Source organism: Eupeodes corollae, chromosome 1 (assembly GCF_945859685.1).
Source record: "Eupeodes corollae chromosome 1, idEupCoro1.1, whole genome shotgun sequence".
Classification (NCBI taxonomy): Eukaryota; Metazoa; Arthropoda; class Insecta; order Diptera; family Syrphidae; genus Eupeodes; species Eupeodes corollae.
The window spans coordinates 7,441,105-7,513,193 of NC_079147.1; the positions used below are offsets into that span (position 1 = coordinate 7,441,105).

General features: G+C 33.1%; 1 protein-coding gene across 1 annotated transcript; it reads left to right on the plus strand.

Moving 5' to 3' along the window:
* The first annotated feature begins 28,153 nt into the window (after positions 1-28,153).
* On the plus strand, positions 28,154-50,794 carry LOC129940759 (alkaline phosphatase). Its single transcript, XM_056049211.1, has 6 exons — positions 28,154-28,506; positions 28,571-28,893; positions 29,189-29,381; positions 49,406-49,740; positions 49,804-50,292; positions 50,361-50,794. The coding sequence occupies exons 1-6, from the start codon at positions 28,401-28,403 to the stop codon at positions 50,544-50,546; spliced, it is 1,632 nt and encodes a 543-aa protein (XP_055905186.1). The 5' UTR covers positions 28,154-28,400; the 3' UTR covers positions 50,547-50,794.
* The last annotated feature ends 21,295 nt before the right edge of the window (positions 50,795-72,089 follow it).

The following is a 72,089-nucleotide window of genomic DNA, read 5'->3' on the forward strand; positions in this document are numbered from 1 at the left end:
GTTTGGTTTGCGGTGAATCCCACGATTCTGCTGAATGCATTAAAGCATCTAAAGAGCGTAGAGAAAAAAATGAGGAATTACCTCCAGCTAAGTGTGTTAATTGCGGTGAGGTTGGACATGCAGCTAGTTATCAGGGATGCCCTGCATACCTAAAATATAGGGAAAAAAAACTAACATCCATCCATAATGCTAGACAAAAGGCGAATTCAAACAGAGCTATTGTGGAAGATTCAATTTCTAAATTCACAAACACCAATATTTCTTTCGCCGAAAAGGCAAAAAGCTCTATGCGAAATACGAATTCTCAGAAGCAAGTACTTAATAATAGGCAGGAAAAAGGTGATCTGAACTAATTTTTCAACATCTCATTTAAGGATCTTTTGGTCAAAATAAGACAGTTTTGGCCAACATACCAACAATTACAAAGTAAGGAGGAAAAAATGTTTTCTTACCTTAACTTTGTAGCTTCTATTGTAACATAATGATGGAAAATTTCAATTTAAAAATAATGTCGATAAATTTGAATTCTATAATTTCAAATGCAAAAAGAGTAGCTCTGTTAGATATCTTAAAAAATAAAAAACCGCAAATGTGTTTCTTATCGGAAACTTGTTTATCTTCAAAACACAAACCGACTTTTGACGGTTTTAATATAATACGTAATGATTCGGGTAGAGGAACGGCAATACTTTTAAACAAAAATTACAAGTTCTGTTCAGTTCCTTTCCAAAGTAATAAGTTTTCAATATGTCTGGCATCTATTTCGTCTCAGAATTCTAATGGTTCAATACAACGCTTAATTGTTGGTAGTATATATATACCATCAAATGCTGGTAATAGTTTATCCCGCGAGCTTGATAGGCTTTATTGTTTAATTGGTAGTTTTGATGCAGCTTTAATTGGAGGTGACTTTAATGCCCGTCACACTGCCTGGGGTGACAGAGTTTGTAATAATAATGGAAATCTGTTCCACAATTGGTTTTATAACGGTCCCTGCTTGAATCTGGATATAATTCCTTCTGATGGTCCAACATATCCAAGAACGTCCTCGTATCTAGACTTTTTCATTAAAACATCAACAATATGCGTTTCTAACAATGTCTTAGGTTCCTCAAGCACCCCAACATGTAAAACTTTTCCAGTTGTTTCAGATCACTACGGAATAGTCATTGAAATAATGCTTAAAAACTTCCTTCCGGTTTTAACACCTCCAAACACCTACAGGAGTTTTAAAAACACAAACTGGGATGCCTTCAGACTAAGTCTCCATTGTAATATATTGTCTTTGAACATACCTGCTGAAAGAAATATATCTAACATCGAAATAGATTCGTATATAAACCAATTAAATATGATAATAACATCAAATGTTGAATTACACTCAGTTGTAGTGTGTCCTCAAGACCAAAAATTTCATTCTATATCCGATAGAACAAAACAACTTATTGATATGCGAAGTGTCTGGCTTAAAGAACTTAAAAAATATATAATCGGCATTTAAACAGAGTAAATCCCAAATATCTTCAACTTCATTCTAAGATTCAGTGCTTAAGTAAAATTATTAGGGATAATTTCAATATTGATGTAAGCAATGCATTTCAGTCAAGGCTCGAGAAAATTAAACCTTCTCCTTTCGCCTTTAAAGAAATTGATAAGATAACAGGCCGAAAATATTTTGGTACTGACATATCAAAGGATATACTAACATACCATGGACAAAATCTGAGTGACATTAGATCCAAATTAGATGCATTTAAAGATTTTTACTCTTCAGTTTTCACTGGCGGCGAACACCTAATGAATCAAAATTTTGAAAATGAAGTATCTGTTGCAATAAATGAATTCAAAACAGCTCAATTAGGTCGAAATTTAACAAATTTTTCTCTTTCAAACAGAGCAACATGTCCTAATTTGTATGTATTTACAACACCTGAAAAAGTAAGAGCATTTAGAATAGCTTTGAACAATAAAAAATCAGCTGGTAATGATCAGATATCTAATTTCATTTTAAGAAAATGCCCTCTTTCTTTAGATACGGTTTTATCCATAATATTTAATCATTGTATTAACAATGGTTACTTTCCTCGTGCTTGGAAGGAAGCATTAATAGTACCGATAGCAAAAACCAAAGCTGCCAGAGATATTTCAAAATTTCGGCCTATTTCCTTACTTTCAAATATTGGAAAGCTGTTTGAAAAAATTTTGGCAGATCATGTGAATAACTTCACCGAAGAAGCAAATATTATTCCAAATAACCAATTTGGTTTTAGAAAAGGATGCTCTACTGAGCATGCACTACTAATAATTCAAAATAAGGTAATTGAAAACTTAAGGAACAAAAAATGTACAGTTAGCTTAGATATTGATCTTGAAAAGGCTTTCGACTCAATATGGCATGATGGCCTAATATTTAAGCTTTTAAATTTAAGATTTCCAGACTGGCTAATAAAAATTATTTACAGTTTTCTTACATCTCGAACTACGTCGATTGCAATCGAAGCTGAAAAATCAGTACCTTTCCTTATACTATCGGGGGTTCCACAAGGATCTATCCTTGGCCCTTCCTTATTTAATATTTATCTTCACGATTTCCCTCTATCAGATCCTATTACAGAGGAACCAGGTTCAATCCACTATGCTGATGATACTACTATATTGGCAAGCGACTCACGGCCCAGTATTGCGTTGGAGAAAATAAAACAGAAACTTCCACATGTAGAAAACTATTTCAAAAAATGGAAACTTAAAATCAATACAGATAAATGCGGGGTAACGTGCTTTAGGAACTCCAATGGAAAAGGACATTATCTTGCTGTCAAAGAAAGTAAAGCACTCTCTTTGAAAATAAACGAAAAACCAATAGCTCTACGAGCTGAAACAAAGTATTTAGGTTTACATTTTCATAATAGGTTTTTATTCAATAAACATGCAAGAACAGTTTTAAATAGAGCCAAAATGGTCTCAGTTATGTTAAAACCACTACTTAACTCCAAGCAAGTGTTGAGTACCACAAAAACACTTATATATAAAACATTAATAAGACCAATACTGTTGTACGGTTTTCCTATTTGGTTCACTATTTCACCTTCTGTAGCCAAAGAAATGGAAACTTTCGAGAGAAAACTCTTGCGATTTTGTTGTGGAAAATTTAGAAAACCTAACAAGAAATACTATTCTAATAAAGTCATATATGAAACAACAAAAATAACACCCCTGATGGTCTATCAAATAGATACACTCCTGAAAAAAATAGAACGACTAAGCTCTCATCACAATCCACTAGTTAGGTCTTTAACTGATCCTCAAACACATACAAGTTTAAATGATAATTATTACTTATCACCATTTAATCTCCTAAACGAACAAACTATAAATCAATTTAGACCAGATACGAGTAGAACCCTCTCCGTACCCTTTTATGACAAAGCATCTCCACTTAATTTTAGGGGATGATACTGATTAAAAATATACAATCACATAAACCTTTGTTTCCAACGTACAAGTTTTGATTACTCTTTGGATAGTATAAAAGCTTATATTTTCTTTAAGAGTATTTGAAGCTTGTGTGAACTAAGTATATGAATTATATATTTCATTTGTAAATAGATAAGAATATTCCTTTTAGTTTTTATTTAGGTTTAAGTTTTAGTTTTAAGTCTTAGATATAAGTTAAAAAGCTGAAAAGGCAAAGCTGAGATTGTGCGCCGGGAGCAAGTGAACACTTGAATAATAATGTAGTTTAATTTAATCAATGAATTTAATTATCTAAATGTTGAAAACATTTACTATAACAAAGTCCATTAAGTCTGACATATCTTTAAGTCGACCGAATTGTTAAATCTAGTTTATAAGAAAAAAAATGTACTGATTTATTAATGACTCAATAAAGTTACTTACTTACTTACTTACCATCCAAATGGGCCCTCGGTCGAATTGAAGTATCTACTTCATCCCGGAGAGGACGACCTAGTTCGAGTTGTGTCGGTTCATACATCATTATCATTTTTATTATATTTAAAAGCAACAGAATCAGTGAGCTGAAAGTAAGTAAATTCATTTTTATTGTGAAGAATCACAATGACAGCTTTCAAGCTTTTTGTTGAGGACGTCATTCGGAATTTATGCAAGCTCTTAATATATATTTGAAAAATATCCGAACATCATATCAAATGCTAAATCCGTTTCCTTAAGTGTAAAAGCAAAATTATCTAAAGCAGAAATGATGACAAACTTGGATGAAATATCTTCTTGGCAATAATATCGAACATGGTCAGTTGATTCCCTGTATATTCTTAATACACCTTTCCTCTCCGATATTAGCCTAAAAATGCATTTAATTATTGTCATTAACAATTACAAGAAAAAGTATTGGCCTGTGTAATAGATTCTTTTATTTTTACAATATAATACAAAAAAAGTACGTATACGCCTGGGTGTATCAATTATGTTTTGACTGTCCTATTTGTGTGAACAGTCTAATGTTGCTTTCGAAATACATAAAAACATGACCATAATCAATCGACTCAGAATATTTATGTGTTTCCCTGTCTCTATCTTATTTTACTTTGTATTTTTTCGAGCTCGTGCAATACAATTCCTGTGATTGAAAATAAAATTGCCATAAATTTATTTCTCTGCGTTAAAGTACCTACCTTTAGTCTTCAACAACAACAGCAGCAGCAGAGAGCGCAGACCAAAGTAAAGGCGGGGGGTTGTAGAGGAGCACAATGTGTGTATGTGCGATAAACGCACGACGACGACGACGACGACGACGACGACGACGACGACGATGACGACGACGACGACTCGACTTAAGTTGAAACAAATGGTTGACCTAGTTCAAAAGGGGAATGTCGGTGGAGTCTTTTTATCAAAGCACAAACAGGAAGTTTCCTCAAGGATTACTACAAAAACTAAAGCATCATCATTACGTAATGGATTTCTATTTCTTCTCGGTGGCTCTCATATCCTTGTTGTGTTGTTCTATAAGTTTCCATGTTGGTTACATCTATGTAAGGTTGTTGTAATATAAAAGTGAACATGCATATGAAGAGTCTGGAATGGACATTTATATTGGAAGGACATATTGCGCTGTTTTCTTTCCTTTCCTTTTACATTCCTTCCTCTTTTGTAGTATCTTCGTTTTAGTCGATTCGTATAGAAATAAATGCCATATTGTTTGTAATTTAGTTTTCCTATTCTGCGGATTACATTTCTTGTGTTTTTTGTTATACTCGAAATCGTATATGTTTAAGGAGAGGTACCAACATAAAGTTGGCTTGCGGGCAGGTTAATCCTTAGCATACAACGCCAACACAAGGGGAACCAAACCGAACCGAAGAAGCAAAGCCAAAACCTTAACCCGGCTCGACTTCATGCAGCACAATATCCAAATTGTTGTCTTTAACTTGTTTAACATGGGCTTTCATTCTTCTCTTTTTATGGAGACCCTATAAAGTTACTCTTGACATTGGTAATCTTTGTCATAATAAATCTTGAATGAAATTTCGATCACATTGTGACGCAGTTTATTGTTGTGGAATATAAGCTTGAGAATGTTTCAGCCTTTTTGATGTTGTGTGACGATATGGGTTTTGTGCTCTTATGGTATATTTGTACAGTTATTGTCCTAAATGTTTCTGTTTTTGTTTAAATGTTTTTCTAGAAAAAGAACAAAACAAAAACAAACATAAAAATATAAATAAAATAAAATCACAAGTATTGCAATGTGGGTGGTGGTTTGGAAATTGTGTGTACATAATAAACTGATAGAATTCATATCCACCCTAGGACCTAGATCCGATATAGCTCTCTTCCTAATTTGCTTACTCAAGCTTTTTTGTGTGTAGAGGTAGGGATATTGATTGAATTTAGATTTGTATATTTTTGCAAGGAGGTGAGGAGGTGGGTTTAATCCCGAACTTTTAATACTTTAAACAATACATTTCTAGCTTAAATGCCATTTTATAAATGGTTGTGATGTTTTGGATTTCTAATAGGTATATATTCTTTTGAGGAGAGCTTTTTTAATCTGTTAAACTTTGAGTTTGAAATTACTTTGTTGTTGATTTAATTGTAATGATTTTATCAATGATTAATTAACTTACTTCTGAAAGAAGAAGAAGCATAAAATTGACAATTTTTTCTAGAATTTTCATTTTTCCTGAAATCTGCTGTTTTTTAAGTGACTGTCTATTACTACTCCCAGATATATTTGTAGCTGCTTAATTAATTATTCGATGCATTATTTTTGCTTCTGAGAGCAGTCATCAATCTGTAAATAAATCCTTTGATTTGTCGGCTTGAGCTGCGGACTTCTGACATGCATCATTTTTGTTTTTGCCATGGCACTTTCTACTTGTCATGTTGATTTCATTTTGAATTATCTAAGTTGCAGTATCAAGAAAACTATGGTGAACGTCAGTCAGTCAGTCGTATCATCAGCAAAAGCGAAGGGAATACTTGATTAGAAAAGTCGTTGCAATTCGTTAGTGCATAAGATAAGCTCTGATCAAAAAAATAAAGACAGTGAAAATTAAAGCTTAGTATAAATAACTTTTATTTTAATTTTAACAACAGTGTATTTTGTAGTCGAAATTGACCTGACAATTAGTATTACAAAAACATTAAAAATATGCCTCTACTCGATCACCGAATATAAACGAACAAAACGCATCAAAAAGACCGTGTACCGAAATGTCTTCACCAAAATCGGATTCATCGAGTACTGCATTTAAAAATAAAACACCTGTTGGGAACTTAGCAGTTTGTGATCTGGAGAAAATATTACAGAATTCAATGGCTAAAAGACTTTGCAACCAAGTCTGATATTGAAGGAATCAGCACAGAGATGACTTCTCTTAAACAACAATATGGAGAGTCTAGATATGTTTTGGCAAATGAGAGGAAAATCATAGAGCATTTGCAACCTGCGACGGGTGATACCCAGGATGCTGTGGAGAAAGCTAAAGAAATTTGTCGAGATCTCTTGCAGACATCTTATACATCTAAAATAACTACTGCACTACTCTTGTCACAATTCATAAGGATTACCCGGCAGCAGCAAGAGAGCGAAGAAATCGTTTAAGTAAGCTAAGGTCACACATAAGTTCTCGAAATCGGAATATCAAAAGTCAAATGAGAGGAGAAATGCTTTTAATTTGCGAAAAAAATTCTAATCTGCTTGTTGTGGGTGGCATGAATGCAAGAACTGGAAGTCAAGCTGGAAATAAGAACAGTATACTGGGAATCAAAATGAAATCCAAGGATTTAGTCTGCAACGCAAGATGATAATAGCTTATTGACCTGTGTAACTCGTATTGGTTGAGAATACAAAGATCAATTAACTTTTGTCAGTGGTCAGGGAAGCTCTGTGATAGACACTAGTCTCGTAGGCAACGAATGGAATGGGCATATGATTGACATAAATATAGAGACTTTACCGTATTAAGACCGTATTCCAATGATCATAACATTCGGACCCATTTGCAGAGAAGCTCAAGAAGCCAGGGTTATACATTCCCTACCGAAACTAAAATGGAAACCGACAAACGAGATGAAATATTAAGTAAAGCTTGATATCTCACTACTGGGTCAAAGAAATTGTGATCTATCCAAGCTAGCTGGATAAAATAATCAAGGAGTCGTATCCAACTTTAGCTGCCAACATCAAAGCTCGGGTGAGCTTCATAGAGCCATGGTTTGATATAGACTGTAGAAAGGCACGGGAATCATTGTTTAGCTGGCTCAGAGCATACAGTTCTTCGAATGATGGCTACTTTAAAAATCAAAATTTGTTTGGGTAATAGACCTTTCAAGGCAGTATGTATGCTAAAGAAGGCAGCATTCTTCGAAGCTGAATCCAAGAGATTAGCGTCTCGTAAAAGCGGAAAGAAGTTTTGAAACCTGGCAAAGCAGCTGAACGAGAAAAAGTTTTCAATCCATTTTAGAATAGGTTCTGATCAGCTGGCAGATCACTTTCAGATTCTGTTGAATTCAACAGAAGGAAAACTTGTTTTCCAATACGCTACTCCGGGTTTCAAAAATGAAACTCTTGATGATGCTGCAATAAGACAATAAGAAGTGATTTCAGTTGTAATGGAACTGAAAGATGGCAATGCATACGGACCGAATGACAAACCAACAGAATTTTATTAGCGTGGCACAGCAGAGCTAATCAATCGACTGACAACTATATATAACATGATACCACTAGAATTTAAGGAGTCCATCATTTTCCCGATTCATAATAAAGGGAGCTTGGCCGATGTGTCTAATTATAGAGGAATATCCTTTTTAAATGCTTCATATAAAATATTCACGCTTGTTTTGCAAAAACGTCTTACTAGATGGATAGAAGACAACAAGCTCTTAAAGGAGTTTCAAGCACGCTTTAGGACAGGTTCTTCGACGGTTGACAACATTTTTACAATTAAAAGTATCGCAGAAACATTCCTGAATAAGGACAAGAAGCTATATACGTTTTTCGTTGACTTTAAATCTGCATTTGATATGATCGATAGACATGCGCTTATCTACAAGCTGTATAGTAACGGAATGGAATGTCATGTAAGTTCGGGAGAGTTATTCAGAATGCAGATACAATTGATAAGGTATGGAATGGAGAAGAGTTGTCGAGAGGGTTTAAAACACAATCGGGAGTCAGAGTCCATTCTGAGTCCAATTCTGTTCGGCTTCTTTATTGAAGATCTTACAGACCGCTTACCAGGTGGCATAGACTTCGCCACACAAATAATAAAAGCATAGCTGTTTGCAGACGACATTGTTCTTTTGGCAGCATCACCTGAAACATTGCAGTACAGCTTTGGAGTTTGATGGTGAAGCTTATAAGTCCAAAATTTTGGTTTTAAAACGAGGGGGAGGTCGCAATTCAGCGAAAAAAAACGGTTCTATAAGGGAGAGGTCATTGAAGTTGTCACGGAATTCGAATACCTTGGAGTTCAATTAACGAAAAATTTGAGCATGGAAATTCATCTAGGAGAGAAACAAGTTAAGACTAAAGGTGCAATTAGTTCAACTTGGAAAAAATGTTTTTCTAACAAAAGTAGCAGCAAGTTCAAGATATTTAAAGTGGTATCTCAGTCTGTTATGTTATACGCGGCACACACTAGGGAACGAAACAATAGGAAACAGTTGAGAAACTTCTCCGATCCTATATTAAGCGAATTTTTAGACTGCCATAGAATACAACCAACAATGTTATTATGCTGGAGACAGGATTATCACCTATGTTCATAGGAACCCTAAAAATGCAAGTCGATTACTTCTAGAGAGTTATAAAAATAAGCAATAATAGGCTGCCGAAGATAGTAGCGCTTCAAGTAATACGAACCGAAACAAGTTGGTGTGCTGATTGGATAAATTTGGCAAGAGAATGTGGAATAGAACTTAACCGTTTGTGTAATAACAAGGATGATTTAAAAGCTTCTTTATACCAGCTAATTGCCGCAGTGGACATAAAGCAACGAGAAATCACAACTTGAAAGAGAGGAATTATTTAAGGGAATAGCATTGCCGAAATTTCAATTATGCTTAAATTGGGAGGTTAAGTTATGCAGCTGAATTTTATACCTCATAGAGATGACTTACCAATTATATGCTCATTGTGCAACTTAAAGGAAAGTGAGGATGTTTTGCAATTTGTTGGAAGATGTCCAGTTCTTAAAGAAATAAGAAGGAATGCTTTTAGTAGCGAAATACTGACACAAAATCAAGTTATACTCTTGTTTATTAATATGGAAGTTATGGAAGTTAACAAATTATGTCAATTCTGCAGGCTAGCTCTTCTCTATAAAAGTAGAATTATAAATGAAAGTTTTTAAGTTTATTATTGAGCTATATTATCTTTTTATAATTTGTCAACTAGGCAGACGGCAGTAAAGATTTTAAAACAAAATGTTCTGTTAAGAAGATATTCTATCAGAAAATCAGGCATAGAGCCACAAACTCCAATTCTTCTTAGAGCTTCATTAAGATTTGAATGATTTAATGTGTCGAATCTATGAAGATAACTAATACGTGATGTTTCTTATCTAAACATTCGCTGACCTGATTCGTCTACTGTAATTGTAATTGTAATTGTAATTGTAATTGTAATTGTAATTGTAATTGTAATTGTAATTGTAATTGTAATTGTAATTGTAATTGTAATTGTAATTGTAATTGTAATTGTAATTGTAATTGTAATTGTAATTGTAATTGTAATTGTAATTGTAATTGTAATTGTAATTGTAATTGTAATTGTAATTGTAATTGTAATTGTAATTGTAATTGTAATTGTAATTGTAATTGTAATTGTAATTGTAATTGTAATTGTAATTGTAATTGTAATTGTAATTGTAATTGTAATTGTAATTGTAATTGTAATTGTAATTGTAATTGTAATTGTAATTGTAATTGTAATTGTAATTGTAATTGTAATTGTAATTGTAATTGTAATTGTAATTGTAATTGTAATTGTAATTGTAATTGTAATTGTAATTGTAATTGTAATTGTAATTGTAATTGTAATTGTAATTGTAATTGTAATTGTAATTGTAATTGTAATTGTAATTGTAATTGTAATTGTAATTGTAATTGTAATTGTAATTGTAATTGTAATTGTAATTGTAATTGTAATTGTAATTGTAATTATAATTGTAATTGTAATTGTAATTGTAATTGTAATTGTAATTGTAATTGTAATTGTAATTGTAATTGTAATTGTAATTGTAATTGTAATTGTAATTGTAATTGTAATTGTAATTGTAATTGTAATTGTAATTGTAATTGTAATTGTAATTGTAATTGTAATTGTAATTGTAATTGTAATTGTAATTGTAATTGTAATTGTAATTGTAATTGTAATTGTAATTGTAATTGTAATTGTAATTGTAATTGTAATTGTAATTGTAATTGTAATTGTAATTGTAATTGTAATTGTAATTGTAATTGTAATTGTAATTGTAATTGTAATTGTAATTGTAATTGTAATTGTAATTGTAATTGTAATTGTAATTGTAATTGTAATTGTAATTTTAATTGTAATTGTAATTGTAATTGTAATTGTAATTGTAATTGTAATTGTAATTGTAATTGTAATTGTAATTGTCAAATCAATCCTTTGTGATGGCTTATTAACATATCGCGACTTGATATAAGAAGGATATTGAATTTTCAGCATTGATTACAAAATGACGAAGTTCAAGAAATGGATTTTCATTTAAATACCCATTTGCATGAACATCGTTAAAACACTTCTAAATTGTGTATGTCTTAATGGATGAACTTGTCCAACACTGAAAGGGTGAAATGTCAAGCCAAGTTGAGGGAAAACATAACGTTAATTAACATCGAGGCTTATTTAGCATCCATTTGCACTAAAATATACTATTTAGCCTTTTCTCTCTTATTTTCTATCCTTTAAACAATAGTTAAGTTTCTTTTTCCGGGTTGTTCTCACTTATTTTAATTTGAAGGTAAAATATAAGTACATTTTAAAAATATATTCTCATAAAATAATACAAATATAACCTCTCGTTTTTGACATTCACCCGCAGAAAATAAAATTACTTCATGGTCGTATAAGCTTTTAAAAATCCCAATAAAACATTTCCTAAAATCATCTCGTTTTCTTGCGTATGTTAAATTCAATCAGTTATAAGTCTCATGTTTTTCATTTTAATCACAAATGATAACAATTTTATACCAAAAAATGAAAACAAAAAGTTTTAAATTGATAACAAATGGCACAACAAAAATCAGGCATTAACTTACTTAAGAGATCAATGTCAATGCCTTTTCATTAAAAATAAGTCTAAAAACTAAAAGTATACTTTTAGTGCCATATTTCTTCCAACTGTCCATTAACAAAAAACATTATTCGTATTTAAATTGAAACCCCTTATCATTGGAGTGCCACACCTTTTAGTTTTTTCGTTTTGTTTTATATTTTAAATCCTTTCGTGCTCGAATCTGTCTACAGATTATGAATTCCCCAAATAAAATATTAAGAAGACGAACAGATTGGATGGTTTTGCTGTTAGTTTTTTAAATACAAATTTTGAGCTAGATTTTTAAACGTTTTGCCAGAAACTCGAAAGTTGAAAATCAATTATTTGCTATGTTAATTTGACAGTTACTAACATTTGTATTTAAATTTCTCTGACGGTGCTAACGGGGCGGCTTCGCACAGTGGTTTCGTTTATATGGGAGGAGCGGTCAAAATTAAATGTTTTATTTCAAACGACAAAAGGGCCAATATGGGAATATATAAAGTGAAGCTTACCAGATTAACAAATCTACAACCTCTTTGGCTAAGCTTGATTCATTGCTTTTTACAAGATTACGAGCGTTCGACAAAAGCGGGTCCGAAGAAAGCAACAACCTATTTATTAAATCGGTGTTGGTCGCAATTCTTGATATTTTTCTGGTATTTCTTTCCCTAAACATTTTAAACTCTTTGTTTTTTGCTTCAGCAGTTTTTTCAGGTAACTGGCCCATAGGTAATATAGCTTTTTGGATTTGTTCACCATGAATAAGAACCTATAGGAGGATTGAAATATATAAAATAAATAGAAAAATGTAACGAATCATTTAATTTACTCGAATTGTAGGTATGAACCTACATACATTTCTTTTTTAAATTAGTAAATATTTTGCCTACATACCTACCTTATGTACTGAAGCAGCAATTGGATCCCAAGGATATTCATTAACAGTTTTCAAGGACTACTTTTTAAATGCATCGATGTTAATAGCAAATCAAGAAGCCAAAGTTTTTAAAATCACGATACATTTCTCCGAAATTGACTTTTTGATTCGGGTAATCTCTGATAAAAGCGAAGGCTTTGTAAAAAACCTTTGAGCAGTGTATCCATCATTAGAGTTACCTCCACCCTGTTTTGGTTTATCAATAATAAAGCCGGTTTTCTCCCTGAATTCATTTCAAAATCACTTTTTCTGCCTTTCAAAAGCAGCTTTTTATCTGGGCCTCTTCGCAATTTTTTGAATTTAGTGATATGCGAAAGATGAATACAAAATTTAAAAAAAAAAGTATAAACCCTTGTAATGGAGATATGCCGAAATCCAGGCTGTCTCGATTAATTTTTGTTTGTAAGGAATCTTGAATGTCGTTCATTGTTGTGATAGGTTGCCTGTCAAAGCGTTGCAAACTATTCCATCCACCATTGTAAGCTTTATTTCATGTTGCACAAACACCTTGGTATCGAGATATGCAACAAAAGTGCTTAACAATTTTCTGATTTGATCTTTAATGTACAACTGGTCATCTCTGCACAACTCTGCTGTTTCTTTTTTCAGCTGGAAATACACTGGTCTGCAAAATCTTGTGGATTCTGGTCGGGGATTCTGCCATACATATTTTTTCTCGTCATTATTCTTCTTGAAAAGTTGATGGGGGACATATGACTTAATGAACATGTCACTATCGCTAAATTCCCCCACCATTCGGTACTTGTATTTGGACTGTCCACTACTGCCATCAAAAACCCACTTTCCAATTAGCATTTCAACCTCAAGATTACTATTGCCCTCTCCAAGCAATTCAACGATCCGTTTTGCTGTGTGGTCTAAAGAACCTTGAAGAGTAATTTCAGCTGATGAATTGCATTTCCTCCGGATCCGGATAACATTCTCTCTTTGCCTTAAGCAACTTTCCAGACGATGGCAATACTTCCTCATCCGTCCTTTTATTGACGACCCTTCGAATGGTTCGGTACTACTTTTTGGAAAGCTTAGCTTCAAGCAATATTGCTGGAGCATCGCTGACGTAAAGGCAAATCGGTGGAAACAGCGTTACACACTTTAGTACCCACCATCGAATATTCCCTCCATCATAAAGAGTTCACTATGGTTGCTTTCCTTGACATCGAAGGTGTCGTTAACAACGTGGACACATCTGCAATAACATCTGCACTGACATATCTAAATGTAAAGAGTTCGCTTCGGGAGTTAATTCATTTAATGCTTACTAGCAGAATAATAAACTCAAAACTGGGCCACTCTTTTAGTAGACGATTCGTTAGTAGAGGGACACCGCAGAGTGGTGTTCTATCCCCTCTCCTCTGGAACCTAGTGGTGAATGAAATCCTAACTAGTCTGGATGCGGAGGTTTTCAGAGTGATAGCCTATGCGGACGACGTTGTTTTAGCCCTGCTCTAGCTCGAAAAAGCAAACATTACCTAGGAGAATTCTTCTTTAACGATCTAAACGATCTAAATCATATCGGTGTAATCAACCTCTCACGTTTCGTAAGGGAGTCAAGCTGATCCATTGAGCTTAGGAGGAAGCCTTAAGATTCATGTGGTATCACAATGGGCCATAAAACTGGCCTAAGTGTGTCCGTTTCCATCTTGGACAGCCACTATAACCTAACCTAACCTAACCATCACTGACGTTAGCAATAATTGCAATGTGTCTCCTTTTTGCCCGGGATAAACTTTCAAGAAAGCTTTTTTTTGGTCTACCTTGTTGAGTACTATTAGAACATGGATCATTATTTTTGGGCCTAAAATCTTCAGTGGCTTTGAGCCAATCTTCATTCTTAGTAAAGAAATATCTTTTTTCTATGTCATTAGATTGTTCCAAGTTGTAGATTTCAATAAAGGCGTTAACGTTTCTTTGTACTTGGTAGCATCCCCTACCTTCTTCAAGTCACGCCAAACATTAAATAAATCACCACGTTTAATAATTAAACTTGGCTCAAAAATTATATAAAAACGAAATTTCTCTCTTGAAACAAAGCGTAATTTTAGACATTTTGACAAATCACCCAACTTGCACGATTGATCTCACCGTAGAGAAAACAATTTAAAGAAAAAACTAGTTTGGGATTAAAAAGTTCCGTTTTATAGATAACATTTTCAAAAAAAGTAAACAACTTTGAACTTAAATGTTCGACGTTTGGCCTAATAGGTGAACCAATGTGTGACGCCTTGAAATATATCCAATTAAAATAAGATCAAATTAAGAATTTTCATAGTTCACTTTGTCAAAGTGCAATATGACCGACTATTTAAAATGTTGAAATTTTAGTAAAGTGATTTTTTTTTTAAATTGGACTTATTTCAAGGCTCCGATATTAACATTAGAGTATCTTGAGTCAAAATTTGAAAAGTAATTTTAACTTACATCCACAAACTATCCTTGAATGGATTCACCTAAAGCAAAAGTTGAATGTCAAGTTGTTGATAGTAAATTTGACTATAATTGATCTCCCTACAGATCAGTATGAATATTTAGTGGGTAGGAGGCACAACTAAACACCATTATTTATTATTTTGAAGCTTCCCTTTTAATTCAGTAATTTTATTTAGTTTAAACACAATAAATACAATTATTTAGTGACTCCCTTAAGTACCCCTTAACAAAACACCTCTCACAAAATAAAAGGGAACATTATTCCTGCACAAAGTATATTTTATCTCTGGCGGCCGACAGACAAAACATTAAGCAAATAAATTGTTGAAGTTGTTTTATTGTAATCGCGTGTATCACATAAGCTCCTCTCATTCGTAACAAATAACTCAGAAGCATTATGGAATTGCTTTAGCACGAGATTTCCAATTGTTAATCACGTGAGTTCAGAATGAGTTGGACAAATCGCTTAACGCTGAACGCTCAACGCTTAACGTTTATCATCGTGTTTTCTTTTTTTTTTTTTTTGATTTTTCCAGTGAGTTTATGACCTTACGTTCACTTCTATAAAGTTATTGTAAATATAGACAGACATTCTTTTTTTGTTCATAACATAATTTAATTATAGTTTTGTTAGTTGACTTCGTATTTACATATACATTGTTTTGTTTTTGTTTAAAGCACTTTATTTTTGAGTGATAGCTGATTTCTGACATAGAAAAATTTGATTTGTCAAATCTCAGACGCTTGCTTTCAACATTGTTTTTCCAGTTTTCGGGCTAAATATTTGCAGGGAGGGGGATTTTTGTTTAGAAGATTATGATTTATAAGTTTTGGTTTCATTTCGTTTTTGGAATATGCGAGTATCAGTCAAAATATTTAATAATTCTAATTATTTAGTTGAGAGAAGAGATTTCATAAAATATTGGATATGCAACGGAAATAAAAATGATGATAAATAATGCAGACAGTTTTTTTATGAAATAAAACATTTAATTTTATTTATCTTTAATTTTAAAGGTATGTACAATGTAGTTATAGGCAGGGCGTCTTTAGACTTTTGGGGGCCCTGGGCCCAACAGGATTTAGGGGCCAAAAAAAGGAGGCATAATATATATTGCTTTAAATTCTTTAGGTTTAGAAAATCATTTTAAAATGAATTTGTGTGTTTTTTTTCAATTTTTTTACTTTTTAAAAAGAACTAAAAAATAACAGATATTTTTTTATACTTTAATAATTTTTTTTTATTTTACCTTCAATAGTTAAACATTTTTCTTTATAGTTGATTTTTGATAATTTTTATTGTTTTTTTCTTGATTTCTAATTTTTTTTTATATAATTCTTTTTTTTTTTAATATTATGTAAGTTTATTTTTTTATATTTGGTTTCTTTTATTGAAGGCATACTTCTCTGACTTAGTCAGTAGCAAAATCATGAATTAAGATCTTTATTTACATCTTTATTGCATTCTTTTAAATACTGTACGAGGTGCAGGCATTCTACCTCGAACTTCGTACTATTCTATCAAGTCGTTATAATTAGCATCCGGATTCTGAATTTTGGCACATGCTTCAAATTTATCCAATTTCTGCCTTAGATCATTTATGAAAGAACATAGTGAATAAAGCCAATTGGCAGCAACGTCAATCGTTATTGTTTCTTTTTGAAGGCTCTTGCTGCTTTATGAATTCTTTTTAATAATGTGCTCCAAATTTCTGTTAAAATGAGGAACTCCAGTTTTGACATTTTCTTAGACAGGCTGTGTCTGGAGCTTGATCTGGATCTCTATAAGGCTTCAGTAATTTGCTTATAACCATGATAGAGCGCCTTAATTGCATCAGCTCGTACAGATCATCTTGTTTCAGAAAGGCTTTTAAGAACTCTATGAACCTAAACATTAATTCAATTTATTCCAGCGCTGGGTAAAAGCAGAAAAACATTGTATCTTTTTTGAAGCCCTTGCAAGAAACTTGTTGGTTCCTGCACACACCCAGCCACATGAAGGCCTTCTAATTTAAGAGAATGTGCTGCACAAGGTACAAAGGTAGAAAATTCGCACTACTAAAAATATTTTCCCGGCATATTAGACTCATTATCATAGCTTTGTCTTCCACAATCCTCTATTGAATTATCATGATTTTCCAGAAATGTCAATATTGTGTCAAATAAATATTCAGACTTTTGCTCTTGAAAAGGTATACATTTTAAGAACATAGGACAACTTTTTGTTTGGAGTGAGTTGAAAAGCCAACAAGTGTGCAACTATAGAGAGAACGAAAGCAGAGTTGTTAAAATAATGTTGACAGCATGTGCAGGTGTATGATTAAAGATTCATGTTGCCAGAAGTTTAAGATGTTGAGGATGAGAATTTCAACGGAACGGAGAGTAAAATTAAACTTGTTTTTCTGTTTCTGCCTGCTAACCTTATTTCATTTTTTATTAACTTCCCGTAGGAAGTTATTATAATGGGTCCGATTTGTCAAATTGAAAATTTTGACATTTCTCGACGTTTCAAGGTCCCTAGAGTTGAAATAAAAGATTTTTAGAAAGATGTCTGTGCGTGCGTGTGTATCAGATGTCAAAAACATTATTCTTCGTTGCACAAAATTGTTTTGGAGATGAAATCCTATTTTAGTCGTAAAATTTTGGAGGTGACAAATTTTTTTTTTCAGATTTTTTGATTTATAAAAAAAACCTTTAAATGGATTTTTTTTTCAAAAAAATTATTTCTTTAATATCACGTTTCAATATATTATATAAAATTTAATTCAAGTTTCTAGCGTTTTTGGTTCGTAAGATATTTAGGGTTAACCAAAATTTTCACCTTTTTTCAAACTGCTATCGTAAAAAAACCACAAACGCAATTTTCTTGAGAGTCCTTTCTATCTTATTATCTGTATAACAAAATTTATTTAAAATCGATATCTCTTCTGGTTCTTGAGCTATGTAAGACGAAAAAAACGTCGCAAACGCACGGACGTACGGACGGAAATGTCAAAATTTTCAATTTGACAAATCGGACCCATTACAATAACTTCCTATGGTAAGTTAAAAAATTTAAATTTAAGATTAATTAAATCGGGAATACAAATATAAAAAAACTAGCTGACTCGGCCATGTGTTGCTGCTTAACGTTTTTTGTTATACTCGTATTATTGTAATCTATTAAAGAGGAACGATAGGAGAACATCAGACATGGGCACAATGTTTTTTTTTACATATGTGAGAACTGTAAAAAAAAACGGCCACCTTTATTTTCAAATACCACTTATTACAAAAAAATTATAATTTTTAAACGAAGATGGAAACTTTAAAGCTGGTATAAAAATGTTCTGGTTTTTTATTTGAAGGCGAAGGACTTGACTGTTGACATAAAGCAAAGATCCATACAAAAGAATTTATTGTATAATAAATGTACGTATTATCATTTGTATTTAAGTTTGTAACAAATGAGTATATAACATAGTTTTTAGTTCATGTGACAGTTAAAGTGAGGTAGGTAGGGCGAATAGTTAAAAATCTTCCAACAATATTTATTACTTTAAATTATAAATATTTTTAATTTCAATTTAATGAAGCACTAATCATTGCAAAATATTTTTCGTTAACCTGTGTTTCGCTAACACAAATAGGTTCGACAGTTTTCCTACACGTGAAAATACAAAATGTACAATACATATCTGACCATGAGAACAACATGGATTTTCAAAATCTAAACCATTAATGAACATTGTTGTGCCTTGAGACTTATTTATAGACCTGTCAAAATCTAAATGAATTTGACTGTATCATTGGACTACATGGCAACAAAACCACTTTTAATTTAAACTTTTCAGTTAAAAAGGTTGCTTCAAGAATATTTCCGATGATCATTTTGATGACTAAACGTGTACCGTTGCATAGTTAAGGTGATTTCAAATCTCGCAAGAGAATAATAGGTGAAATAATCTTTAATCGAAGATTATGTAATAGTATTCCAGGTATGTCTACTCTGTATATTCAATAACAACAGTATCGATTGATTTAAAAGACATCAGATTGCTTGGTAACAACTGTTGTACCTGGGAATTAATTTCGTCAACTTCAACATTTTGTTTGCCAAAAAACCCCAAAAGACTGAGCCAGTTATGATACAAGTGATTGCTCTGTATATCTGGAAGTTTATTGCATTTGTAAATGGATTTGTTTGCAGTTCTATTTTACCATTCCCAATATACAGTAATTGTTCAAAAATTGCTAACACCAAAAATTCAAAAAGTAAAATTCACTGTAGTTCTTTTACTACAAAATTAATTTAACATATACTTTAGCCTCAGCAACATGCGGTGGTATATCTTATATGAAACGTTTGGAAGAATTTATTGAATGCTTACTCAATTCAGTCAACAGATGTTGCCATCTATTAGAATTGTTGAAACTAACAGATAATTGTGACTGTCAAATAATAGACAAATAATTTGAAGTACAATAATATTGCGATCATTAGTTGAAATATTCGTCCATTACATACTGTCGATTCTTTTTTGTTATAACACCTTTTATAGTGACTAACGTTTTATGTAAAGTCATATGGGATCGCTATCGAACTTGATAAACAGTATCCTATGTCCGTCTCTTGGATCTTAGCTACCTGCCCACCAATTTTCAGCCATATCTGTTCAAATCACTACACTAAAACTATCAGATTGCAAAAATGTTACCTGTTGCAAATCTTTATGATGCTGTTTCAGCTAAGGTTTTTAAATCATTTCTGTAAGTATAAAATAATACTATTTTAAATAATTTGAGTTAAAGTTTTGATCAACTTTTACCAGCATTTTGATCAGCATTTTTCTTATTAATTCTTTTTTTTTGTGTAAATATTGTTTTTGTAGCTTGCGGTTCAGAAGCTTTGCTGACCATATATATTTACAGTGGTACATTTTTGGGCTATATAAACCAAATTAAGAAGGCAAAGAGAGACCGTCTAATTTTCCAGGCAATAAACCATTTAGGAAAAGCCTAGCTCCTTATGGGTAGTATTAAATGCCAAATCGTCTGTTAAGTTCAATAAATTTATGGTACAAATTTTGAAACAACTTAAAAGTTGTATTTTTTGTGGAATACGTTTACAACGAAAGCTTCTTTAAATTTGTTCGACTTTTTTTTGTTTTTTTCATTACCCAAAATATTTATTGGATAAATTATTTGCGTTGCTTTAAGAAATTAAGCCTCCAATCAAATCAAATTAAATAAATTGTGTTCTAAAACTGATTTTAGCTACTCTTAATGTTAGTAAGTAAATAACAAACAGAATTGAAACATACATTTTTATTTCAATCAATACAATTCTAAGAAACAATTGAATCTTATCTTCCTTTTATATGTCTATTAAAATATGTTTTTAATAAAAACCCCAACACTAAATTATTATTATCAATATAAAATGTTGGGTTATTTGAAATGTAATTTCGAGCTTTCGTATATATAAATAATCAGTATGGTCATAAGCCTGCAAAATTTGACAGATTACACTCTATAAGTTTTAGCAAATGGAGTAACTAATGAATCACACAAATTCTAAGAAAAATTAAAGCCTTTTTAGAAGCAATGAGATTTATTTAATTAAAATTCCATTCAAAACCCTTTAAATAGATTAAAACTAGTTGATGCAAAAGGTTATTTTCTGATCGGCTTTCAAAGTGGTTAAACTTCTTAAGGAAACACTCTCTAAATTTGTTTATTTTAATAGAAGTTGGTTTAACTTTTTGATGATGAAACAAACAAAACTTTTGTTTTTTTTAGTTTTCCTTCAAGCTTTACTTACTTTTTCTTCACTACTCCAAATATTTAGATGAATGTGACTTAAAAAAGAGTAATTCGAATTGGTTAAAAAATTCTCGTGTTGTTTTCTAAATTAGACAAATATCTTTCTTTATATGGGTAAGATTTTCCACTTTATAAAAATGTTGACATATTTAAAACAATATTTTCTTTGTTTTCTCCAAATTTACCCATCTTGTTACATAAGGACAATCATCATCTTCAGATGAAAAACCAAATGAATATGCACCATAATGGCAAAGAAGTCGTAAAATACATATCTTTTGAAATAACATAACAATTGATATAAAAAACTTTGGAGTGCAATTTAAGTTCTATCATAGGTGGAGGAAACGAAAAAAGTTCTACCGAAAGGATAAAAGGATATTGAGGGTTGAAAAGAGAAACGTTAGAACAATTCGAATTTGATGGACAAATGGAAGAGCATTCATAATGGTACATCAGCTTTTGTGTAGACTAAAGGACAATTGTCCGTTTTTGGGGTATACATAACTCATGTATGTTGATAGAATTGTCCTTTCCATTGCGTTTTTATTTTGAATTTTTTTTTGAAATCAAAATCAAAGGACGCCTTGGAAAGGCTCACAACGTCTTTTGATTCATCAATTTACGAACATATACATACATTTTTGTTAAGAAAGTCAATTAATACTATTTTCCAATATTATTGAAAAGTTCTTAGTTAACATTATTTGTAATCTGTAAAATTCACTTAATTTCACTAACAGAAACTACTTACATAAGTATTGTATTCAATTGTATTTTAATTAAATTCTCCACAACAAAAATATGAATTGAAAATATGTTTGTAATGTTTTGATAAATATTTACTCACAAAAGAAATGTATTTCTTTACTTTTGTTTGGATTGACTTCAAAATAGTGTTCTCAAGTTTAAATTTAGTTTAGTTTATTTCATAAAACAAAGTTACAATTCTTCAGTGATTACTTCATAATAATATATAACATAAAACAAAATTACAATTATGTTAATCATTGCCACCATTAGGGTTACTTAAAATTAAAATCAAATTATTTTTGAATGCAAATCTACTCAGATTAAAATCGTAGACCATGGTTGAATGGCTGTATAATTTTTTCAATGGTTTGGAATCTTCAAAAAAACAATTAATTTCTAAGCAAGCTCTCAGAAACTAATTGAGGCTTAACTATCAGAACAATCAATATGATTTGAAAATACGTAACGAATAAACATAACGCGAGAGAACTTTCATCAAATGTTGAGATACATGATCCGAAATAGTTTACATCTCGTTCCATAGGAAGGCATATACTCAAATTAAGCCTTTTCATTAATACTTTAGTTAATTTTTTTGGATTTCTTGAATTCTAAAAGAGTGATTTTCATACGAAGGGCACCAAATAGAACTACAAGACTCAAGAGTAGACATTTCAAAGTACATGAGTCGCCGAACTCTTTTGAATTGCGTAAGATAAATGCCAACATTGAGTTACATTTTGCAATTAGAAAATGTATGTTTTGAGATATCAAGCCTTTGTTCAAAGATTACACCAATTACAATTACAAAGATTTCGAGAAGAAGTTAAACTTTGACTTTTTGTTAATCAAACAGCAATTCGATAATCTCACAAGATCTTCTTGCAATTAAATGCAATCCTGTTCGGGTTTTTAGTCGAAAGACTTTTAAACCATCCCCATTCATTACAAACTTTGAATTTAAAAATACGTTGGGAATGATTGATAAATAATAGGAAAAAACGAGGTCCAAAATGTCTTCCTTGAAGCACTCTTGAGGTAGCGGTTTAAGGTGAAGATAGAATGTTATTCATTCAAACACATTGAATACCATGAAATGCTTTAGAGAAATCCGCCTAAACAACATCAAATTGTTACCCTTTCTCAAGTCCGTACAATACACTATTATACAAAATTGTAAGGTTTGTGCTAGTAGATTTACCAGCAACAAAACCATGTTGGCATGGAAAGATTTTAGATTTATAGTGAATAATGAAATAAATAAAAGTATATCACACAATTTGTAAAATAAGTTTAAATATAATAATTCCTATTACGAGTATATATATAACATTATTCACAGATTGATTATACAAATTTATTGGTGGAAATAATAAAGAATGCATCCCCTAGTAAAAGACTAGTAGCAGATACATATGTTCAACAATTGACAAATTGTGGGGTGAATCATTAAGATTGAATATATATAAGATATGTTGTTAAAATTTTTTCTTTTAATTTTTCCTACTAAAAATGAATAACCTTAAAGTATCTATGATGACAAATATTTTATGAAACAATATGCTAATTACATACTATTGAAAAATATTCTGTTTATCAATATATTTTTTGGACCTTTGGCTTATTTTATTTTTAAAAGTATTAATTTTGTATTAGATTTGTATATTAAGTAGATTATTAATTTCACAAAGATCAAAATCAGACATCCATAATTTTTTTTTATTAAATACAAATGATGAACGGATGCTACGAATCTCAAGAGCTAGCTTGTTAAAAATTCTGCGTGGTACTGAGGAGTAAAAGTTTAGAAAGTAACGACTTTTGTGGGGTGTTACGTGAGCAAGGAAACTTTCCTAACTTTGAAGCCTGAAAGAAGTTATGTGCTGATTAAGAAGGTTACCACTTCTGAAGAAAAAAAAATTAGGACTTAATAAAAATAAAGTTGCTTAAGCGGAAGAATCTTTGATCTTAAGTAAAGTTTAAAACTATGCTTACTGCGTTTTTTGTTCCAGATAATCCATAGAATATGATTTTGTACAACCAATAATGGTTGCATCACAGATAATAAATATACAGATGTCTCACCCTTATGGCGAGAAATGATATATGGAACTGAAATCAACCAAAAAAAGAGCTTTTCAACACATTCACTAAATGAATACCCGAAAGCTATGTTGCTCGTCTTCTCTATAAATTTATTATCTGTGGTTGCATATTATAGTTAAACAAACCTTCCCAACAAATAAGCCCATATTGCAACTTCGATTGAACGAAGCTATAATAAACAGTTTGAAGGAGTTTTCGCAAGGCGAATTTTCTAAGATCGTACATGATAAAAATCATAGACAAAAGATATTTTTTTTTTCGACAGGAGGAAATCTTCAAAAGACAGTATTTGACACCAAGTAGTGTGGAACCCTTAACCACTAAAACCACCTCTCCATCAGGACCAATCTTGAAGGATTGACTATACAGAGTTTTCTTTCTCAACTTTGTACAATCACTTTGGAGGAAGTTTAAACTTTTGAATACTTTCCCATGTTCTTTAGACCATAAGCTCATGAGGCTTGGTTCTTCTTAATCTCCGAACATGGTTTCTTATATTCAAGACGGACTCCATTTCAGAATTAGTATGACTTTGCAGTCTCTGGTTGTGCGATACAGCCTATTTTTAACATTTTCTGTAACCATTTCTATTTGTAAGTCAAGGTGTTAATCGGTATTTCTTATGTCCCAAGGTGCATTAACTATTCCACGAAGGACTTTGTTTTGGAAGTTTTGGATGATTTCGGTATTTGTTTTCTTTGTAAAGCTCCATAATTGGACTATATAAGTACAAACAGGCTTTAGTACTTGCTTATACAGTATTATTTTATTTTGGATTGATAAATTAGAGTAATCACTACATTTTTCTATATTTCAAGTTTAGTTCTTCTCTTTTCTTTTGATGTGCTCTTTTCACGTTAGCTTTGCATCCAAAGCCATTCCAAGGTATTTGGCCGTACTGTCGTAAGGTACAGCGGGAACGATTAAAAATCATATTATTATTATTAGACAGATCTGAGAGATCAAGTGATCATATACCATTGGGACGCATTAGATTACGAATGACATTTCATTGTTAAAATACAGTGCATCAACATTTTTTATGAACTTAACACTGTTTCTCAATTACTAACTAAAGGTATTTTGCAAACACAGAGTTCTGAAATGCAGTATAGTTTATCAAAAACTTTAATACGACAAACGTAGCAAGTTTACTCAAACTCATTTTGATTGATAACTTGAAGTATTAACTTGACATATTAAGTAAAAATTGTTTTTTTTTTTTCCAGAAAATTAACAAGTTGTCAAAAGCTACTATATATAAAATCTTCTATAAAATCTAAACTAAAGTTTTCTTCTGAGAGAGGTAGTCCTATTGAATATTTATTCGTTGAGGTTTATGGAAGCAAAAGCAATTTACTTTTAGGAGCAATTTAAAGGCCAAATAAGCATACAGAATTTTTACAATTTTCTGAAATTTTAGAAGAAATCTCTCTGGGTTTTTCAAATATAGTTTTATGCCGAGATTTTAATTACAATCTACTAAGCCCAAACATTTTTATTATTAACATGCGTTCACTCAATCTTATCCCAGTTAATACTGTGACTCCGATACTCACTTCTTTGACGGGGGCGCAACACTGCTTAAATTATTTTTGGTTAGTGAAATTAGGGATGTGGTTTAGTATGATCAACTTTCCGCACCGGCTTTTTCAAGGCATGACCGTCAAACAGATTTTATATCGTGATTTTAAGAATATTAATGGTCTGCACTTGGAGGAAGATACAAGAGCCATCAATTGGGATAACATTTTCTGCATGCCTTCTACCAATGAACAAGTTCAAATCTTAACCAACAAGATAAATCTTCTCTACGACACCCATGTACCCATGAAAACAAAAATTTTGAAACAAAATGATAAGCCTTGGTTTAAAAATAATATAAGATCGTTAATGCAAAAACGGGATCATGCATTTAATAACTGGAAGCGGTATCGATTGCCCGAGTTACGACTCAGATTTCGTTCTCTTCAGAACAGAGTTATTGCGGAAATTCGTACAGCTAAATCTCAAATTTTCTCTAAGCATTTAAATGCTTTCCTGAATGGTCGACAACTATGCAGAAACTTGCGAAACGTTGGCATTGGAAATTCGAGAAATGCGTCTGCTGTAGATATTGATGTAAACACACTTAACGAAGCATTTGCCTTACGACCGTCACCTTCGCCTTTGCTAATCACTTCTGGGGGTGATTCTGGGAGAAGATTCTATTGATGTTGTAGAAAGCTTACTCTGAATTAAGTCTAATGCTATTGGTCTTGACGAAATTGATTAAAATTTTATAAAGATGATTCTTCCATTTTTGCTGCCCTTTATCACGTTAACATTTAACTCCATTTTAATGTCTGGAGTTTATCCAGACATTTGGAAGATTGACAAAAATTTTACCACTTCCTAAAAATGCTAAAAGAACCGAATTCACACCTATCTCAATTCTTTCTTATTTATCTAAAGTTTTTGAGAAAATTTTGCAGAAACAAATTAACTCTTTTCTTACGACTAACTCCCTGCTTACATCGCAACAATCTGATTTGTACAAGAAGCACAGTTGTATAACTGCGCTTTTGAATGTAACTGAAGACATAAGGCAATCGTTGGATAAGGACGATGTACGTTTTTGGTTTTACTTGATTTCTCCAAGGCATTTGACACAGTTAATCCTGTCATACTTTGTAACAAGCTTATACAGAATTTTAATTTTTCAACAGGCGCCACAAAGCTCATATATTCATATTCAAACAATAGAAAACAAGTAGTCCAAGCTGGTGACAGTTTGTCCAATTTTCTGGCATTCCTCAAGGATCGATACTGGGTCCTTTAATATTCTCAGTGTATGTAAATGAACTACCATCTTTGATCGATAATAGTTCCTGTCACTTGCATGCCGATGACGTCCAACTAATTTTGAATCCGAAGATATCTAAATGTTTAGTTATCTCAAGATAGAACTTAGATCTTGTTTACTTTCCTCAAATTATGTTAAGCTATGATCCATCGAATACGTACAGACTGCAAAGAACCTTGGCGTTACATTTAATCGATTTTTGACTTTGGATGATCACATAAACGGACTTGTTGGCAAAATGTATCGTGCTCTACGTACACTTTGGGTAACCCAGTATTTACGCCAGTTGAAACACGAATACTGCTAGCGACCTTGCTTATACCTATTTTGATTTATGGATGTGAGTTATATTGCAACTGTAGATATGATATCAGACGCAAACTTAATATTGCTTTTAATAATATCGTTCGCTATGCTTTTGGTTTACGTAGGTATGACAGAATATCTATTTATTCTTCCCTTTTACTAAATATGCCCTTGGAAGATTATGTAAAACTTCGTTGTTTAGTCTTCCTCTCCGATATATTGCTCACAAAACAACTACGATATTATTTGTTTCCCCACCTCTAACAGGACTCGTCAACTAGTTCACCCTCGCTATACTTGCTTAACATCTGAGCGTCAATTTTTTGTAAATTCAGTTCGCCTCTGGAATTCCCTTCCGAAGAAATTCGGGCTATTCCGGCCGAAATGCTCGAAAAAGTTACCCAAAATTGGACTTTCCGAATGGACCACCTAAGACGCAGCCGCGGTCAACATTTAAATGAAATTATCTTCAAAAAGTAAATGTCATGGACCAATCTAACGTTTTAAATAAAGAATCGATGAGATTTTGCAAATTTTATGCGTTTTTTTTTTTTTTAAAGTTCTCAAGCTCTTAAAAAATCACCGTTTATAAATATTTGAAATGTCATTTAATAATAATTAGATTGTCATTCTCATTTATAAGCTTGTAACTACCTCATAAGATACTGTATCTTACAGCTACTAAGCATTCAAATTGATCAATGATAATAATACTTGTTGGGTATTAAGTCTTCAGAAAATGCTCTCTATTGCTCTAGAAATCATATAATAGTTAAGCTTAGGATGTTAAACTTCTTGAAGAAAAAAATTCTTTCATTAAAAGCAAACTATGCCCGCAAGATATTTAAAATTGAACACACTTAAGAGTAAAAATAGTTTCTAAGTCCGCATCTAAATATAATTCCCCTTATCTTTCTTTTAATTTCACAAAAAAACTCAAGACCGAAAATTCCCAGCCCCACAAATGCTCAAAACAAAAAATCAAAACAAATTTTGGAAACAAGTATAGACAAGTCACACTCGACTCGTCCATATACCCTATCAAACCTTTGACTAAATCATTATCAAGCTATCAGTTTACAATTCACGATTTATTTTAATAATTGTGTTTCATTGAGTACGAGTACAATATATGTATTTCCAAAAGCAATATTAAATTACGCTATAAATACGAGTGCCGCTGGACCAGCGAGCAACAGTCGATAATTTACTCTCATTGGCAATTGGCGAAGCAAATGAGTTGCAATTAAACAAAAATCCAACAAGCACCCTCATCACCACTTTACGCTGCTAAAGCCTATATCAGTTTAACCCAGCACCCAGGTACTGGTTGGCGGTGTCGGTTTGTCTGTCTGTCTATCGCTCGCTCGCGGTAGCGGTATCGGTATCTCTACACAAGTTGCATTGTTCAAAATTTTAATCGAAAATGATAAATGTTATTTTGCGTATCGTGGTTATATTGTGCGTTGGACTGGCGTGTGTGTCTTCAGCACCGGGTTTAACGAACCCCTACACGGAAGTCGATGATTTGGGTATGTTGTCCGGATGAAATTCCTTAAACGGAGGTATTTTTCAAGCAATGTCATCTCTTGACAGAAAATGAACATCGCATGCATCCAGTACTGAACTTTAACAACCGGAGATCAAGTCAAAGGCTTCAGAAACGTGCCATGCCTTTGCTTAGTTTTCGCTCGCCCAATCCTGACGAAGAGGAAAGTGATTATTGGAGGGGAACTGCTCAGGATATTCTCCGTAATCAGCTGCAGAAGAACGAACTGAATATGAACGTGGCTAAGAATGTGATAATGTTCCTGGGCGACGGAATGTCCATTCCTACTGTAACAGCGGCCCGAGTCTACATGGGTGGAGAGGAGCAGCGGTTGTCCTTCGAGAAGTTTCCCTACATTGGCTTAAGCAAGGTACGACTACGAGTGTGTTGCTAGTGTTGCTATACCAACTGAAAGATAAAAAAAAGAAAACTGGAGCACCCAGTTGTTCTCGTTAGCCCCGGTTAAACTTGACAGGCTTTATGAAGGCAAAGCTTTAACTATCTCTATACATAATGTTGATACCTACATACATATATACCATAAAACAATGCCGCGTAGCGTGGTCAAAAGACCAGAATGCAGACTCCTATGCAGAGCAGCAATTTGTAGATTTCATAGAGTTTATTGTGGTTTTAATAATTTTTGTTTTGTTGTTGTGTTGCAGACTTACTGTGCGAATACCCAAGTGGCGGACTCGGCGTGCACAGCGACGGCTTATCTGGGCGGTGTGAAGGCCAATTACGGGACCATTGGTGTGTCGGCCGCCGTTGATTTAAATAACTGTCGGGCGCAGAACAACACAGACCACCATGTGCCTTCAATAGCAGAGTGGGCGCAGAGCAGAGGACTGTCGACAGGTTAGTGTCAACTCTTTTATTGTGCACATTATTGTAGTTGAAGCTTGCAGTACTGAGGCGCGTACAAAGGCGCGATAATAACTGAAAACGAGTACATGGGGGTATTTGATGGCAAATATTTACCAAATTTTGAATAGTCAAACAAATTGAAAAAAAGAAAAACAAAACAAAATTGTTTAAAAACAAAAGTAGAATATTTTTGAAACATTTTGACCTATAAAATTCCAGAACTCGTTTAATGTTATATCTGTCAATTTAGCTATCAAATTTTGGATGGAAATTGTAAATGTGTGCCGCAACCTTAACCTTTTTAATCATCAAGTAGAAACGATAGCAATAAGACTTCAAAACAAAGTGTTTCAAAAGTCCAATGTGTATGGTACATTGTCTTAGAAACTATAACCCTCAATTACTGAAAACAAAGTCAATCTTTAATTATGAACCCTCAGTAGATAATGATTTTCTTATTTCAGCTTTGTTTGTAACTTAGGAGTCTTTAAAATCGGTTCAATTTTAAATACAAAATAGAGACGTTATTTTCTTGGTTAAATTTTCTTCCATAAGAAAATTGCATTTTTGGTCAGTTTTGAATGAAAAATAATCCAATATGGGACAATCGTACATTTAGTGGATTTTATAATTGCTGTTAGATTAAATAATTGATTTGTAAGCACATTGGGGACTATCGCGGAAAAGTGTTCAAAACCTAAGTAGTACGTACTCGTATATAATTTGAATGTGACCGATACCAGTTCAGACCAGACTATGTGTGCCTTGCTGATGATTGGATTGGGTTGTGGGCTTTATTTGCAAACTATATAAAACTGTCATGGTGAGAAATATTTAATTTTTCTTATGATACGATAAATATTTTTTGTTAAATGAGATAATGTTCCGTGTAGCCTTGAGAGTTAATGAACAATTATTCGATAGTGGACAGTCATGACAGTATTTGCATAGTTAATAAATTCATTACCTCTAATGTAATGGCCGATCTACTGGGGTGAAAATCTAAGGATTAAATAAAAGTAATTTTTTAGGATTTCATTAGAAGTTTGTATGTTTAGGTAAAACTATCAGCAACAGCAGGTTCAAAGGCTTGAAATCTTTTGCTACAGAAAAGAGAGGTTTATACTATTTATTGACGGGAACATGTTTTGAAATGGTTATTCAATTTTGTCAGGTTTTTATTAAAAAAAAAACATAATTTGGAACTTTTTAAATGGCATAGTCATGAATTTAATTCATAATTTATACAATTTACGATACTTCACACGTCAGAATTACAAAAAACAGAGTCTGGGATGCGACCCACACTGATAACTTATCATCTGTCTATTTGTCTTGCTTAAAAGTTTGTAGGTTTATATGTTAGGTTAAAAAAGTTTTTAGTTGAATTATTCTTAAAAAAATTAAAATTACCAACAGTCTTTTTCAAATAAAAAATAGTTTAGTTTGAAAATCTAGTTTTATTAATTATATTTTTATTCAAAAACAAATTTTTACCAATTTTATTAGCATTTCTTACATTTTTACAAATTGGATGAATGAAATTAATTTGAGAAATATCATAAACCGATGATCAATTTTCACCAAATTTGCGTACTAATTTTTGTAGAAATTTCTGATTGGAATTAAAAAAAAAACTAGCAAACCCGACGAACTCCGTTTCGCCACTAGATGGCTTCGTTTTTTGTAACATTTCATTTGGGGATTAATAGATGAAGAAAAATTATAGTTTTGTTTTGTATTTGAAAGGAATAATTGTATTTCTTTTTACAAAAGTAATTAAATTCATTTCGATTACAAAAATGAATTGTAATTAAGTTGAACTTCTCTAAGTAAAAAATAAAAGTGAATCCAAAGTAAATACTGAATCGAAGTTTTGAACTTTTCTGACGTTAACAAAAACAAAGTGGATAGAATCGTAAACACGCAACGTATATCTGTAAAGTGATTTTATTTTCAAATTTAAATAATGTACAGTATGATGATTAAATAATTAAGTATAGCATGGCAATGCCGTCTGCCAGATTAACATTTTAATTGAATTACTATAACATATTCACCTTGTGTCTAAGCTTTTTAATTATCAAAAAATTGTATTAATATAAATTTGTTCAAAAGATTTCATTAAGAATTCTGTTTCGATAAGCTTGTGCTATTTTGCAGTACATAAACAGGTTTTGCACCTCCATTGTATTTAGATAGGCTATCATTTCTGCATCAGTTAAGAAGTTGCAGCCGAAGAAGGATCGCCTAGTTTCGGACATTTCCCTAGGAAATGAAAAAAATCTTCACCTTCCCTGAGGTTACACAAACTACATAAGATTGGGAGATCCTCTCTGTGTGGCATATAATTTAGTTGAAGAAGTTCAGTTTCAGTTTCGTTGAAATCTCTCCCACACAATTCTCATCTCTGAAGTAGTTTTTTGGGCCTAGATTATGACAAAGTTGTGTGTAGATTATTCTGTGGTTAGAGCTGACTGCATCTTCAATTTACTTCTCCCTAAGCTTCTCGTCAACGAAGGCAATAAGCTTGTACAGTTTACACCTCCATTCATTGAGAATTCCAACATGCAGGTTCAGTTCGATACCACACCATTGCGTAAGCTCCTTCCATTCCTCATACCAACTGAGACTTCGGTTGATTACGTGCAAAGCTGCTTTCTTTGGAAGTCTATCATCATTCATATGAAGATCTTTTATAACATAGTCTAGCGACTTTTCAGCATCTGAATAAAGAGTGGTGAGAGACCAGTTTCTAATGCACATACGTAGTTTGGTGTGTTGGACGGCAGGTGAAATATCCTTTTGATAAAAAATCTCAGCAACTTTTCAACGCAATCGTATTTTGTTTGTAACCCCATACTTGCGATGCATAGAATAGTACTGATTCCGACACTGCTTCAAATACGAGAAACTTACAGCTATGCGCAATACTTTTGTTGGCAAAACACTTTTTCCATGTAGCTCCAATCGCACTCTTGGCCTTAGAGAGTTTTTCATTAAGATGTTTTTCTATACTTAAGTTTTTTGTAAAAAAAACTAGGTATTTAGGTAGGTATTTAAACTCATTAATGACCTCAATAGGTATTGAATTAAAGAACCATCTTTCATTCTGACTATTTCTTCCACCTTCATTTCTGAAGACCAGTATTTTCGTTATGTTAAGGTTCACTTGGAGTTTCCACGTAGTACAGTACCTATATAGTTGGTTGATCATCAACTGAAGCGTTTGTGGTGCTGCTGCTAGAAGTACTATGTCGTCAGCGTAGAAAAGAGCCTTTATAGTGGTCCCCGTAAACTCAACTCCTTCAGAAATATAATCAGTTAAATCTTGTATAAAAAGTTCGAATAGAAGAGGGCTCAGCGTACAGCCCTGTCGAACACCTGATGCCGTTTGAAACCATTCCGAAAATTCCTCTCCATTCGAAACAGCTGCCTTTGTTTCGTTGTACAGATTTTTTAAGACTTTTCCAAACGTTGAAGACATCCCCAGTGCATAGAGTTTGTAGATAAGCGCTCGCCTATCCACAGCGTCAAAAAAAAGAAAAATAATGATTTTCTAAATTTATCCCGCAAACACTAAGTGATTGGCCTTGCGACACAAGGCGAACCTTAAATTTCAATCGTTTGAAGTCAAACCGAAGTCGGAATTATTAATATTCGAGGAATACATACATTTTTACCTGCGACGTTCCGTTGTTTGATTGGTTGCCTCAATCAAATTCGGCATAAGTTTTGCAAAGACGCGGTGGATCCAAATTACGCAATATTATAATAACTGAACCAACGTTGAGTTCCAAGTTATGTGGTGGAAATCCTGGTAACTCCAGAGAGTTCAAAAACTCCGTTGGATAATTTGGGATTTGGAACCAACGGATTTGTATGTCACCAAATAGCCAGCGATTTTTGATTACATGATGAAATTCAGTGCGTGTACATCATTATTCTTTGCGGTGAGAATTGCTCGTTGACTTAACCAAGCATAATTCTGGTATTTCTCACTAATGTTTGGGTAAACATTTTCAATAAGAGCTTATTGAGAGTCGACAAAAGTCCTTGGTAAGAGTAATTAATCCCCTTGGCCCATCAACTGTCACTTTTGCATTTCCAACAGCTAGCAATTGTTTGGAAAATTTTGCAGCACTTTGAACATTTTGAAGTTGAACTCTCATATTAAAGCTTAGCGATAATGTTTTTACGTTGTTCAAAAAAAGTGGAATGACAAGCATTCAATTCATCTGCAGGCGTTCCACTGGGAATTACAGCATTCATTCAGCAACGGCACATTATTTCAAACGAATGTCTGCAATGTATCAACATTGTATTGCAGCTCTCGATTTAATTCTTGGTTGAATGCATCGTCCATCGAACGATTTGGCGCAATCATTCCTACTTCAATCAGTAGCTTGTTTGCAATAGTCAAGCATTGATTCTTAATCAGAATCATTCCTTCATCGTAGATTTCATCGGTTATTTGCATGTCGGGATTATTAGTTCGAATGCGCAAGCGATGTAAGTTATCTTCAAATATGTCGTCTTTGTGTTTGTTAAATAACTGACTTGCTTGTGAAGGGAAACATGTGGTCTTGATAGTTGCGAACAACGTTCGAATTTGGTTCACATTTGATAAAACAACTAAATTCGCAAGTGTTAAATCCCAATGAGAATCGTTCTCCAGCAAACCCAATAGTTCACATGCTTCTCCATATGTTTGGCATTGGTGGCCATTCACATGTGTTTTAAAAATAGCAGCGGGCAATATAGATTAAATGCACCGCAGAGTCCATGTACATTCTGTGTCGTCACAAAGTCGTGTAGATGGGGATCAGTGACTGGATCAGGAATTTCAGCTGATATGAAGTCATCCACTTCATTTGAATATAATTTGTTCAGCAACCAAATTAGGATACGAGCATGCGGTAGCCCACGCTTCTGCTATTCCACCGAGTACGTATAACAACGTGTGTCACCAAAAACTCAATACTAAGTAAGCACATCCATCATAACCTTGAGTTTTTGCTGAAATACTCTGGCGATTATGTCATAGCGATCTAGCGCCATGAAGTTTCATAATTTCGCACGTACGTCATAGCGTCTTGAGCGTGGCGTGGGTTTCCGATAAAAGATGATGGGAGAATCGTCAGGCGTCCAATTTTCTGATCATTATAAAATCTGAATTAATAGCTTCACTCAAGTGTATATAGTACTCAGATCGTAGCTTTGCCTGATTGAATCGGATAAACGCTAAACGGTCGGTCTCGACTTTGACATACATGTCGACAGTGAATTGCTGGAATACCCGACGGCACTTTAGAATGATATTCTCGTCATGTGTATGAATCATCATAAGATACGCATAGTAATTCATTGCGCTTAGATTTTTGTTCGTTGATACGCTTAAAAATGCTTTCTATGGGAAGCTAAAAGGAGTTTATCTATAAACCTCACGGAGCCCGAGACCTTTCCAATGAATGCAAAACCGTGGAATTCGTTTCTTGCGTAAATTTTTAAAAAGATATTTGAGTCGAAATTGAATTTTATCAACTTTTAGTAATGTCTTTTTTTAGGTTTTTATTTTTTATGCACACTTTCATGGACCGCAGTGATGTTTTTGGCCAATCTTGCGTTCCTTGAACGTACGGGTGTTGGCTGATTGTTTACTGAACCGGTTGTGTCAAATTTGGCGAGCAAACGTTTAAGAGTCGGCTGTGAAGAGCCACCACGTCTACCGTAAAATGGGCGCATTTCGAGCAACGTTTGCGTTAACGAACACCTATTTTGATAATAAACTTTTATCATTTGAACGTGCTGTTCAATCGTGAAACTTGCCATGATGATTTGCCCAAGGAACTGAATTGAAAACCAAAGATTTGACAGATGTCAACATGTCAAAATGGCCGCTACTGGGCAACAACATCTACCCGTGCCAATTCAAAAACCCTTTAAAAGTTAAAAAAAACTCTGATTTTCATATATGTATATTCTTTGCACTTACAGTTATTGTCTGTAAAAACGTGCTATCAACAGAACAAAAAGAAAATTTTAAACCACTTTCTATAGTTTTAGGAATAGACTACCAGTAAAACCGTAAAACAAAGTCAGGTTCTATATTTGTTACTAATGTTATCCATTATTATACAAAGTACAAGTATTTAAAAGTTCAGTTTTGTTTGCATTGTTGAAAGCTTCACCGTTCACAAAATTGTACGAGAAGTTTACCACACAATAACGTTAAATTTTTCATTGAAAAGTATTTTTGTTTTTTTTTTCGAATAAAAATTGTCTGTTCTCGAATCAATATTTCATTTACAGTCCACTTAAACTTTGCAGACACAACGTCATGTGCCACAAATGTTTAAAAAGTGAAATCACCTTGAAAAAGAAAAAATTGTTTATTCTGTTATTGTCACATTTATCCCAATACCACATACATCATACATTGTTATCGGCTATTAAACTTATTTTAGTTAACAAGTTTAAATATAAGTGAACAGTTTAAAAATAAAACTGCACTTTTAAACAATTCCCTGTTTTAAGTGAATACAATCAATTATTACTCGGGGTAATTAGTTTGAAATATTTTTTTCCGAAAATATCAACATTCAATTTGTTGGTTAAAATCGTATTTTACAGATACAAGTGGAGGGAGAAAAAGTTAATTATTGGAAAATATTTTTCTTTTTTTGATCTCATAGGAAATTACTTTGCGGAATTAACTGAAATTGGAAAATGAAATGTTTATTATTGGCAAACTAAAAATAAAGTAGGTAGAAATGTCAACAACTTGCGTAAGTAATGTACGTGATATGAATGTTTGTTTTTAATGTTCTTATACGAGTAATGGCAGAATTAATTTATTGTTAATAAAACATTATGTGTACGCCAATTTTCGTTATGTAGACCTACTTCCTTCCGTTTGGTTTTTGTGTGTTTTTTTCAGGTAAAACATTAGTGGAATAATAATTAAGTTGATGAGTTCAAAATGACCCTGAAATTATTAGGAGTTAATGTGACAAGGCCGACATATACATGACATGTTAAACTCTTACTGTTTTATATTGTTTCATAGGTTGGAGGATTTGTTGACATAATAATTTAAATGTGCTAACTTTTGTTAAAATAATAAGTATAGAAGTACTTACTTCCCATTTAACGGTATTGATTTAAAGCACATACAAAGCAGATACGACATCAAAACTTAAATTAAAGTAGATACAATTGTCTTTACAACTTGCTTTAGATGAAATTGTAACCATTTAATTTTTTGGAAAGTATTTTGCTTGAGTTTTTAATGAATATTTTTTTAGATTTTGAATTGTCGGACTTGTTTAAAGATAATGTAGAAGTCCTCGAAGTTCTTTAAATTAAATTAAATTTATTTTCTATGAATATTTCTATCGCTATTGGTAAAGGATTAATGACAGGCATGAGACCTTGCAGCGGTGTTCAAGAGAAGCAAATGTCTCAGAGAGACATCATTATATATTTTTAGAGCTCCTTATTTAATTATATCAGACGACTCAGGTACGTTATTGGGGCTCCAGCACAAATATGAGAGTTATACTCGAGTTTAGGACGAATAAAAGCTTTGTAAGTTATAGCCAGATCAGAAGGGGTAAAAAACTTCATGCATCGTCGGAGAAAACCTAAACACTTAGCAGCATTTTTGGCGATGTCAAATATGTGACCACTCCACAACAAGTGGTTTGTGATGCACATACCTAGGACTGATAATTGTTCAATCTCCTCGATGCAAGTACCACTCATGGATAGTGCCATTGGGGGAGGGTTACGCTTTTGTGACAGTAGACAGCGTTAAACACGGTTTTTGAATCTCCATTGAACAATGCTGTCAAGATCAGAATTTAATGAGATTATTATACGCTGCCGTTGGTAGTCCACATCCGATGAACAAGGATGAGAATCTAAACACGAATATGAAAAGCAGAGGGTATTGTCTTCAGCATGACAATGTAGTGGGTTAGAAGTTTCAGACAAAAGATCATTTATGAATATAAGGAAGAGAGTTGGAGACAAAACGGAGCCCTGGGGCATACCAGCGTTTATTTTGTGGATATCAGATTTGAACCCGTCCAATACTTCTTAAATTGAACGGTCGGAAAGGTAATTTCTAACCCTACAAAGAAGAGATTAATCAATACCAAAAGCCCACATTTTCGATAAGAGAGCTTGATGCCAAACTCTACCAAATGCCTTTGAAATATCAAGTGCAATAATCTTACTTTCTCCAAAACGATGTAAAGATTTGTTCCACTGTTCGGTGAGATGAACCATGAGATCACCAGAGGACCCATTGTAACGAAAGCCATACTGTCGGTCATTAAGAAGCTTCCGTTCTTCAAGATACTTCTTAAGCTGAAAATTGATCAGCGTTTCCATTGCCTTGGAAAAAAGGGACGTAAGTGCGCTTGGACGATAGTTAGAGGGGGACGACGATTCGTCTTTTTTTAGAGACAGGCTTTACAAATGCAGTTTTCCATCCACTCGGAAAGAGACCAGTAGAATAGGACAGATGGTCTCTTTCTCTTAAAGATCTTATTAATCAACGTGACCAAGCATATAGGCGATGGGTTCGTACTGGGGTTATTGAATTTCAGGAAGTCTATAAAGCATTGCGTGATAGAGTGGTCTTAGAGATAAGAACAGCAAAAAAAACATCATTTTGCAAGTCACCTCCAAACTAAAACCGATGGTAAGAAGCTTTGGAAAAATTTACGTGAGCTTGGACTTGGGAAACAAAAACCTCAATCTCAACCTAATATTGACAGTGATGAATTGAATCAAAAATTCCTTAATCCTCTTTCTATCCCACTACTGGTTGATAATGAGTTTCCAGCTGTTTCCCCTTCACGCTCATCATTCTGTTTTTCTGGTGTAAGCGATCTTGATGTTTTGGAATGCATTCTTTCAGTGAAATCAAATGCAGTCGGAGTTGATGAAATTAATCCCATGTTTCTTAAAGCCATAGTGCCATATCTGCTACCTTTCGTTACACACATCCTCAACAGTGTTCTTACCACCGGTATCTTTGCAAGTCAATGGAAATTGGCCAAAATTATACCCATTCCTAAAAATGCAGTATGTAATGAATTCAGACCGATCTCTATTCTCCCCTTTCTTTCTAAAGTTTGCGAAAGAGTAATGCAAAAACAATTAAACGAGTATATTATGACGAATAAACTGTTAGTTGACATTCAGTCGGGATTTCGACCCAAACACAGTTGCACTACTGCGCTTATGAAAGTGGTCGAGGATATCAGGAAAAGTCTTGACGACAACGATGTTACCTTTTTGGTCCTTCTAGACTTTTCGAAAGCCTTTGACATGTTCAATCATTCTCTTCTTCTAAGAAAACTACAGTTCTCCTTCAATCTGTCTTCTGATGTAATCAAACTAATTGCATCCTACTTAGGTGGCAGAATGCAAGCTGTGTATCTTGCTGGTAATTATTCAAGTTTCCTTCCTGTTCCCCGAGGTGTTCCCCAAGGATCCATACTGGCACCACTCCTCTTCTCCCTATATATAAATGAAATCGCGTCCATCATTTCACAATCATCTAGGCACTTTTATGACGATGACATCCAAATATACAAAAGCTGTTCACTCGGCCTAATTGAGAATTGCGTATTTACAATTAATGAGGAGCTTGGTTTGATTTTTGGTTGGTCAAATAGCAACGGCTTAAGTCTCAATCCAAATAAATGCAAATGTTTGGTAATTTCGAAAAAACCCTTGGATTTAACCTACTTCCCATCAATTACATTAAACAACATTGCACTAGAATTCGTAAGCACAGCTAAGAATTTAGAAATGATCTTTAACCGAACGCTAACATGGAACAATCATATTTACTCTATTGTCGGGAAAACTTATGGAGTTCTCCGCACTCTTTGGACTTTCCAACAATACACCCCAATAAATACACGATTTATGCTGGCAAAAACCCTAATAATACCCGTACTTACTCAGGGTTGTGAAATTTTCCTAAACTGTGATTCGTTTTGTAAACAAAAACTAAAAGTCGCTTTCAATAGCACCATTCGTTATATCTACGGACTTAGAAAATATGATCATGTTTCGCACTTGAGTATGAGCCTTCTTGATATGTCATTTGAAAATTTCCTTCAATTTCGAACCCTTAAAATGCTTTATAATATAATTCAATCACGCGAACCAAATTATCTTTTCGAGATTCTTCGCTTCGCGGAATCAAACCGTGCGATCTATTTAATACTCCCTAGATTCAACTGCCTGACATCTGAACGACAATTCTTCATCGCCGCCATCCGACTCTGGAACTCACTCCCATCTTCTCTGAGAAAAATAAGTAGCATCAATCATTTTCACAAGGAACTAATGGAATTTTTAAAACAACAAAGCAACTAACTTAACCTTTTATAGTCTATCTTTTTTTTTCTATCTCTTTCTTTCTAAGCTTCAATTTCCTAATCTATTTCTTGCCATCTAGGTTTACATCTATTTATTATTAATATTATATTATCCTTTTCCATAATAAATTACTAAACATGTACAATAATTTTTTTTTATATTCCATGTATTGTATTATTCACAAACTTGCACTATTTTATAAGATTTATCTTACTGTGTTAGTATATAAAAATACGTAATAAATGAAATAGGACAGATGGAAAAGCTTACGCAGTAGTATAGCTTTTTAATTTCAATCCAAATAAATGTTGCAAATGTATATTAAATAAAATAAGATTGACCAAATACATATATAAGCGCATACTTGCGAAGTTCCATTAGATTAGTACTTTCATCATTTAAGCAGTTTGGTAATTGCAAGACCAAATTTTAGTTTTGTTTGTTGCAAAAATATTCCTGAAAATTTCTTTTTGAGCGATTGTGTTAGAGTTAGAATGTTGTTTGTAGTTAGAATTTGGAATAAAAATTCGAGGGAACCATGTTTTAAAAATAAGTTCCTTTGTGTCAAGCATCTTTAAGGAATAGAAATAGGCAATATGGTTACACACAATACCAACTAAATGAGTGAAATAAATAGATTTAAATGCTTTTTTGTATTCCAATATGGGGAAACCGAACTCCCAATAATCACCTGCAATAAGTGCTAAATTTTTTTCTAAAAAGTTGATGAAGTTTAGCTGAAGCGGAAATCTCTTTAATGAACATACCTTAAATATTATTGGCTTTCTCAAAAATATTTGTCTACGCTAACCTCTGCTTTATATTTGAAAACTATTGTTTATCTATATTTTCTTCTATGTTCTGCGTTTATAAAAAGTAATCTACGGTAGTATTTATTGTATTAAGAAAAGCAAAAACATATACGTAAAACTCATTAATTTGTTTTCATTATTAGCAGCATTTTTATTAAACATACCCTTCAAACAATAATAAGTAAACTTGAACTTTGGTAACTAAACATTTTTAAGGAATGAATGAAAATTCGGCTCCCGGAAATTACGCCAGAAGAAATTACACCAGATTTTTTTTTTTTGAAAAAAATGCCATCATACTAGGAAAAAATGCCAAATTTTTCTTGCAAAATTTCGGAATTTCAGACATTTTTTCCTTAAAATTTTCTGGCAAAAAAAAATATTTGGAAAAAAAGCCAGAAATAAAATTTTTTGCGTGTCAGCCACGCCGCGGCGCCGTAACCGCGCCGGCCCGAGCCGCGTCCGCAACGCCATGGCCACATTTTCTGGCTTTTTTTCCAAATTGATATTAGGAAATTAGGCCAGAATATATCAATTGGTTTTCTGTCCTAATTTCCATTTTGGTGTCTGTTTTTTTTTCATTTCTGTCTGGCACAATTTCCAATTTTTCTGGCTTATTTTCAACAAAAAATTCTGATTCTAGCGTAATTTCTTCTGACGTAATTTCCGTTAACCGAAAATTCATGTCCATTACATGGTCTATTGAATGAGTTGTGCATGAATTCAAAACGATTATTTGACGTTTTCATTTTTTGATAAACATGTATTTATTGCATTTGTTAAACAAGTTCGCTATAATCGTTCAGATTTTTTTTTTTTTAATATTGGTGTTCCTTTGAAGCATAATTTTTTTGATAGCAAATACATGTATGCTTCCATCAATCAAGAATGTTATGGATGAAGTATTTTTCAATTATAACCCTTTTTTTAAATTTAATATTTATATATCAAAATGGAATTGAAAAATAGTTGCAACCTTAAATCATTAAAAACAAACTATAAAAATTACTTGGATTAATTAAATTTATACAGATTTTAATAACTTGCAAAAAAAAATATTTGAATTCAATAAATTGCGTTCGCACCCTTAACTTGATGGTTTTTCGAACGCATCTTTGATACAATAATCCGAAATTACAAAAATGCACATTGGTTCGCTATCAACAAAATGACTGCAAATTAAAGTTAAAAACTGACTTTTTCATCGAAAAAGTAAAAAGAAAATCTGAAAAAAAACTTATTAACCTCCCCATTTTGTTTTTGCTTTGCAAAGTGCCGCCCAAGGAATAGTTTTTTAACTTCCCATAGGAAGTTATTGAAATTGAAAATTTTGACATTTCTCGACGTTTCAAGGTCCCTAGAGTCGAAATAAAAGATTTTTAGAAAAAATGTCTGTGCGTGCGTGTGTACGTACGTTCGTACGTTCGCGACGTTTTTTTCGTTGTCCATAGCTCAAGAACCAGAAGAGATATTGATTTCAAATAAATTTTGTTATACTGATAAAAAGGCAGAAAGATGCAGAAAGGGCTCTCAAGAAAATTGCGTGGGTGGTTTTTTCACATAGCAGTTTGAAAAAAAAGGTGAAGATTTTGGTTAACTCAAAATATCTTACGAACCAAAATCTCTAGAGACTTGAATTAAATTTTATATAATATATTGTAAAGTGATATCAAAGATTTATATTTTTGAAAAAAATCCATTTAACGTTTTTTTTATAAATCAAAAAAGCTAAAAAATTGTTTCACCTCCAAAATTTTACGACTAAAATATGTTTTCATCTCCAAAACAATTTTCTGCAACGAAGAATAATGTTTTTGACATTTGACAAAATTTTGAGGAAAATCGAATTGACAGTTTTTTTTATAAAAAATAAAAATCTAAAAAAAACATTTCTCAAAGTTGGTAAAAATTGAATATCGATTCAAATATCTTTTCAAAAACTTGAAATTTAGGCTTCAAGCTTATTTTATCTTATAAGAAATATTGTTTTCAACATTCTGAAAATGTTTAGAAAAATCGAAAACCTAAACAAAAATTAATAAAAGTTGGTTAAAATTGATTTTCAACTCAAATATCTGTTGTCAACATTCGGTAAAATTTTGAAAAAAATCGAATTGATAGTTTTTTTTACAAAAATAGCTTTAAACTAATTTTTACTTATAGGAAATATTGTTTTCAACATTAGGACATATTTTGAAAAAAATCGAATATACGATTTTTTACAAAAAATAAAAAACTAAAAAAAATATATATAAGTTGGTAAAAATTGATTTTCGACTCAAATATCTTTTCAAAAATTAAAGATATTGGCTTTAACCTACTTTCATCTTTCAAAAACTATTGTTGTTAACATTCAGTAAAATTTTGAAAAAAATTTGTTTTTGTACAAAAAATTAAAAACCTAAAAAAAAATTAACAAAGGTTGGTAAAAATTGGTTTTCGACTCAAATATCTTTTCATATTGGCTTCAAACTAGTTTTATCTTATAAGAAATATTGTTTTCAACATCCGATAAAATTTTTAAAAAAATTCGAATTGACAAAAAATAAAACTATAAAAAAAACAATACTAAAACTTGGTAAAAATTTACTTTCGACTCAAATTTTTTTCAAAAATTAAAAATATTGGCTTCAAACTTATTTTATTTCAGAGAAAATATTGTTTTCGATATTCAGCAATTTTTATATAAAAATCCAACAGTCTGTTTTTTCATAAAAAATAAAATTAAAAATAGTACGCAAATTTGGTAAAAATTTATATAGGCAAACTTTTAAGCAAGACAAATCGACAGACGGGATGGGAAGTTATCAGTGTGGGTCGCATCCCAGCCTCTTTTTCTTGCTTGTTTTCACATCTATTCATGGACTAATTGTCAAAATTACAAATACAACAATGTAAAAAAACGGGTTTTGGAGAGTGAAACGTACGAAAGATTCCAAGCTTTTTAAATGGAGTATTTTTGTTCAAGATCTTTGAGTACTCTATCAACTGTATATGTGCGAATGAAGATTGGTTCCATGGCATAACATACGCTTTCAAGTACAGCATGAGTCATGTCACTCATTGGAAGCATCAAATATCAAAGTTTGTTGCAAGCAAATTGGCTTTATCAATCGAACTTACGAAAGGAGTGCCATTGGAAACGAGCGTAGGAACTGATGATGACGTAGTGTTGCGTAGTGAAACAACCCATAAACCAAAAGTTGGAAAAGCTCCTATTCTTTTGCTAAAAATAATATATCTATCTTGTAAGAACATTGACACAACAAATAATTCAAATCATATCTAAATCTCTTATCAATGAATGTAAAATCTAAACATATTGAAAATGACACTTAAATAATACTTAAACATCAGATCTAGCAAAAAATCATTCCTAAAATTTACAATATTTGAATAACTTTTATTGTAGGTATGTATATATTTGAATTATAGGCATCTTATTTTCATACATATGTACAGTAGATATAAGACATAATTTATATCTTGAAGAAGACAAAAGTTCTATAAACATAGGTTCTTATCCTAAATAACTTTCATGAAAATGTGTCAAACTAAGCCCTGAAGCTATATTGTGGTTTAGTTTAAAAACTTCGAAAATTCCATTCAACTTTCACACATAATAAAATAACAGTAATTTATACCCATATATATGTATCTAAGTTTGTAAATATATACATTCCCATATACATATGTAAATGGCAGTCTTTATATATTTATTCTGAACTGTTATAGTGTGTTTTATTGATTTTTCTTGTTGTACGACAAGATGTAAAAGTTCGAATTTTTATGAGAACATTCTTTATGATCCCCAAGACGTTTGGTTGTAAAACTTTGGAATAGAATTTCCCAAAAAAAAACATATAAATTCACTGGATTTTTATAGCAAGGGAAAATACCTACATAGATACATCAAAACTCATCCCCTCTTCTCCAAGATTCCTTATCTCAAACGCACAAAATAGGAAAAAGTTTGATTCAAATCATTTTTGTTGATGATTTGATTTGTTGAAATTTTATTTTTGTTTTCATTTATTTAATCAAATTAATCGGTGATGATTTTGTATAAGGACAAATTATTCGGAGATAAATTTAAAAAATAAATCATTTGCATTTCTCATTGATATACTAGAGGAGGCACAGTTGCAATACAGAAGTCTATTAGATTCTAAGATCAGAAGTAAAATAAAGATATCATTTTGATAGGGAAATCCTATAACATTGGCCTTAATTTAATTAATAGATCAAAGCGAGGTAAAATGTTTATGTTTATAAAAAAAAATCATCGTTTTTGTAACGTCAGCTAAAAAGAACATTTTGTTTCGAAACAAACATAACTCAATTCAATGGAATTATCTAAATCAGATAATTTGAAATAGGTTTGTCAGAAGTTTTGTATGAATGAAACAAATAGATACTTTTGTGTTAAAGTTTCACAATACTTTGTGTTTGTATTAAAGGCTCGATGAAGAAAATCCTAAATTCGTGGTATAGTTAATGAAGAATTCTTTTCAACCTTTTTGAAATCGATTATTTTGCAAACATAATAATAATTTTGTGTGTTTTAAGAGGAATTTTAAAACAAAATTTTATATTGCTATGTTATATTTTATAGAACTTAGCATCCGGATTTTCTTTTACTCTTAATAACAATGACATTTGACATTTAATATTTGACATTGACTGACAAAACTCAGTTGCAGGACCGAATTTAAAGGTCGAGAGGCCTGGGGGCAATAAAGGAGCGGAGGCCCCTCGCCACAAATTATTGTTACCCGCGTTTAAAGAATTTAATGGTAGGTACTAGCGATAATTCTCAGGATTTTTCGTCAATACTCGATTTGTTGAGTCTCTTGCTAGCTCTTGATCGATGCGTCCTGTGACTTTTCCCCGTTGCACTAAACTCATTACTGATTCCAAATGAGTTTTCGAAATCTCATGTTCATAGAGACGATCGGTTGCATGCTACTAGTCACTGAAACCTTCTCCACTGAGTTTGTTGTTTTGAGGGGACATCAATTTGCACGCATAACAAAATATTTTCCACGTAGTTGGAGAAAAGCAAAGCAAGAATCGTTTCCGAACGGAGTTGGAATTATCTCGCGGCCTGTCTTGTTGAACTGAAAAAAAAAAATTGTTGAGACACGCAATCGAATACCCAACTTCAGAGGTTGCTGGCAAGTACCACCCCACTCAGCCATTTAGCTATTGGGGTACTCCCTCAAGATGGGTAGTGAATTGGAATTGGAAGTGCTTCTTATTAGTGCCATTTGGGATTCTAATATTTCACTGATTGCCTGATTTGAGTGAGCAAATATTGATCAATGATTTCTGTTACTTAAGATTAATATAATTAAGTAATCATGTACTCGTATGTAATTAGTGCTGTAGGCAGAAGGTAAAGTTAAAAAAGCAAAACAAAATACATATCAAAGGAAAAGATGTTTAGGTACTAATGTTTCCTATTTGAAATTTGTAACAAACATTTTCCGAAGTCTCTATTGTGAGGCCCCCCTTTTGTGGAGGCCCCAGGGCTTTCTCCCGGCCCTGCTCATTTGTAATTCGAAGTGTTATTATATTAGTTTAGTAATCTAATCAATAATAATAAAAATGTCAATTACGATATTGGATCGCTTAGAATTCGAACAACTCGTTAAAGTTATTAAACTTACTACAAAAGTGTTGATTAAAACTTTTATTGCATTACCCGATAAAATGCAAACTAACTTAAGGTGGTAGTACAGTCCGGTGAGAACTAGGGCCTCACCAAACAAACTTTTACATCTGAATCGGTACATAGGTAGGTGGAGGTCACTTTCCACTCGGGCTCGCAACCTGATCCACGGTGTGGATTCGAAGACTTTCCGGTCCGGAGGAATGGTTTCCCAGCGCTCTACGTGACTTAGCCATCTCACTCTCAGTAGCTGGACTTTTATCCTTCTGGCTGTACAGCCTGTACACTTCGTCATCTCATCTTCTCCTCTACTCACCTTCTATGTATATGGGACCTTAGATCACGCCAAGAACGTTTCTCTCTTTTCTCACTTTTCATGCTTCTGCTACGTATAGAAGGCAGGGGATGATGGTGGCCTAATTCAGCGAAACTTTGGTTGCTTGACAGAGGACGTAATTGCTTTTTTCGCCCAAAGAAACAGTGGTTAGCAGGAGTAATTGTTTGTGTATTATCATCAGCGCTGGTCTTGTTTTATGTGAAGCGGAGCCTAATACCTCAAAGTTTCGTCTGCCGATAGTGATGGTTTGACCGAGATGTCAATGTGGTATGTAGTTTCTTGCCCTCATTAATCGCTAAACCCATTTTTATCGCCTCTATCTCAATACTCACAAAAGCTCCGTTGACAGCACGCTGAGTTCTTCGGATTATGTCAATGTCAACGGCATATTTCAGTTATGGGACAGACTATAGAAAGATAGTGCCTGTAGTAATCTGTACTGTTCTTTCAAGGTCGATGTTAAGGAATTCGCATGACATCGAAAGGTTCTGTTCAATTGTTTCCAACCTTTATGGATCAGCGCAAATTCACCATTTTCATTCTGCACAAACGGACGAGTTTGGGAGCGATGCCAAAACTAGACATAGCTATGTGCACCTCGTCTCTGTAGATGCTGTCATATGCGGCCTTGAAATCGATGAAAAGATGGTGGGTATCGATTTGATTCGGGTTTTTTTCCGCATGATCTCACGTAATGTGAATATTTGATCGACTATGGACTTTTTTGCTCTAAAACCACATTGCTTAGGACCTATTAGGTTGTTGACTATAGGCTTTAGACGTTCACATATTAAGGCAAAGAAAATTTTGCAAGCGATGTTAAGTAGACTGATTCCTCTATAGTTGGTGCGGTTTTGAGGGTCTCCTTTTTTCAGATTCGGGCAAACTATACTGAGGTTTCATTCATGGGGCATGCTTTCTTAAGACCATACCTTACAGATAAGTTGTTGCATAATACAAATACAACCAAATTATCTCCAGCTGCTTTGAAAAGCTCGGCATTTAAGTCATCTGCTCCAGCGGCTTTGTTAGACTTAAGCTTGGATATGGCAATCTTTACTTTGTCTAAGTCGGGAAGATAGGAATGTTGGCTTTCGTCATCTATGTTGAATGGATCATTCTGCCAGACAGCGGAATTCCATTCGCCGTCGTCGTTATACAGTCCAAAACAAAATAGAAACTACAAGACTTTTATTAAAAATGCCATTAATCGTCTTGCAAACAAACAACGCTTGCAAATTATAGAATTTTATTATCAAAATGCGTGCGCTTCTTCCATTTTATGGTCAGTTTAATCGACCTACTGAAGCGGCTATTCAGGATATTGTGACTTAATTTCGCACCAAATTTACATAGTGGGACATTAAACCACCAACACGATTACGAAGAATGCGAACTGAAGAAAATATCGCAGCTGTATCGGCCAGTGTTAATGATGACCATCAATTATCGATTCGTCGCCGTTCGCAGCAATTGGGCCACTGTTAGTCAACAACGACGTGGAAAATTTTGCGAAAGGATTTAGGTGTGATGCCTTTCAAAATACAGCTGGTGCAATAACTAAAGCCAAACGCCCTACTGCAACGTAATATTTTTGGTGAATTTGCTCTTGGAAAGTTAGCCGAAGATCCACTTTTTTACCAAAAACTGTGTTCAGCGACGAAGCTCATTTTCGGCTCAATGGGTACGTAAATAAGCAGAATCGTCAATTTTGGGGTGAATATCAGCCAAAAGACATTGCAAGAGCTACCAATATCGAGAAAAAATCACAATTTGGTGTGGTTAATGGGCTGACAGTACCCGTGGCATGATGGTTAGTGCGTTGGACTGTCATGCAAGGGGTCTTGGGTTCAATCCCTGCCTGTGCCACCTGAATTTAAAAATAATTAATTGTCGCGGGTATTGCCTCTTGCGAGGAATTGACAAATCCTTCAAGAGTAATTCTTGTCATGAAAAAGTGCTTTCTTAAAACTAGCCGTTCGGATTCGGCCTAAAATTGTAGGTCCCTTCCATTCCTGACAACAGTACTCGCACACAGGAATGGTTCGGTGGACTAAAGGGGTTGGACCATTTAAGGCGCTGTCAAGGTCAACATAAGCATGAAATAAACTTCAAACTATAAAAAGTATGGAATGTACTATTGATTCAAATAAAGATTTCATGCATTTTTTAAATTGTACGTGTTTTTTTTAACTTTAGCAAATTTTCAAACCCTTGATAATAGGTTCTTTAAAATTGTGTGCCCTTATCCTTAGCTGGAAACAACTTCATGTGAATTAATTACTACGTGTTGGATCATTTCCACTGAAGCAAATTCCCATATCAAAGAAAAATCTATAACAGAAGAATAGGAATTCTTTAAAAATATAAATTTTCTTTCTTTTAGAGGAAAATCCAGCAAAAGAAAACCTAATTGTTACAATTCAGAGCTTAAATTCAATGTTCAATCATACAAATCTTCAAAAAGACGTCTGGCTCTACAAAAAAATAAGTGCGGGTGCCGGTCCACTAAATTTTATGTTTATATTATGATTTCATTATAATTTTTTACAAACACCATAAAAAAGTACAATTATTTATTTTTGAAGTACTTTGTGTTGAATTCAATTGAAATGTATAAATTACCTACAACTTGTATATATAAAAGCAATACCCTCTTTTGATACTTTTTATCTTCAATAAAAATGTTTTTCAATTTTTATTGCATGATGAACAATTTAACGTTTTATGTTTTTCCATTTTTATTTTATCTTTTTGTCTTTCCCTTTCCGTTTATTTCCAGGCCTTGTTACCACCACCACTGTGACACACGCTTCTCCGGCGGGTGTATATGCTCACACGGCAAATCGTAACTGGGAAAACGATGGAGAAATTCTGAAAGATGGCGAAGATCCCGAACAATGCCTTGACATAGCACAGCAATTGATATATGGCACGGTGGGGCGCAATTTAAATGTAATCATGGGCGGAGGAAGGGAGCAATTTCTGCCGAAAGGAGAAAAGGACATCTTGGGTGGAGAAGGGAAACGTCAGGACAATCAGAATTTGATTGACAAATGGAAGAGCATTCATAATGGTGCATCGGCTTTTGTGCAGACTAAAGAAGAATTGTCCGCTGTAGGTTTCCATTGTTTTCATTTTAATATTACCTTCTTTTTTAATCAAAATCATATGTCATAGGTCCCGAAGGACGTTGAATTTATGATGGGGCTTTTTGCCACATCTCATATTCCATTCCATGTGGATGCTGATAATGAGACTATTCCTAGTCTTGCTGAGATGGTTGACAAGGCAATGGACGTCCTGGAAGCTCAAAATCGTGGTTATTTCCTGTTCGTGGAGGGTGGTCGTATCGATCATGCCCACCATGACACCGAAGCCGTTCGAGCCTTAGACGAGACAATTGAATTCCATAAGGCCATTGATTTAGCCCGCAAGCGGACTAGTGAAGCGGACACCTTGATTGTTGTAACGTCGGATCATTCGCACACGATGTCAGTGGCGGGCTATTCGAGTCGAAAGAACGACATCTTTGGCATTAGCAACGGGCAGTTGGGCACTGACGAAATTCCCTATGCAACGCTGAGCTATGCAAACGGACCGGGATTCGAAAGCCATATGGCTGAGGGGCGCCGGCGAAACCTTCTACAGACAAATATGAGAGATAAGGTAGGATAACTAATTTGATTTGTGCCACATTGGATTATTAAAACTTCTTTTTGTTGGAATTTCCATAGAACTTCAGGTTTCCTGCGACAGTTCCCTTGGATTCGGAGACCCATGGGGGTGACGATGTGGGCGTGTTTGCGAGTGGTCCCCAGGCACATCTCTTCACTGGAGTCTACGAACAACATTATATCCCACACGCAATGGCTTATGTGGCCTGCTTGGGCGAAAAGATGACTGCATGTACAAAAAATTAGAGCACCAAGGAGGCTTTTCTTTGACTTTAAGGATAATTTATTTATTTTTCTGTGTATTATCGTCGTCGTCGTAACATTTCGCATTTTTCACGATGATGTATGGCGTTCTTCATTCCCCAGTCACAAATCGGTTTAAGAAAGACAAATATATATGTAAACAAACAAACAAGCAAACAAACAATCAAACAAACAAAAATAAAGGGAAATACAAAAAGATATTTCTTTTTTAACGAAAAAGGACAACCGAGTGCCTAAAGTGTTTTTGTTTTGGTTTTTGGGTTTTGTTTTTTGTTTTTGTGGTTTTATCAAAAGGACTATTAATTTCTTCCAGTGATTGGTTACGGAAAATTGCGCTCATAGGAAGTCCTCTCAGGAACTCTAGCTGTATACCATTTCTCAATGAAATCAATGAAACTGTCAACTTAAATTAATTAATTAGATGGAAACTCGGTTGAATGGGGCTTTAGATGGGTTGGCAATGATGGTTATTGGTAAGGACTTAAGTTTTCGTTGATGATATTTGGTGCGTACATATTTGGAATACAGATTCCTTACGTACATATATATGTATCTTTTTTGTATATTATACAGCAAAATGGTAAGATAAAGTAATTATGTGTATATTTATGTGTAGGTATAGGAAGCCACAAATGTTCAAGGAAAATGATAAAGGTTAAGGAGGAAATAAATAGGCTTGGGTTATAGTACTTAGGTACTCTTATATGTATGTACCTATAAAGATGAAATGATTTTATATACTTTTTCTTGTAATTTGTTTTAATAATACTTTCACTTATTTATGAAGCTGGTAATAGTAAAAACCGTGCTAGAAGGGAAGAACACTTTTAAATATTTTTGATTTATAAGAGTCGATGAAGGTTTTTCAAAAAATATTTTTTTCAATTAATATTTTGTCTTTTATAATTGTATTTTTTTTAATTGTCTCAAAGTTATTTTATACAGAAAGTTTTCAAGTAAGAGGTTTCATTTTGATATTTAAGAAAAAGTAGTTTTTTTTTTAAGAGAAATCAATGGATGTTTGTAAAGCAGAAGGCATTCCATTAACAATGAAAATTTATTGAATACTTTACGAATTCCATCTTCAAGGTCTTGAATCGATGTGTAGCACTGGCATCACCTATATATCTCCCACTAAGTCCAATGAAAGAAATGTACAGGTCTTAAATCACAAGATCTCGGTGTCGAAATTTGATCACCTTTACGAAAATCACAGTTATTGAAAACGAATGTTTGGTGGACATATAACTTCTTCAAAACATCATTACTTGAAGGTATTGATCGTTTTGTACCTAAAGTTGTCATACGAAAAAATGTCAAACCTGTGTGGATTAATAAAAGACTATGCAACTTTTCAAACAAGCAAAAATCTTATAATAATTCTTGTTTCCTAAAAGAATATTTGCGACTTGAGAACGAATCCGATGTATTAAATAAATTCTTTTGTGAGGACTATATTTATGGCACAGAATTTGAACTCAAGAGAAATAGTAAGCACTTTTGGTGCGCTATCAAAAGTAAAAGGAAGTCAAATAGAATTCCAAATTTAGGGACTAATTTTATTGAAATTATGATTTCCAATTTTTGTCAGTCTGTTTATTCCTCTTTAGTTAAAACAATTCTCCAATCACCCAAGTGAACCAAATCAATGCCAGTTACTTAATTTAAAGCAATTTAGAAGCTGAATGAGCCCTATTTGATCTCGATATTGATAAAAGATTAGGTCCTAATGGAATTCCACTAGTTGTCTTGAAATCTTGTTTTGATGCTCACCTCAGAATAGGCCATATTTCAAACGATACTTATTTATTAAAGCGCTTATATTATCCTTATATTAAAACAATTTATAAATCAGGACCCAAGCAAGATTTCATCAATTATCGTCCTAAGTTCCCAACACTCAACCATTCCAAAGTTATTTGAGAAAATTGTTTATAATACATTCCATTTTATAATCAAAGCTTTTATTTTGCCGTTTCAACATGGTTTTGTCTCTGGAAGATCCACAGCAACCAATGTAACCATTCCGTCCGAGGAGATCACAAGTAACCTTGAAAAAGGTTTCTGATGTTTCTTCTGATTTTTCTAAAACTTTCAATCACGACATTTTAATAGCTAAATAATCAGTTTCTGGTTTTCATTCGAGTTTTTTTTGTTATGGTTGGAATCTTATTTGGTATAACGAATTCAATACTTCACCATAAACTAATCTTTTTTAGTTCCAATAGATACGAGTAGATTTGTGCGTAGTTAAGGGAGATTGGCTCAATTTAGTCAAAAGTTTTAATCATTTACCAATATTAGTCTCATGTGAGTTCCTTTCAGAAAAAAATAATAGAGAACTTGAAGGATATCCAATAAGCAATAAATTAAGATGGGTTGAAAACAAGACACCAGCCTTGAAACTTAAGTCAACTCATACGCTATGCTGATGGTCTGTTATCAGAATATATAGAATCTGTTACAGTTTCTATTTTTGAACTAATAAGACAATCAGCAACAAAAATTTTACTTACAAACTACTTTTAATAAGGTCCTTAAATAAAACTTAAAACTAACTTAAACTACCTATTCTACCTATAAACTACTTAAAACTAGAACAACCACAGCAGCAAATCTAACTATCTAACATTTTTGTTTTTCATATTTCGTTGTCTTTTTTTTTTTTTAATGTTTTTTTTTTTTTAATTTTTTTTTTTTTTTTTTTTTTTTTTTTTTATTTTTTTTTTCGTGCCACCATGCCTATTCTACTTAAAACTAAACCTTAAAACTATAAAACAAGTATGTAAGCCGGCCAAGGCTTAAAACCCCATCCCGACTACCCAATATCAAGTGCCGATTGAAGCCACCAAAACTGGTTCTCCTGCTTCACCCTATCAGTTCGGTCCCGTTCGGACACAGCCCTACTGAACCGAAGGAGCTCTGCTCCGACTTGTGCCATGACGTCCCGATTGTACAGAAGTCGCCAATCCACGGTTCTTCGTCTGACGTGGCAGATTAACGGAAATGCCAATCTATCCTGTATCAGACCGCATCTATCTAAAAAGAGGAATGCCTCTGGGGGAATGAAGCCGCTCAAGCGTGCACTCTCAAAATACTCGTCGTTCGCCCCGAAAATTAAATTGTTGGTCGAAGACATAGCTCTTGCAATGTGACCTCGAACGAGTTTTATCACGAAATTGTCAATTCTGTTGATTCGAGCCCCGTTGTGTAGGACCTCGTTTGAATAGTAATGCACATAAGAAGATTCGGCTGTTCGATATAAGCCGGTACAGCGTCGTAAACACTGCCGCTCGAACACCCGAAACTTCTCCATCTGAGAAGGGGCAACGTTGAACCACAGGACAACCATAAACGATCATTGGCCGTATGAGGGCCATGTAGCAAATTACCTTCACTCTGAGGTCAAGCCGACTGCTAAAAAACAGTCGTTTCGTCAAAGCGAAGGCTCCTCTGGCCCTGGTCAGAGCAGCATTTATATGTCTGTCGAAATATAAATACTGATCTAACCAGATACCGAGGTACTTCACTACACTTTTGCTCGCCAATGGCTGCCCGTGAAGATCAACGATGACCATCTCGCGCCAATTCTTACACGTATCCCTCGTGGCCCTAGCCAACGGAGTCCGGAACAGAATTGTCTCTGACTTCTGGACATTTATTTTCAGTTTCCATTCGTCGCAATATCGCTGAATCTTGTCGAAACCACGCTGCAAGAGAATTCTAACAAACTCAACCTTTCGGGCCGTTCTGTACGCAATTAGATCGTCGGCGTACGCAATTGCCTTTGTAAGACAACCTATCAGATCGCTGGTGTAAATGTTGAAGAGAATCGGCGAATTCACCGCTCCCTGTTGAAGACCATTTTTAATTGAGAATGTTGTGGTAGAAGTTACATTGCCACTTTTGACAACAAACTTTCTACCGTTAAGCATATCATAAAGTATGTACAACAATGGCTTGGTAATGCCAAACCTGATCAATTTTAGGTAAAGACCCTCTAACCATAAGGTGTCAAAGGCCTTTTCCAAATCAACCAGGACAGCACCTGTGCATTGTTGTTTTGATTTATTCCATTGGATATCAGAAACGAGTTTAGACGCAGCATGAATTGTGTCATGACCCGCCTTGAACCCGAACTGTTTATCCGGAATTATTTTGTTGTCCGCAGCCCACTTAGTCAGAGCCCTATTAATGATCTTTTCGAAAACTTTGCTGATGCTCGGAAGAAGACTTCTCGACCGATGATTTGACGGGTTGGAGTTGTCCTTTCCCTTTTTCGGGAGAGGATGAACCACAGCGGTCTACTAATGCACTGGATAATATGCATTATTCAGTGCATTATTGAAGAGCGTGGTGTATATGTCAATTGCTTCCATCTGCGGACGCCACCTCCACTAGGCTACCGTTTAGTTGATGAAATTGTGGCTTACTGCCTTCTTAAAAGGAAAACCCTACAAATGCACTTTTTAATTTAAAATTAACTAGCAATCACTTTTAACACTTGTTATCTCTCTGGAAGTCAAAGAACGACGTTAAAGAACACTCATTTTGATAATAAAGTTCTATCATTCGAACGTGCTTTTTAATAACAACAAATAAACAAAAGATTTGTCAGATGTCACAATCTACCCACGCCAGTTGAAAAATCCTTTGTATCGTAATTCCAAAGAATTTTGTGACACTTTTACACTAAAGGCGTTATATTAATATTACTACTATGTCAGACTCGAACTTGAGTATTGAGCGATTTACTGGAATTTAAATGGAATATTCGTATGTATTCTTCTTGACAAACTTTGATACAATTTTCATTCGTGATATTTTTACTTATCAAATTGATTGCTCCGTTCTTCTTTCTATGGTAAAATTATATCTTTCTTTACGAGAGCATGAGTAAGTAATTTATGTATTTGTTTAACTATTTCATAGAGTAAACTACGGGTGAATCTTGTGGCAACAGCTCAAATATTGGTTATTCAAAATTAAATTTCTTATTGGAAGATTCTTAAACCATGGGGTTTTAGTGAAAGAATTCATTGCATTACATTATTTCCCCTAAACATAATAGCAAAACCTTCGATAGCAATTTCGATTGACTTGCAATGTGACGGTTATTTAGAATCACAGGTTTAAGACCTTTTTATGTATAGACGAGTTTATTATTTATTTAGTGTTTAAAAGTACCGAAATGCATGTGATGTGTGTTGACGAAGACTTCTATCCATCGAATGCTGGAAAAAGCTTGTTCAAATTTCATTTTTTAATTTCATTTAATATTTGGTCAAGTAACATAATAATAATTTTTTTGCTATCAATTTATGTAAGCGTGTGACCAGTTGAAATTGTAGTTCACGGTTCTCGTGTTCACTTTGTGTATTAATATTTTTCATTAATTCTCACGCTTGAATATTACTGCACAGTTGCATTTTTTGGTATTTCTTTATTTTGCTCTGTATACTTTTTTAAGAAATAAAGTTTAGTTTCTGTTAAACCTTCACGCACTATTTGTCTCGTGATTTGGTATTATTTTTACGATCTGAAAAATTAACAAAGCTGATGCTGTGTTTTTATACAACATTCCTATAAGCGACATTTTCTACAATTTATTTTTAGTAAAAAACGTATAAAACAAATTAAATTGTCTTCAAAGGGATTCTACGATCAATTAATAAACAACGTCTAAACAATCTGCATAAGATCTGAATAAAAGAAAACCAACAACTTCAAAGTCGAAGTAAGAAGTAAGCCGAAAATAAAATACAAAGATTGATTAAAAGTCTCCAAATGAAAAGGCTTTAAGAGCTTTTAGGTTTCATTAAGGACCAAGGTCTATTAATTTCTTCCAGTGATTCGTTCTAAATTGTGATTAGAAAGTCAGGGTCTCGTACTCGTATACGCTTACAACGTATAAGCTATTATCTATATAGACTCAATGGAACTGTCAACTTTAATGAATTATTAATTGAATGGAAACCATGGATAAAATACAGAATTGGGTTCCTGATGTTGCTGGTGAGCGGTGGATGGTGGGTTTGGTTGTAAGTGATGATGTTGAATGATTTTGGAAAGGATAGTCATTGTTTACTTGATGGTTGGTGCGTGAATATAATCTTCCTACAGCTTACACATAAACATATCTACATACATACTATGTAGTTGATTATTTTCAAACAATAGAAACTGAACATCTATAAAAGCAGACATACATATATATTTACAAACTATGTTTATACCTTATATACATAATATTTCAACCTATTTTGGCAACATGTTAACAAGACCAAAATGTGGTTTCATGCCAAAGGGTTGATTATAGAAAGTTTCAAAATACCTACTTACGCATGAAGTAAGAAGTACGAAGGATTTGTTCAAGTGGTAAGCAAAGTATATATAAAACAGGCTTATTGCATTAGTTGTTACCCTGGGAAGTAAATGTGAGAAATTGAGTGAATTCGCACTTAAAATTAATGACAAACTAATTTTTAAAGGTTAATTTATGTCAAATTGTGTGGATTGGTGTAGTTTATGAAAAATTACCATTTTAAACAAATGTCACCAGATCAGATGAATGAAACTAATTAGTTACTGTCTTTAAGAAAAGCAAGCTGTAGTATACCTAAGATAAATGTATTTTGTCCAATCTTGGTGGGTGATGTATTTACAGAAAATAGGCTAACCTTAAACAATATAACTTTTATGATTTAATTAAATTTTGGAATAGCTTATATCAGACAACACAGCAGAACTTTTGTTTACAAAATAAAAAAATGTAGATTTAAAGTTTTGCAAATCAATCATGTTCTTAATTCATTGAATAGACTTCCAGGCCTAATTTTTACAAATAATATGAACAATGAAGTTTTTGAAATTCCATTTCCATTGTTAAAAAATTCAGTTCATCATGTAGCTATTTGTTGTACTTTAAAATTTAAAGTTTTTGTTAAAAATTCGTTAGAAGTTCCTAATGAAGCAAATTTTGATATTTGTAAGGGAGATTTCATTGCTCTGTATGTAATTAATAAAAGATATAAAGTTTTTATAAACTTATTGAAATTTTACAGATTGGGTTTAACGAGTTTATCCCGAAAAAGAGTAAAAGAAAATCTTTTAAAATTCCATGGTCAAATCAACGGTTAGTAAATTTAAAATTTTTTTAAAAATACAGCTTTTAAAAAACTCAAGAAAACAAATTTTGATACTGATAGACTTTTGTTTATCAAATTCGTAAAGAGTATGATTTTTTGATGCAAGCTTGGAAGACAAGACATCTTTGGTGGAATAATGGGGAAAAACAGCCTGCATGACAACACTTCGGACAAGGGATTCAGGCTCATAGATTAGAAAACTAGCAACTATGCCAGTACGCGTTTTAAATACCTCAACATCCATAAAGAAACTTGGAGTTCTCCAGATCATTCTACCGTCAACCATATGTACCATATTGCGATCGACGCCAGACACGCTTCCAGCATCATGGATGTCCGAACTTTCCGAGGAGCTAACATCGACTCGGACCACTACCTTGTTGTAGCCAAGGTAGTTCTTCGTGTTTCCGGACCCTAGGCAAAACAAGGAGATGCTGAGAGAAGGTACAACGTCGAACGGCTACAATCGCAAGAGATCGCCAAATCCTTCTCCTACCGAGTTACAAGTAACCTCTCTCGAAGTTCTCGGCCGCCAACACAATGTATCGAAAATCTGTGGCAACATTGCCAAGATGCAATCAGATAAACCGCCTCTGACGTGCTGGGTTTTAAACAGCCCCCAACAAGGAACCCCTATTTTGATGAATGAAAAAGAGAGTGCATGAGAAGCGTGCTGTCGAAGACATTGAGAGATTTAAAAGCAGGAATGAAGTTCGAAAGTTTTATGAACAGGTGAAACGAAATTCACAAGAACATAAACCTAGCACCGAGGGCTGCAAAGACGAAAGTGGAAACATCATTGAGAAAACGCTGTCAATGCTATGGAAGGACTAATTATGCAGACTGTATAATGGCAGACTGTATATAAACCGAATTCCGCTCTCAGGCAGGATGATCCACTCAACATAGACGACAATCCCGGTCCTTGAAGCAGCTGGAGATAAGTTGGTTAGGAGCATGCACCAACTTATTTGTAAGATATGGCCGGAGGAAATGGAACCTCAGTATTTTTTGCCTGAAAAAGGAGACCCTCTTAACTGCACTTAGTATTGAGGAATTAGTCTACTCAACATCGCTTACAAAATCTTCTCTGCCGTCAGCAAACTGATAGGTCCTTATCAGTGTGGTTTTAGACCAGGAAATAACACAGTCGATCAAATATTCACATTACGGCAGATCCTGGAAAAAAAAACCAAATCGATAGCCACCATCTTTTCATAGATTTCAAGGCCGCATATGACGCATTTACAGGGATGAGCTGTATAGAGCCATGTCTATTTTTGGCATCCTTGCCAAACTGATCCATTTGTGCAGGATGACCATATAGAATTCACGCAAAAAAATGTTTCGATCTTACTTCTCATCGTGTTGTAATGCCAATGTTTTACAACTATAATATTAATGATCAAGATTATGAGCGTAATTCAAGAATACTGTTCAATTATTTGGAGTCCATCTACTTCTGTTGGCATTAATCAAATTGAAAGAATTCAGAAAGCTTTAACCAGTTTCGTTTTAAAACAATTCCGATTTATTATTAATACTCCATCGTATTATTCAAGGTGCACCTTAATCGGTCTTAATTCCCTACAAAAAGACGATCTGTTTAGTGTTAATTGTTTGTTCAAGATGTGTTTTCGTATACAGAATCAAAGAATCAAAAGCCTTGCAATATTTAACATATTTCAAATATATGTTCCAGAAAGAAGACTGCGCCAAGGAATTGTTCTAATGAAGTTTGCAATGAAGCTTTCACTTGGTGTTAATATTTATTTAATACTTATTCGAATGAAATTGATTTATCATTTCATAGAATGGAAAATCCTTAATTTGTTAAGTTAAGTGTTAAGTCCTAATAATTTAATTTTGTAAATATTGTAAGTAGTCTGTAAAACTTAGAAGAATAAATAAATAAAGTAATAATTTAAATAATTATTTGCTGATACAAAATATTATAATTTATTTTCAACTTTTAAGGGACGCATAGCGTTTTGCACCGAACGAAACTTTATCTTTAATATCGTTAAGTAAAATATATCTTATGTGATATTAATAGTTCCTCATAGATTATTTATGTTACACAAAAATAATTTTAAGGTTATTATTTAAATCATTTGGCAAGAACTGTGAACAAATAGAGCATTTTGAACTGTCGGACTTGTTTAAAGATGACGTAGAAGTTCTTCAAATGATGGGATAAAACATTTAAAATGTGGTCCGCTTGTAATTTGAGTGTGCTAGTAAATATTTTTGGAAGTCCTGTTTCCAGATAGAAGGCATAGTAAGGTGTTTTTAGAGGTAAATTAAAAAGATAATACTATTCGCTGGTTTGTTAATATGTTCCTCCAGGCTAGATTAAACAAACTTTGTGAAGTCTTGGCTTTGACATTAACGTGATTTTTAAACACTTTTGTTTTATTACAAATAACTTCCAGGTACTTGCATTCATTAGTAATCTGTACAGGGTTTCCATTAAAGTGCCAATTGTATACAGTTTGGTTACGTGCAGATCTCGAGAACACCATTATTTTTGATCTATCTAAATTAATGACAAGTCTCCAGCTAGGCGGTTTATCATTAGTTGGAGATTTTCAGGAGACTCAGAAAGTAATAACAGGTCATCAGCATATAAAAGAACATTTACTTTCAAATCCGCAATGTGGAGACCTCCAGGTAGGTGAGCTTCTACATCATTAATAAAAAGTGCAAATAGAACAGCCCTTAAAAGGCATCCTTGTTTTACACCAGAGTCCGTTTCGAACTATTCCGATTACTTTGAACCATCCCAGACAGCTGCTTTTGATTCGGAATACATTGCCTTTACAATTCGGATGAACTGCGTAGATATACCTAGCTGGGAAAGTTTGTAAAAAAGTGCATTCCGATTCACCAGGTCAAAAGCAGACTTAAAGTCAACGCAAAATTCATAAACTTTCTTATTCCGTGCTTGGAATGTTCCAACGATGGAAGTCAGCACAAATATATGGTCGACGGTGAAATTTTTTTTCTGAAACCAGCTTGGAATTGGGTCAGGATATTATTGGTTTCAACCCATGTCTCAAGCCTTTTAACAAGTACACCACAAAAAACTTTTGAGATGACTTTTATGAACGATATGCCCCTATAATTTTTCACATAACTAATGTCTCCTTTCTTGTGAATAGGGAATTGTACCGCTTTTTTTAACGATATAGGTATATCAGCATCAGAAAACACTTAATTGAATAATGATGTAAGTTGTGAAATATAGGTTGGTGTGGCGTTTTATGAAGAACAAGATTAACTTCGGCTACTGTTATTTCACCATCTAATAACTCATCACATAATGGAGGTACAGCATATGAAAATTTAAGGACCGTTTTGTTTTGTAGAATATTTTTGAAGTGGTTTGCAGATAAAATGGTTTCTATTTGAAATGTTAACCCATTTATATCTTTTCTTTCAAAATTGTTTCGAATCTCTCGATTAACCAAGTTCATAGGTTTGATGGTTTTCAAACTCAGTTTTCTCTTTGAAGCAAAGATTTTTGAATTGTGTATTGGCTTCTATGTACCAATTTTTCAAATTTTTGCAGTTAAAAATCTGGAATGCATTTAAAAGGTTGAAGTACTTTTTCCTCGCGTTCATACACTCTTTGGGAAGGAATATCTTATACAACCTACAAGTTGGTGTGTACGTACATCGACCGAGTTAGTCATTCAGCTTTCACCTGGAAGATTAATATAAATTTTTTGTTGGTATCCTGTTTCCATTTGAGTCTTGGAATAATTTGAAGATTACTTTGTGTTGTAGTTTTTCTTCTGACCATTCAACAATAATTGGCATGTGATCTGAGTAGTTTTTACTTTTTACTTCAAATGTTTGTATGAGTCAACCCAATCATTATTTACTACACAATAAACAATTACGGATTTGCCTTAACCTCCTACAAAAGTATAATTTTCCCCCAATGTCTCCGTTAGTACAAACATCCAAAATTTTGCAATCATACATCTGAAGTACTTCATTAAGATTGATACCATTTTGGTTGCATACACTGTCCTTGGAACTTCTACGTTTTACTATCCTTACAAAACTGTCAGTGCATTCCCATTTCAATTTTTAAATTCTACCCACTAAGTTGCACTCCGTACGACCTGGATTTAAAGTCGACTCACTGGACTGTCGAATTCCAACTTCCTAACAGAAGTTACACAAGAAACGCTTAAAGATGGAAAACCAGCCGGTCGACATGGTATTTCAGTGGAATTTTTTAAGTATGGGACGTTGAAACACAAGCGTCTTGTTAGTTGGATTGAGACAAGAAACTTGTGTAGGGATTCCTAGGGTGGATTTAGACCAAGTTATTCAATATATTCAGAAGCTTGACAGAACATTTCTTGAAACAAAGCAAAATGCTGTATGCATGTTTTATCGATTTTAAACAAGCTTTTGAGAACATTGATCAAGCACTATTCTCTATTTCTCAGGGTGGCTCAAACGAAAAATGGAGATTTAAACACTTGAAGGAGAAATTTGTTGAGTCAAAAACGGCTACTAATATAACATAGAAACAGTGCTGCATGAATTAGTGTTTAGCTTTACAAAATATGACAAATGAAGTTACAAGCGGACTTCTTGCTTAAAACTTTTGAAATGAATGATTCACGAATTGTGAAAAGAGTGGCCATAAAAGAGATACAAGATCAAAATTTGGTACCGAGAATGGCAAGAAGTGTCAAATTAATTTTAAAATACCCATCTAGGGATTATCAGCTGCTAAAAACATATCACTTTAAAGCTTGATGAGAAATGTAGAGCTGAATATCTTGACAGAATAAAGTCTATTTTTAATATTTCAACTATTTTCGAACTTCCTACAATTATTTGTCTCTATTAAAAAACATAGGAAGTTATCGGTTTTGGCTAGTATTGGACAAAATCGAGTTTCCATTTTAAAGAGGTTCAATATTTGTTGCTAACATTAAATCAGTCGAATATATACATTCTCGGTAAATTTTCATCTCAAAATAGAATTTTTGTCTTTGATGCTTTTTAAGATTCAACACTGAGACTCCTTTGTCTTGTAGCCAGCCCTAAGCCTTTCACCAAAATTTATAAATTACTTCAATGACCCGATCGTGATAATCCGTGCAAGGCTAACGTTTCCCTTTTCTTACTTTTCTTCGAAAAAATATAGCTTGAGGAAGGAATTATTTAGTAAATCTATCTCCTCCACGGTGAAAACATATTGTTGTCAAAAATGTATATCCTAATAAATAAGACTTCAATCCTAACCCTGGTACATATTTTATAACGTATGTTCGTATATATTTTACCTTTGTATGGTTAGAATATAAACAAGTCTAAGAACGGCAAGTATATACATAATTTGTTAAAGGTATAACATAATGTTCCCAGCAACTATATAGATATGTCTAAATGGTATATATATTAAACTTCTATACAAAATAAAAATATGTATGTACATAAATATAACCTTTTGGCGCAACCCTTTTCTCATCCACGTTGTTTTAATTTTTGTATTTAGCTAACCGTATACCCAAACCCAAACGAACCAAAACCGACCTAACTAAAGTTAACCTTTAGATTAAGAGGAAGTCTTTTTACACTGCTTTGGGTAATATCAATATCTATAAAGACATCTTCTTTATATAAAATGGAAACAAAAACAGCCTAACTACTTAATTAATCTTGGGATAAAGTATAGTATAGTACTTAGATATAGATAAATAGATAGATAGATACATTCTATTTCCTTCGGGTATTTTTTTGTCACCAAGTTCCATATACAAGATATTACAAGCTAATTTATGTAAGCCCCAAGCTGAACCCTTTAAAGTTATTAAGCTAACTTTGCTAAACAAAAACAAATTTCTCTTTTGTTTCTCATCGTTCTTATTAAATTCAGGGATCTCTCTAGGACACTTTTCTTTCAAAGTCAGTTTGAGTAATTTTGAAGCAATTTATGTATGTATATTTTTATTTTAAACATTTTTAAGGTATAACCATCCGCGTTAAAAAACCTTTTGAAAGATCAAAACCATTTTTCAATAAATAAAAATTTATTTCCTTTGAAATAGATAATTTAAAAAACGAGAGATACAAAATCGTATAGAAAACTTATTGCCACTCAAATATCTATCAATCGAGATTATGACTCTATAATTCATCCTTATGTTTCATGATTGAAAACAAAAAAGAAAACGGTTGATGTTTCCCGATTTTCCTTTGAGTAGAAGACTTTTCAATAGCTTTGTAAATAAACAATAATTTGAATGAAATTCCTTGTGGTAAACTGCTTTTTGCTGCATGGCACTGTGTAGCGGAAATTTAAGGAATTGCCCAGTGGCGGAATTATTTGGAAGGAAAATAAAAACGTTAGGTCTCATATAAAACTGAAAAAAAAACTTTCTAAATAAAAGAGCGAGTTAGTGCATATTGAAGTTCTGATATTACTACCATCTTACAGGAACAAACCCAGGGGAATTTGGAATAATCCTTCTCAGTGCTATGAAGCACTTCCCTACATTGTGTACCCAACCCAATTTCTTAAAAAAATTTATTAATTTAAACATTTACTTCAAAGCATTGTTGCAGAATATTACGATTTTTTCAAAAACGTGCGAACACAACATTATACTGGGTTCTAACGTTTAGCCACAATGACACTCCTTATTTTAATTCGATTGAAATAGCAAATTTGCTTGCACCACAGTTTGCTGTTAATTCGACACTAGAGAGTGTAATGAGTCCTCCTGTTCTTGAGAGCGTAAACGATTTTATGGCACAAATATTTTTTCTCACTTAAAACTCTTGACATACAAAAATCCGCACCCAATTGTCTTGAAAAGGTGCTTTTTAACCCATGCAAAAGCTTTTCCATCTTTTCTGCTCTACATAGAAATCAGCATTTGGCCAGCCTGTAAAAGGCGAATCTTCCAACTATCGTCCAATTCGACTTCAATCCAAAGTCATCAAAATGTTGATTAATTATCAGCTTAATTAATATCTCGAAGAACGGAAGCTTCTTAATGACCGATAAAATGGCTCTAGTAGCAATAGGTCCACCGATGATATGAACAGCGGAACAATTCTTTGCATCGTTTTGGAGAAAGTAAGATTATTGCAATTGGTATTTCAAAACCATTTGATAGATTTTGGCACCAATCTATCTTATAAATAAATCTCTTATTTGTTAGATTAGAAATTACGATTCTAACCGTTCAACACAAGTGTTTCAAGTCTGAAATTCATAACATAAATGCCGGTGTTCCACAGGACTCCGTTTTGTCTCGGACTCTCTTCGTGGTATTATTAAACGATATTTCTTCTAATAAACTTTTCCGCTGACTACAGAACTTTCAGCTTTTCATATTCATTTATAGATTCACATCCTTGTCCTACGGATGTTTAACTTCAATGGTAGCGTATTTTAACTCCATTAAATTCCGATCTCGATAGCATTTTCAAATGGGGGAGCTATAAACTGTGTAGAATTTAATGCTTCAAAAACTCAATGCTGTATCCTGTTATTATAGCATTACCCATTCCAGTGCCGCTGTCTATGAAACACACTTTTATCCAGGAAACTAATCAACTCTCGGTTAAGATATCAAAAGTTAACCTCTTATGAAATGATCACATATTTGACATTGCCAAAAATGATGCCAGAAATTTGTCAACACTTCTGATCTGGACGTAATTTAGAAAGCCTTTCTTCATCATAGCTTAAATACAACTCGCTTATCTGGGTAGGCGTCCAAAAACCAGTTTGAATCTCTTGGATAGAATTAAAAAAAAGGGCTTTGAAAATGATAGGCGATAGAACTATAACCGAAACAATTACATCACTTGAACGCCGCCGCAATGTTTCATGCTTTTCATTATTTTATTGATACTTTCAAAAACAGTGTTTTGTCAAACTGTCCAGGTTTATCTCCCTTTAACAATACTGACACTTCTAGGAATGCTCATCAGTTTAACCTTGAGCTCAATTTCGGACGTGCTGTTATATAATTATTTTAAAAGCACAAATTGTAATAAATTTAAATTTAATACACAGACATTGCGAGTTATTTGTCGGGTATTCCGTGGCGTTTAAATTGTAATGTTATGAATTTGTTTGAATTTAATAGTTTCTTCATTGATAATTTGAAAGCGGCAATTGATATGCATGTTCCAAAAGTAAAAATTAATAAAAACTGGAAGCCTAGCGCGAGAATTCGATGTTCTTAACAAATTTCTAATTAAAAATTATATTTAATCGATTGAATCAAACATAAAAACTTATGGAAAATATTTTTGGTCATTTATAAATAGTACAAAAATGTCAAATTGTATTTCTAGCAGTATGAACTATCTTGGTTCTTCATTTTCGGATCTTTGAAATATTTGTAATTCGCATATTATCAAATTATTCGAAATCTAGCTCAGATCCATTAAGAATATCCGAACTATCTAATCATAGTTATAAAGATGTCATAGGACAGTTAGAAATAAGTATTTCGGAAATTGAAGAAGGTCTTTTGAATTTGAATAAGGCCTGATGAAATCATACCAATTATTTTGAAGAAATGTGCACTTGCTATATCTGAGCTCCTTTTCTTGATTTTCAATGCCTCTCTTGGTAAAGGTGAATTTCGTTCAGCGTCATCATTTCTTTCTCCAATTTATAAGAATGGTCCTAAGCAGGAAGTAAATAACTACCGTCCTATTTGTAAATTATCAAGTGTACAGAAACTCTTGGAGAAAATTACATGTGAAAAGTTAACATTTCTCCTTAAAGAACATATTTCATCTTTTAAAAATGGCCTTATTGCAGGAATATCCACAGCCACTATACTTTCTATCTTCTTCAATTTCATTTTAAATAAACTCGAAGAAGGCTACCAAGTTGATGTTAATTATACTGATTTTGCGAAGGCTTTTGTTTGGTTGAAAAACTGAAACAATTTGGTTTTAACTCAAATATGTTGAAATGATTAAAGTCCTATCTAAGGGGTCGTGTACAATTCGTTTGTATTGATCAAGTGCTCTTCAGTCCAATTATTGTTACCTCGGATGTTCCGCAAGGAAGCTATCTTGGTCCCCTTCTTTTTTGTTTCCTTTTTTCGCAATTTTTCGAAAATTCCTTTTGATTACAAAGTAAATAAATTTGTTCTTGAAAGAAAAAGGACCTTTGTGTATTGTTTGATTCAAAACTAAACTTTATCAAGCATATAGAATATACATATGTATATTTTTAGCTAAATCCAATTCAACACTAGGATTTATTAAACGTAATTCAAAAGACTCCTATGTTAGATCAAACTTAGAACACTGTTGTGTTATTTGGAATCCTTACTACAATATTTATTCAAATATAATTGAAATGATCCAAAAAAAATCACAAGGTTTATAATTCAGAAAATAGGTTGGAACATCGAAATCCCGTCGTACTCGACTAGATATAACCTTCTTGGAACTCAGTCACTTGAAAAAAAGGTAAATGTTTTCAGTAAAGTTAATAAGTGACATTTTGTTTATCAACTGCCCTTTCCTTTTATCGTTGATAGATTTGTATGCTCCCTCGTGTCATAAAAGAGAACGTTGCTTATTTCGAGAAAAGGAACATAGGGTAAACTATGCTCGTAATGAACCTTTAACTCGCTGTTTTAGAGAAACTACTCTCATTTCAAATCATACTGATTTTAATTTTCATATAAACAGATACACTTTGAAAAATAATTTATTTTTGTTCTTTTCGAATTAATTAATCAAACCATGTGTATACAATTATTATGTTAAACACTTAATGTTATATATTATTACTTGCATTTTTTGTTATAAATGATTATTTATTCTATTCTCGACATTTTGTATTCTAATTGTAAGATCTCTAATTGATGTGGATAAATAAATAAGTATAGAGATTCTTTTTTTAACCGCACATCAAGAATGTTGAATGCTTTACCCAACTCTGTTTTTCCCTATTATTTTGATATCCAAAACTTTAAGACCAATGCACACCGATTTCTATTCTTTGATTCTCTCATTCTTAAAAAAGCTCGCACTGTATTAAAACTTTAAATATTTTAAGGGTATAAGTAACATCTTGAGTTCTAGTATATGGGTACATATAAAGTAATACAATGGAAAAATATACCTACATGTTAAATCCGCCTCTGGACTGAACTCATAAAATATACACACAGCTGAAACCTGCGCACATAAGTACGAAAAATACAATAACAAAAAAGAAAACAGAAAACAGAACAAAACAAAACAAGAAAAAAAAACACACAACACAAAGAAATAAAAATTTAAATTATTTTAACAAAATTTAATTCAAAAGTTTTACATGAATATACGACATGACAAAAGGAACAATGTCAGAGAGGACAACTGGAGAGAAAAATGTCCTTTTCAAATATATAAATAATGTATAAGTTGTATTTTCCTTCTTCTTTTTGTTGTTGTGTGTTTTTTTTTACTTTTGTCTTTTTTTAAAGTGTAAAGGACCGACCCATCATCCAAGGACTTTTGCTCTTCTTACATACAAATGCATTTAGTATATTATTATATATTAATGTATGTACATACGTACGTAGGTATGTAATGCTTTAAGGACCTTAAGGCTTTTACATTGAGAAATTACTTTTGTACAAACGTTTAGAATAATATCCTTTATTATTTTTCTGTAAGGAGTTTTGTATATATGTATTGGATGGATGTAGGTATATTGTTGTTGAAGACAGATTGCAAAATGCACACTGGTGTCGTGGTGTTGAATAACTTGCTTGAACTTTTCCTTACATATTTCAGTTAGCAGTTGTATTTGAACTGACAAAAAAATTCTAAAGGAATCTTAAAAAGAAGCAAAAGCCAACTTTAAGGACCTTGGATTTAGAAAAAAAAGAACAATAGGACATCTTTTAACGTAAGTACTTGTACCCAATTAAAATAAAATGCTTTTTGAAATCATTCACAATAAATCAAATGCTTTCAAGAACTTATACATATTTAAGGAAAATGATAAAATACATTTACCGAAAATGTTTAATAGGTCCTTAAGACCACTTAAGAAAGAAATTTCCCTTTTCTTTAATTATTTGTTAGGTTTGTAAGACTTTGTAATTTTATCAGCAACATTTACTAAACGATGATTTATTTCAAAGAGCATCTCAACTAGTTTTGGACATGTGTAAAGATTATATTGTTTATGTAATATAAAATATGTAAGTTTAATAAGTAAAGACATTTTTCTTAGTCGGAGTAAATTTCTAGAGGTGAGTTAAATAGCTTTCACGGCTATGAGTGCAACAATAACATAAGTTTATTATAATTGCCAAAATTATTGTTGCTTCCATAAGTAAAAGTTACCCAGACTTCATACCTTTTAATCCTTCGTGAATTTTGAAGACATTTTTCAAAATAACTTTGTTGATAAAGCTTGACCAAGTAGCATTAATTGAAATCTTAGACATTACTAGCCTTTTTGTAAGATGATCCTTCCACGACATATTGTATGTGAGATTTACTCCTAGGTACTTGAAATTGTTAGATATTTTGATCTCAGTGTTGTTGTACTTCCATTTTTCTTCAGCTGCTCGACGTCCACCATTTCGAAGAATAACTATTTCTGATTTTGTTAGGTTCACATGCAGTTGCCATTTGGAACAATAATTTGCAAAGCTGTTTATCATTATCTGTAAGGAAGCAGAATTATATGAGAGTAGCACTATGTCGTCTGCGTAAAGTACTCGTAGAGCTTTTACCGATACTCCTTCCATAGTAACTCCAAACAAATTAGAATCAAGGTCGTTTAAGAAAAAGATAAATAGCAGAGCGCTTAGAACACAACCTTAATTCACACTTGATTAATAGGGAAGAAGTCACTGATATGAGTGCCTTTCCATACTGTAGCAGTGTTGTGTACCTATAGCTGTGTCAGTTTGTAGAACAATGCGTTTCTGTTAATATTGTAGAACGAAGCTTTCAAATCTATGAAAACGCATACAGTTTATTTTTTCGGTTAAGCTGAAGGCTTATGAGGTAGGAGAGATTGAAGATTTGGTCCGTGGTTGAGTAGTTTTCTCTTTTAAAATATGATTTGCTTTGACCCATTGGCTTAGTCTATTCAAAGGAACAGTTGTGAACAGCTTATATATAGTGTCCATAAAAGACAGACCACGGTAGTTGGCTACATTATTGGGATGTCCTTTATTAAAAAGAGGGATTATTATTGATCTTTTGAACGAGTCAGGAATTGTACCAGTGCGAAAGGTATCGCTGAATAGACGGTGAATTTCTAAGATTAAGTTGGGCGTTGCATTTTTATAAAATTCAAATGGAATTCCATCGATTCCGGGAGCTTTATTATCCTTTGCCGTAGTAATAGCTGCAAGAACTTCGCTGATTTCAATTTCCTTATCAAGCAAGGGTATATATACAACTTTATTTGGAGCATATTCGAAAGATGTTTCTGTGGACAATGTTTGATAGAGAAGGTTTTGAAAGTGTGTTCTAAACTCTAATGTGTTAATATTTGCCGTCATGTTGCTTTCGTTTGTATTGTTACGTATTTTCTTTGCCAGTTTCCACCAGTCGCTTGTTGTCTTGTGGTATATTGATAATAATTTCGCTATAAGCCCTAAATTTCTTGTACTCATCACGGTAGAGTGTTCTGTTAACGTCAATATTGTATTTTCTGTACATCTTTAGGCTATTCATGACATTTCTCCTGGCATAAAAGCAAGCAGTATCAAACCACGGTTTCGTTGGCGTGAAGTTCGTACTCGGACAGTTAATTTCCCGTTTGCGTTGTACATATATACTTTCCTTAATCTTAAGACAAAGATCTTCATTTTCGTCTATATCAGTAATCGTTTGTGAAATGTGTCGATCTGAAATGTTTGTGTATGCGAATGCTCTGTCCTCCCGCCATTTAAGCCTTGGTAGAAGTTTCAATTTATCGTTGTACGTCGATGATGATTGTACGTTTAGATTTATAATGAGGGGCATATGGTCGGAGAAAGCACCGATACTACTATATGATGGAAAGCAGTAATCAATGACTGAAGACCCTCTATTGCTCAAGAATGTGAATTCACCAGTATTGTCGCCGAAACCTCTCTCATTCAAAATGAATTGTCTTCTAAAAACTCTATACACGCATTTGATTTTTGATCGTAGGAATTATCCTTTGATAACAGGCACTCCCTTTCGTGCCTGTTGTTACATTCAACTAGTATGAAATTATTAAGGTCTGTTTCTTAGAAGAAAGTTGTAAGTTTCTCAAAGTCGCTTCGCCAGTAATTGCAGTTGATGTACGCAGGGACCAGGTTAAGTAAAGCCCCTCCAAAATAATCTATGAGAAAAACGGTGTCGGATTGTTTAATGAAGCTCAGTTTGTATATCTGTTCAATACATTTCTTGTATCCATATAAGCAGCCGCCACTTGCTCTGCCTCGTATTTGCTGTTGTGTTCTTGTCGCAGGGATCCATTCAAGTTTATAGACAGGGAAGAATTTTTCGTATCTTATAATGTTTTCTTTTGTTACAAAGGTTTCATATAAGAAAAATATTTCAAAATTACATATATATTTATAAAATTACAAAATAAGGTTTTATTTCCAAGACCTCTAACATTGAAAGATAAAACCTGACAGGCTTCTAATTGTTAAGCTTGATTTTGAGAGTTACTTGGACTTGGCATATTTAGTTTTTTAGTTTCGTTTACAATTACAGTGTAATTAAGATTTGTTTTATTTATTATGTTTTATTTAGTAGACTAGTAATGTAAGCCTCACTTATATCGCTAAAAGCTGTAATTACTCCCTCAGAGCTGCATTTGAAACGATGGTAGTTGACTTCGATGGCCTACCGCTTAATCTCGACTTTTAGATTTTGATTGGTTTATGTTAAACATTTTTTGATTTGACGTAGGTGATATTTCTCTCTTCTTTCATTGTACGAAAGGTCTCTATTGATAAATATCCTAGAGTTTCTCAAGCGATCTGTAGATGATAAAATTGTGCTTACATCGTTTACATTTCCAAGTTCGAAAACAAAAGCTGACGAGTTCTTGCTTGCGCTGCCAATTTTTCTGGTGTTGGTTGTTGTAACGGATACGTTGAGTGTTGAACTGCAGCTTTGAGCGGTTAAATCATTTCTGATGGTATTGATGTCATCTTTTGTTGCTATATTGGCTAGATTTGAGTCAAAAAGTTCATTCATTTTTGGCATTAGGTTAGCCATTGTATTTTCAACCATTGAGAGAAGTTTCTTTCAAAGATCTTTTATTATTATCTTTTAACTCATTAAAAACCATTTTTTTTACAATTTGAAAATCAAAATAAAATGTGAACATGGCAAGATTGCCGTCTGCCAGAAA

Excerpts from the sequence above, each read along its gene's own strand:
- LOC129940759 (XM_056049211.1), top strand. The coding sequence starts at position 28,401 with ATGATAAATGTTATTTTGCGTATCGTGGTTATATTGTGCGTTGGACTG. Across the intron at positions 28,507-28,570 it reads CACGGAAGTCGATGATTTGG|AAAATGAACATCGCATGCAT; the intron begins GTATGTTGTCCG and ends ATCTCTTGACAG. Across the intron at positions 49,741-49,803 it reads CTAAAGAAGAATTGTCCGCT|GTCCCGAAGGACGTTGAATT; the intron begins GTAGGTTTCCAT and ends CATATGTCATAG.